The following is a 72,089-nucleotide window of genomic DNA, read 5'->3' as shown; positions in this document are numbered from 1 at the left end:
GGCTAGTGGGCAGAACCTGAGCTAGCGCCGGCTTAGTAAATGCAGTTTCACAGGAGCACAGCCAAGCCTCCCACTGACAGGCTACTCCTGGGTGCTTCTGATCTTTAACAGCAGAGAGGAAAGATCGTAACACAGACCTCATGATCCACAAAGTGAAAACAATTGATATTACGTATTTTGTAAAAAAGAAATGTTTTGCTGGTGTCTTGGCTATGGCATGGGGGCATGAGGATCTGAGTGTGAAAGACTGGAATACAAATAAAACTTGGATGTAGTAGCATGCATCCCCCCAGCACTCCTGGCGGGGAGGGATGGGAGGTAGAGATAGGAAAGTCCCTGGAAGCCTGTGGATCAGCCAGCTTGCATCATGGAGTAGAAAAACAAGAGATGCCGCATCATAAAAGATGGGAAGAAAGGCTCGGTGCCCAATTGTCCCTTAACCTTCACAGGCACATCTTATACTCACATATGTAATTGTGTATGCATACACACACACACACACACACACACACACACACACACACACATGTAAATACAGGTTTTTAAAGAAGGAAAGAAAGTTTATTGACTCCTTGACCCATGCTAGCATGAGTGCACAGTGTGAAACTATAATATCTATATGCAAAGAAAGAGGACATGAGTAAGCAAAGATACTACTGTAACCAGAATGGGAACCCTAACTTTACAGAAAGTGTACACATTTTACTTACCGGGTCACAGGTTGGTTATCAAGGTTTCTAAGTTCATGGAGGGCGTAATATAAGGAATATGACTTTAGAGCGTCATTGAAAAATCACAGGGAATGTCTCAGTGTGTATCTGAAGGCATCGATAGCCAAGCCTGATGACACGAGTTCGATCCCTGAAACCCACATGAGGGAAATAGAACATGCTCCCTTGGGATGTCCCCTGCCTGCCATGTGTGTGCTGTTGTGTGCACATGCAACCCTCCCAGAGAGCTGAGGGATGTGACTGTGACGCTTGCACGTGGTACAAGCAAGAGGACAGAGGACGATGAAAGTTACCTGAAGCAGCAGTGACTTTGCGAGGGGAGTATTTTGGGCACTAGTTTTGCTCAGTCACTATTGAAACCTGCAGTTCTGTTTACTAAGCCACACTGTGCTGACATCCCTTCTTATAAATATACATTCAGCCTAAATCTTCTTTAAGAAGTTTTAGAATCCTTTAGTGTCATTTAAAGAGCTTTCCTCAGCCAGCAGGCTCTCCCCAACACACTGTGGTTCATCGGTTAGTGCTTAATAATGACACTGAAAACTCATTCTCTGAGAGGTTTGAACTGGTAAGAGAGATCTCCCCCTCCCCCCACCATTGCTGGGCTCTGCTCTAAAGAAAGAGCCAGGAAACTGCTAATCTCGAAAAGAGCTCAAACTTTGAACTTGTACCTCATTTCAGCACTGGGTAAGGCTTTGATTAACTTTTCGGCATATGATTTTATGCTGATGAGAATGCAGGAGGAATAAGGTTTTCCACCCACCTTGCTTCTCTATAGGTGAGGTTCTGCGGCCTGGAGGAGAGCAGGGAGGACAGCTTGGAGGAATGTCCAGAAACTGCCACTGATGCTAATTAACTTTCTAGAAATGAGTGCACTTTGTCAGGTTTAGATAGATCCTTCACAACACTGAACACAACCATAGAATTCTAGTCTATGGCATTCATGATGATTTACCTCAATGTTATCCACCAATATTCATTTACGTGTGTGCACACACCAGTGTTCATATGGAAGGCAGAGAAGAGCATGTGGGGCCATTCTTTCTTTTCACAATGTAAGCCTTGGGGGACTGAGCTCGGGCCCTCAGGCTTGGCAGCAAGTGCCCTTCCCCACTGAGCCATTTTGCCAGGCACTCAGTCTGGCCAACACTATTTTATTGGTGAAAAAAATCCAAGGAGGAAGAAGGAATCTTGCTGTCGTCTTGTACATCTTCTCTGGAAGAACACAGGTTGGGACCTGACCCCTCGGCTCAGTGTTGCTTCCTCTCTAGGACATTCCAACACTAGGGAGAGGGAGTGTGTCTGTGAAGGAATTCAGCTAATGGGGTACGAACTGAGGGAAGCAAGTTGTTCTCTGTGAGGGTGGCCACTGTGTGGGATGCCTGAGCGGGGGCTGAGGAAATGGCCCTTAGAAGCAGATATACCAAGAAAAATTACTGATGTATCAGAAACAACAGGCGGCGTTATGCGTGCCTCCCATAACTAAAAGGTTTGTGAGTCACTTCAATTTGAAAATCCTTAACAGAATAAAAGGGAAGGCACACACTCTGGGAAATACGTCTGGCGTTCTAGAACCTGTCGAAATCTCATTGCGAATACTGTAAGCAGGCCATCCAACAAAGCAGTGGGTAGAAAGCACAGACTGATGGTGTGGGCTGGCAAAAGACAATTTTTAAAGACAGATTTTTTTCCTTTATAGCAGTATTTCTCAACCTGTGGGTCAAGATATCCTGCATATCACATATTAACATTACTATTCATACCAGGAGCAAAATTACAGTTATGAAGTAGCAATGAAAATAATTTTGTGGTTGGAAGTCACCACAACATGAGGAACTATATTAAAAGGCTGCAGTATTAGGAAGGTTGAAGGCCACTCACTGCTTTATCATGTTGGGGATCAAAACTGGTACCTTGTATACACTAGGCAGGATCCCCATTGAGTGGAATTCCCCCATCTCTGCAGATTGATTGACTGTGGGGGTGTGTGCATGTGTGTGTGCATGTGTGCATGTGTGTATGTGTGTGTGTGTTCGTGTGCATGTATGTGTGCATGTGTGCATGTGCGTGTGTGTGTATGTGTGTGCTTAGATTTTTGTTTTTGGAATGAAGTCTTATTGTATTATCAGAGTGTATAAAGAAATAGAAACAAAATGGCCAGAAAAGATAGAGATATGACAAATGAAAGCAGAGTCCGTAGAAGAAAAGCGACAATAAAAATGGAGGAACAAGCTATAGAAACCATGCATACAAACTACTCATTTTTTTAAAAAAAATATTTTTTGAAATGTAATTTATTTTTAGTATATGCACATGGGTGTTTTGCTTGCTGGTATGTCTATGTACCACGTACAAGCAGTGCCCATGGAGGTTAGGTGGGGCATGAGATCTCATGGAAATGAAGTCACAGGTAGTTGTGAACCACCGTGTAGGTGCTGGGAATCGAACCTGGGTCTCTGCAAGAGCAGCCAATGCTCTTGAATTCTGAGCCATCTCTCTAGCCCAAAACTGCTCATTCTTAAAAAGAAGGAGATGTTGTTTGGAAGGGCCCCTGGACTGTGGGATGTGGAGGGGGAGATCTTTGAAGTGGATGTACTGTGATGACCTCAAGGTACAGGAAGACCCATGTGCTTGTGCAAAGAGATGGGCGCTTACGAACCCCAGGGGCAGCAGACTTCTCAATGACAAAATTAAATGATAGCAGATCTTAAGCAGTATATGTCCTAAAACCATGAGGAGGGATAACTTTACGTACAGCCGGGAATCTGAGAAAACAACTGTTTAATGCAGATGTAGAAAGTTTTGAATGAGAGGTAAACATGTTTTTTGTTTAGATCACAAGTGGGGGATGAGAAAAAGGATTGTGAGAGAACAGGTGATGTTTACCCCCTTAGAAGTTGAACCACCGTGTGGGGGAGATTGGTTGTCAACCAGTTGAAAAACATCCTTGAGCAAATGCTGAGAGGAGGTATAAATGTGAGCCAAAAACAAGAGGCGGGGCCTTTGGAGACTGGGGATAGTTTTGGCTGTTCATTGCTCCACTTCGAGACGCTCCTAGAAAGAACTGCTCGAGGGAAGGCTTCAGGGCTCTGGTCTCTTGCTGAGGTTCTGGGTTCTGGTTGCTCCAGCTTCCAGCAGAAGAAATCCTGCTGATTATGCCAGAAGAATTGTTCCTCGGAACTGAAATCCTTATGGTTTCATTATTGTATTCTTTAATATTCTTTTCCTATTGTTTAGGTTAGTCGGGTTATAAGTGAGGTACTCTCGGTTAATAAGTTCATAATAAAATATATTTGTTAAGAAAATTTAACCTACAAAGTCTACTGTTATGAAAGTACACACAGAACTTTTTTAGATAAGTAATCAGATTAAGCTGGATGTGATGACACACATCTTTGATCCTTGCACTTTGAGGCAGAGGTAGGCAGATTGCTGTGAGTTTGAGGCTCACTCTACAAAGTGAGTCCAGGACAGCAAAGGCTACACAGATAAACTCTGTGTCAAAAAGCCAATAAAACAAAACACACACACACACACACACACACACACACACATACGCACAAAAGAAAAGAAAAGAAAAGAAAAAGAAAAGTAACCATATACACTTGGAAGTTTTTCAGGAGAGACACTGAAAGAAAAAAATGAATAAAGCTTCTTGGGTACATGTAGACAAAGGTGCCATGTGAGCGTACCCAGGCCCTCTTTTGTTTAGGGAGCTAAGTTAATTAGGGACTTGCTTACGGTTCCAGAGGGTTAGCCTGTTATCATTATGACAGGCATGGCTAGAGCAGTAGCTGAGAGCTGCTTTACATCTTTATCTATAGGCTGGGGGGCGGAGACAGAGACACAGAGAGAGACAGAGACAGAGACAGAGACAGAGAGACAGACAGAGATAGATAGATAGATAGATAGATAGATAGATAGATAGATAGGTAGATAGACAGACAGACAGAGATGCTGGGTCTGACATGGGCTTTTGAAACCTCACACCTACTCCAACAAGACCATACTTTCTAATCCTTCCAAACAGTTCAACTGGCAGCTAAGCATGCAAATGTGTGGACCTAGGAAGGGCATTCTCATTCAAATCATCAGAGGGAGATATAGAACTTGACAGACTGTATTAATTTGCTAGAGCAGCTGTAATAAAGCCCATGGACTAGTTGCTTAAGCAAGGCATGTGTCACTCATAACCTTAGATGCTGTGAGTGTAGAATCAAGGTGTCCTCAGCAGCTTCTTCCTCAGGATGCATGGCTTGCGGTCATCTGTCTTCTTGGCATGTGCCCTTCCCGAAGGACATGACTCTTTCTTAGAAAGTGAACAGTCATACCAGATCACAACAAGCTCACTTTAACTTGCCATGTCTATTGATGCTCTCTGTACAACACAGTCACATTCTGAGGACCCAGGGTTTAGAATGCGATCATATAAAAATTGGAGGGTACAACTAAGTCCATAATACTGGCATTCTTCCAGCCCATACTTAAAAGCGCACAAATTCATAATTGTTCTAACAGGCCATATGTGCTACATATTTTTATATCACCTCTAGATACTTTCTAAGTTTAACAGAGAAATAAAGAGGCTAAGGCAAGAGGATAGAACAAGAGTTTGAGGACAGCTTGGGCTAAATAGTGAGTTTCAAGGCCAGCCTGACCTGCACAGTGAGACTCAGTCACAAAAATAAAAATGAAAGACAGAAAGAAAGGGAGGAAGGGAGGACCATTAATTATGATGTCAGCTAAAATATTGCTGTAATAATGAAAATGAAGAGCATAGCTTTTAAACCAGAAGGGAAATTAATTTATTCAATAGAAAGTGGGAAGAAGAAAGAAACAAAAATTTTGTAAATGGAAAATATAAAATGAAAGAGCAGACGTAAGTTAAAATACATCAGATATAATAGATAAAACACACCTATTGAAAGAAAATAATGGTATTTTATGAAGCACTGTGATCTAAAAAGTACAATCAAACAAAAGATATAGACAGATAAAAAGTGAAAAGACATCTGGAAAATATGCATTGAAAGGAGTCGGGGGCTGACATTTTAATAACTGGGAGATAAAACCCAAAGCCAGAGTCTAGAAATGGACAGAAATACATATTATACATGGTGAATGGAGCAATAGAACAAACAGGCACAGCCTCAGGGGCAGCTGTAGACACATGACACATTCACAAACACAAGTTTACAGATATTAATTTTGAAGACCTGAAAATGACAGTATAATTATAAGTTATATATTTATATACAAATACCTAGTCATAAATTCCTGTATTCTCAATGAAGGGTACCTAGTATTTTCACAGACACATGTAATGTTTTACAAAGTGAAACCATAAATCAGTTTCATCTAAGTTCTCAGACAACAATGCCGTGATATAAAACACAACTTAGAAAAATTAGCTAACAGATACCTCATTTGTTTGGGAGCTAAATATTTTTAAGTAAATCAATAGGTGAAAATATTATATTTTAAAATTTGTTAGTGCAGTTAAGTGGAAACAGTCACAGATTAAAAAACAAAACAAAACACAGGAGACAAAGATTACAAAGGAGCTCACTTTCAGCTCGAGAAATTAAAGATAGCAGAAAGCAAAACCAAAACAACAGAGTTGAGAGGACGAAATCGAGAACATCAGGAAAAAGAGAAAAAATTAGAAAAGCCAAAATTGGGCTCCTGGATAAGATGAGCAAGCCAGGCCTCTGATGAGGTTAGTCAAGAGAAAACATAAACAAAAGCCATCCTGAGACTATGGGATTCCTGTGGACACAGAGATTTGAAACAGGTACACCTGAAACACTAAATAAGTCAATAAATTACTAGGGAAACAAAAAAATCTTCGTGAGAGGAGAAATTAAAGATACCAGCCACATAGAACCTGATATGGCCTTAAATACATATCCTATACCAACAGTAATGAAAAGCGAAAATCCCAGGTTCCAATGATGAGTAAATTTCAAAGAGTAGTAAAATTTGTATTAGTTGTTGTAGAGAAAGAGTCAACTCTTAGTTAAGAGCATTTTCTGCTCTTGTAGATAATCAATTATGGATGAAAATTTTACACAAGCCCTCAAAACCCATAAATCATGATCATGTGTGTGTGCGTGCACATGCATGCATACACACACACACACACACACACACACACACACACACACACACGAAGTCTTAACAACTGTATAATTCCAGTTCCAGGGTAACTGACCCCCTCTTCTAATTTCTGCAGGCACTGAATATACATGGTGTCCAAACACAGAAAACAAAAATAAACCTTAAAAAAAAAAAAAAAAAAAAATAGGAAAAGGTAAAAGAAGTTTCTTAGTTTGCTTGTTGCATATTTATTGAAGAATAATTTACAAAATATAAAACGACTTTCCTGAGCAGGTAAGGTATGAATGTGTTATGCAGAGTTTATGATTTTGTATCTTTTGCTACAGTTAGTTTCAGCAGCACCTGCTACCCCCTCCGTCCCTTCATGCTGTGCATGAACATGAGGTCAGTCTTCACTCCATCCTCAGTGCAGGGCGACCTGAGCTCTGTCTCCAAAGTTTTGTCATTGGTAGAGATTTCAGGCAACTGGGTCATGTAGGTGTGACTGCCTCTCTTACAGTGTCTCCAGTGTCTCTGAGCCTTTCGACTACTCAATAGCAACATTACACACCGCATTCCTTTCCTAATCCTGAGGTGGCAGAGAGAAATGGGACTTGGCAGAAATTTATTATCTCCCAGATCTGGAGAGGAGAGGTCTGAAGTACAGGTGTGAGCTCGTGTCTTCTCTCTGTGAGCTTGACCTACCTTGCTTCGTTTTAGCCTCTGGGTGCCTGTAGACAAGCCTGACTGTACTCCATCTGTGTGTGTGTTCCCAGTTTCTTTCTGCACAGAGGAATGACAGTCGGTGACTTAGCACCCAGCCTAATGAAGTATAGTGCTCTTTGAACTTAGCCATCTGCTAGGGTGTAGTTCCAGATGAGCCCACAAGTTTAGGATACATTTGATTACTTTTTTTTGGGGGGAGGGGAAATGTTATTTAGTGCAATGTATAATATTTGATTTATTCCTCATTGCCAGGTGCTTGGCTTATTTTGAATTTTTTCCAAGTCTTCCCATATAAGCCTTTGAGGATATATATGATTGCATTTTTTTTTCGTGGAGTGAAACTTTTGGGTCATATGATAAATATATATTTAGCACTTTAGGAGCTACCTAAACACCCCGGTTTTCTATGCATGCTTGCTACCCTTGGCACCACCTAGTATGGTCATTTCAGTGAGTGTGAAGTGCTGTCTTAATGCTATTTTCATTTATTCTCCACAATGATTAAAGGCGCTGAGCAATTTTCTATGTGCTCAATGGGTAATACTACATATAACATACATGTCCTTGGAAGGAAATAGCTATTAAAATATTTTCCTCATTTTTTTATTATTATAGTAATTCCTTGAAATTTTCATACATGTTTATGACATTGTGGCAGCTAGCCCTAGATGTTAACATGACACCCCTTTCTGGGAGGGACCCTCAACTGAAGAATTACCTCCCCTAGACTAGCTTGTGGGAGGCATTTTCTTGGCTGCTAAGTGACGCAGGAGCGCTCAGCCCACCGTGGGCGGTGCTTCCGCTAGATAGTTGGGCCTGAGCTGCATTTGAGCGAACGAGCTAGCCAGTTCCTCCGTGGTCTCTGCTTCCGTTCCTACCTCCAGGTCCCTGGCCAGGATTCCCTCAGTGATGGGCTGTACTGTAAGCTCAAACAAATCCTTTCCGCCCCATAGTTGCTCTTGGTCACGGGGTTTATCACAGCAACAGGAAGCTGAACTAGAACAACTGCGTTCTGATCACACTGTCTTATCCTTACCCTGTCTTATCCCCCTCCCACCTCTGTCAACACCCAGTCCTCCCCACAAATCCCCAGTGCTACTTTCATGTCCTTGGTGGTTGTTTTGTTTGTGACCCACTGAGTCCAGGCCACCCACATAGGCATGAGAGTGGAGTCACTGAAGACAATGGCTTCTCCTCCTCAGCATCCATTAACAGCCTAAAGTCCCCAGGGAGAGACAGACATGGCCCACAGGCCCTCTCCCCTATCTGTGACTGAAAGTTGACTTGCTGGTCTTGTGCAGGCCCATTGCAGCTACAGTGAGAGTGTGGTTTCAATGGCCAGGTCCAGTTTCACAACTCCGCCTCAGGATGTCAACTGGCATAGACTCTTTGTTTCCCCTCCTCTGGGAGATTCCCTGAGTTGTGGAGGCAGGCAGTCTAGATGCTCCAGTTTTGCCTCAGCATTCAACAGTCATTCCTGGCACCTTGAACAGCCACTGTATTCCTTCCTTAGTCTTTATTCGTCTCTGTTTGCTGCAAAAGATCATGGCAGACTATAGCTAAAAACATAAATGTGTCTGCTCATTTCAAAGCCAAGTTTTTAATCTTGGTCTTGTTTCTGGGCCGAACTTTTTAAAAGATGTATTATATACATCAGTCATTTATCAGATATGCTATTTCCATATATTCTCCTTCACTATTTGGCTTGTTTTCTTCGTGGTGATTTCTTAGCAGTATTCTGCATAAACAATAGACATTTCCCTGTTACTTACATTACACATTGTAACAAATAATTTCCACAATCAATTTTCTCTCTGATTATCTACAACACTCCTATAAAGTAAATTTCTTACATGAACCTTTTTTTCTATAATCATACTTAGTTCTGATAGATCCAGCATTTCTTTGTTTCCCATTTCTCACATTTTTTTTGAGTAACCAGGCACCTTTTTTATTACATTATTTTTCTTGTTAAAATATTAGTTATCATTTGAATACTTTATTTAGATACCCATATACTAAATTTATTGTTATCTTTAATTCAGTTACATTTTAAAATAATACAGTCGTATTAATTCTTTGAGAATTTCCTACAATGTGATTTGGCCATATTCCCTCCCCTTTGCTGTGCTCCCCACCTTTTGACTTCCCTCCATTTCCTGTTCTCTTTTCTTCTTTTAGAGCAGACCAGCCTGCAGCAGATGTCCTGCTCCTTTGCCTCCTACAGTCTTTCTGCCCCCTCTTCTGTGATGTTCTCCAAACTTAAGTGTAGGAGCTGTGAAATAAGTGTGTTCATTGTGCACCTGACTTCCACCTACTGTAAAGAGATGTTTCCCTGATGGGGGAGGGGGTGAGCTACGTGTATCTGTGGGTATAAGGATATGCACTTAGAAGTTAGAAATTAAACTGCTTTAAGAAAGTGTCAGTAATAGGTTCTGCTCTGGGTTCTATGGCCTCACTAGCCTTTGTCTAGGTTTATAGTATTAGGCTTGATTTCCCTCCTACTGAGTTGACCCCAAGTTCAATTAGTTATCTGTGGGAAATCAGTGCTAGTACTGCAAATTTCAGGGTATCTTGCTGTGCTGGTCATTGTTGTGGTCCGTGGGTGATACCGTTGGGCAGGACTATTGACTGTCTTCCTCCCTTGGGGCTTGCATAGCTCCTTCCAATACCATGAAGGCAAAGCCTTGGGAAGGAGGCTTTCAGGTCAGATCCAGACCAACCCCTCTGAGTCCAATGTCTGAAGTGTCTGGTTCTTTTCCTTCCTTTCCTGGAAGGCAATCAAGGGCAGTGACAATAGCCTATATTGTTTTGGGGGACCGCTGGTGCCCTGACTACAACTTAAAAGGAGGTTTCTCAAGCCCGGTACTGGGTTTTTCATTAGTCTATAGTTTCTTGGGGTAGGGGAACATTGTAACTCAAGACAAAAAAAACCTTCAATAAAAGCACACACACACACACACACACACATACAGAGAGAGAGAGAGAGAGGGGGAGAGAGAGAGAGAGAGAGAGAGAGGAGAGAGGTGGGGGGAGAGGCAGAGAGATACAGACAGACAGACAGACAGAGTGTAATTTATTTTGAGGAAACATAATTTCTTCTTTTAGTTGTTTTCTGGTCATATAAACTTTTGACTGCTCCTGGGTAGCACATGGCCGGAGTCAGTAAACTGCCATTTGTTGAGTGTCGTCCATTCTCTTTCTGGCATCTCAATCTCTGTACAAGGCATACTTTTCAAGGATTTTTTTGTCTTTTAAGGACAAACAATATTGATGCATTCACCATCAGACGATGGCTCCCACATCTCTTTTCAGGTTTCTCAGTTTTGAAATATGAAATAAATGTAATTTTCAAGCCTGCACTGCATTCCAAAGCTATTTTTTTCCAGGAATGCCTTTATACTTAACACCCCCGTGAACTCTGTGACCATACACCCTCATCTGGAAGGTCTATTCCGAGGTGACTGAGCAGGCTGCCAAGTTCAGCCCGGACCCCTATCATTTCTACATTATGGATGCCTCTTGCTCTGACAGCTGGAATTAAATGTTCAGAGGCATTTGGCTTACATTTGAAATGCACAGGCAAATCTTAAGTCACCTTTCCATAGCAGATGGAATCCTTAACACAGGGAAAGGTTTTAATGTGAGTTCAGAGAAGCAGCCAGAGAGAGATAGGTAAACTGGGATGTTTCACGTTGGGTTCAGCTTGCTGTCTTGAGAGAGGTGTGAACTGGCTCACCGATGCACTGACAACAAAGGCCCCTCTCTGGAACAAACCCCAGGGACATCTTCCCATTGGGAAAAGTCTTCCAGCAGAGTTTTCTCACTTAGGATCTTTTAAAGATTAACCATCAAATTCAACACCCATGATGGCTGCACATGATTCCCGTGTGTATGTGGGCACCCTCTTAGAGCACTGTTTCATTTGTCCACCATAAACTTGCATTGACCTTAGTGATATTTCCTATCATGATGTGTTTGACACCACCTTTGCTTTTTGGGAAATTCTGTGGCTGAATTGCGCAAGGTCCAAGGGACAGCCCCTGGGTTTGTTTCTTCACCATCCTCCATCCCCAAAACAGTGGTGACCAATCAAGAAAGATATGGTGATTCAAGTAGGACCATGTTGGTAAGAAGTCTGCCATCTTCAAGAAGTTTATGGATATAGAGTTATGCACAGACTTCTTTACATCATGATTCCTGTCCATAGAGGAAAAGCAGTGTGGTAGAGAGAGGAAAAGGCCCCGAGTACATCATTCACCTCCCCCTAAGCCATAGCTGAAGGTGTTTTACATTATGAAGTGGTGAATAAAGTTTGAGGACCACAAGTAGTTAAGAGAGATGTGTTTGTTGTCAAGCAAGCACACAGTGGACTGGTGATGCTTGGTCTTCATTGTCATCTTCATGGGATTTAGAATCCCCTTGGAGAAAACCCTCTAGAGACTTACCTGAGGAGGGAAGAGACACTCTGAAAGTGGGAGTTGCCATCCTCTGTCCTGGGGCCACAGACTGAATAGAAAGCAAAAAGTCAATGAAGAACCAGCATCCATCTCTCTCTGCTTCCTGGTGGCACTTGTCACGTAACTAGCTGCCCGAAGCTCCTGCTGCCCTCATGAGGGACTGTACCCTCCAACTGCAGGCCAAAGCAAAACCTTTCCCCCATTATGTTACATTTTGTCAGATATTTTGTCACAGAAACGAGAAAACCAACCTACCATATTGGCAAATTAAAGGTGGCATAAGATCTGTAAACTTTGTGCTAAAGTCGGACTCTAGCTGTTGGCCACTGGCTGAGCAACATAGAGAAATACTGTGGTGTTAGAATGATGGAACTTAAGCTGTAGAAAGCAATGTCATTATTGCCAGTCATGTCATATTTCTATTCCTTAGCACATTAATTACATGTTTTGATAATAATCTTTTTTTTTTTTTTTTTTTTTTTACCTATCCAGAGTTGCATCTGAATTTAAATGCCGCCCTCCAGTTGAAACTTCTCTTCTTGCTGAGTGTTTTGTTTAATTTTCTCTGTGTTTCCGAGATATGCATATCACTCTTGAGAGCTGGTGATGAAGACACACAAATCAGCAAAGGAAATACTCATACCAAAAATATCCTCAGCAGAGGCTGCATTTTTCTGATGACAGTTCACACCCAGTGCTGAGTTGGCTCTCTCACTCACTGGTGACACTTTCTGAATTTATGGCTTGGTTTTCTATTGTTGCTATCACCCAATTGACATGTACTGTTTTAAGACAACAAAACTTGTCATTTTGAAGATTTCATAGTTAGAAGTCCAAAATTACCAAGGGTCTGGGCCCAAAGTCACGGTGTGAGGCCCTTCCAGAGGCCTCAAGTAAGAATCTCTTTCCCTGAGCTTTTAAGTTCTATAGGTTGTGTTCCTTGGCCCCTGGCCTCCCTTTCCATCCTCAAAGCCAGTGGACCCTCTTCTTCTTCTCTCTTCCCTCCATGGCTGCATAATATTCCCTGACTCTAATCTTCCCACATTTCTATTACCAGGACCTTGGTCCCTTTTGCCAAGCAAGGTAGCAGATGTGCAAGTCTTGATGACAATTATATGGATACTTTTTTGAAAAAGAGGACTTTATTCTATCTAATACTGAACTATTTGCCTTGTGGAATGAATTCCTTTAGCATGAAATGATATAGACCTGATAATTATGAACTAGGAGTCATTATGTATGATGAAACATCCTAATTATGATGGACATTCACATGTTCACAGGCATGGTGGTACAGTCTATAATCACAGAATTTGGGAGTCTTAGGCAGGAAGATCACTTGTCACCAGTTCAAGGCCAACTTAGGCTACATAGCAAGACCTTGTTTCAAAAAATCTAAACCAAACAAACATGTCCACTGGGCTGATGGAGAGGCCTTGATAGGCTAAGATCCCTAGTTTGACATGAGAATATAGTGGTTTACTCAATTTTAGCAAAGAATTTTACTAAAAAAATCATAATTTCTAGGGATGGGCTGAGGAGATGACTGTGGACAGAGGCATTTGTCACACAGTCTGAAGATCTGAGTCTGATCCTTTGAACTCATGTAAATGTGGAAGGAAAGGACCAACTCCACAAAAGCTGTCATCTGACCTCCACATGTGCATGTGCCATTTGCACACCACATACACACATCATACATATTTGTTCTTAATAATTAAATATACATTTAAATTACACTTCTTGTTTTAAATAATTGTTAAAAGTTATAGGATGTCTATTTGAAAGTTACATTCATGGTTGGTTGTATGTTTTTGTATTTTTGTGCAAGAACAGTCTTGATCGTCAGGGTGCCAAGACAGGAGTCATTCCCTCACTCTTGTCCAAAGTAGGAAAGATCCCAGAGCATGCTTTTGAAAACAGTCTTCCCTCATGACCTATAAGGTTCAGTCACAGTAGATCCAACCCTGTTTCTAATTTCTCCTATTCTTCCATTCATGTCTTTAGATGCTGAGGCATCTAAAAGTTTTATACAATTTTCCCACAATTACCATCTCATTAAAAAATATATGCAAGAAAGCTTGAGTCCTTGTTGCATTTACTTAACTTAGTAACAGCATTACCAAGGAGCCACTGATGCTGTTGGAGGGTTGGGCATGTAGCTTTACTTTCTACAATAGGCATATACACGGAAGTTAGAATGCAGTTCCCACAACCGTAAATCAGGTGTTTTGAAAATACAACAAGCTGGAGAAAACAATTAAAGGCATTTGCTGCTTTTCCAGAGGACCCAAGATCTGTTCCTAGCACCCATGTCTAGGATTCTTGTTGGGAGGCTCACAACTTGTAACTCTAGCTCCAGGGGATCCAATGCCCTCTTCTAACCTCTGTAAGCAACTGGACACATTTCTCTGTTTCTTTGTCTCTGTCTCTCTCCTTCATATACACATAAACTATCCTTTTAAAAGGCAGAGATTTCATTAAAATAAGGTTAACAAACCATTTATTATATTTTTATGACCCTGGAGTTTTCATGAACAAAGTTCTTGGTATATCTTCTGTTTATCCAAATATTTTATTGAGTGAGTACTGTACATAGCCACCTTGATGGACACTGGCCAACTGCTGGACAGTTTTGATGACACGATATGATAGAACAGCTTCTCCTGGGATGGTTGTTCCGAATATAACTGATAAACATTCTTTCATATTGCTTTCTCTCCCAGATGACTATTGCTTCAGAGATGATAATTAGAGATTTATTCATTCTTTCACTTTCCTTTTCTCTGCAAAATAGATACATTTGAGTTGAATTTGGTAGCGAATACCTTGCCTTGTGGAAAATTAGGGAGATTGGGATGCATGCCTATCACCAACTTTTTGGCAAAGCAGGTTTAATGGCATAGCAGGGGCAACCTCAGGTCTTGAGGAGCTCATGCCTTAATTATGAGGAACATCCCTATAAATTATAAAGTCTAATCAGAGCAATACAAGGGGAAAAATGACAGACAGTCTGCTAGAGTACCCCCAGAGGTACTGGAGTTGGTGCTAAACTCTGAGTTCCTTGAAATCTTTCTTCGGGAAGCAGTGTACTCCTTAAGTCTCAGAACACCAGTGTGTGTGTGTGTGGGGGGGGGGGACCACCATGCAAAAGGGTGGGAGTGGCCCCTACAGATATTAGTTCAGTGGAGCAGTTTTCATTTAGCCAACTGCTTTCCCTGTGGCTGAAGGAAAAGCATGTAAATGGGTAGGCAGAGATGACAAGGGGGTTTGAGAGGCCTTGTGATCTAACTAAGGAACCAGCCTTTCCATAAAAGCCGAGGGAGGACCTCTTGGAGCCTCTTTGGAGAATACAAAGGCACTGTATAAGAAATAACTGTGAAAGCCATCAGGGTACACATTGGGAACCATGTCTTGTTGAGAAAAGAATATGGGCTTTGGGTTTCTGTCGATCTGGATTCAAATCCTAACTGGAATTCATCTGGTCTTTGAGTTTTCGTTTCTTCCTTTCTATACTGGGCATAATAGGATCCTTCCAGGGATGAGAGCAGGAAACAGCATCCATGTTTGTGTGTTGCCTCTTCCTTTGTGTGGGAAGAGTGGCAGATAGAGCTCTGTTCCTGGCTGGTCTAGGCACTGGTTTCCTCACATGGTGAGAAGGTTGAAGGGACCAAGGAATCAGTTCTCTGTGTTTGCTGCTTTCCTTTGAGTCTTCTAGGGTTGGGATAGTAGGTTTTAGATGCCCCTATCCACCCTATATTTTAAGATCTCATCCCTTTCGATACACATGTGTGTCCATATAAACAAGTTTGTGTATGTGTGCAGGTGTACACACCAAAGGTCAATATCAAGTGTTTTATGGAACAGATTCTCTGAGTAGGCAAGCAGGACTGGCCAGTGAGCCTGGAGAAACCTACTTAGGAGTCTCCCTGGTTCTGGGATTCCAAGATACCACCACACCCAGCTTTCCACTTCAGTTCTTGTGGTAGAACATTTGCTACTGTTGTGAGGTTTTCTCGCTGTCATTAGTCTTCAAACATGCTGGAGTTTGAATTTCTCATGTATAACTTCAGTGGCCTCCCACTTGGTTTTCTCCATGTCTCCCCACTTGGCCCTTTTATTCTCTTTTCATGTCACTATCACTTATGCTTTCACTAGGGGCTTTTCTTAGACATAGATTCTGCTCCTTTTTCCTCAGACCCTGAAGCTTTGCACAATGGAAACTCTTCATGCAAATATCCTTTCGTTTTCCTCCCTTTCCTTATTCCATGACTCTGCTGGCTTCACTGGCTCTGTAGTAAAATTTTCCTTTATCTATGGCTTAAACATTGTCTTATACCCTTCATAGCAGCTCCAGAACCCACTTTGGCCTCCTGTTCATGACTCCATAGCATTGCTCCTCCAAATCACCGCCACTCACTAACAGCCCTCAGCTCTTGTAATTCCAACCAGCCACCTACAGCTGACAGTATCCAAAAGAAACACTTCTGTTGACTCTGTTTCTTAGCAATTAAACTTTATTATACAACCCAACTAGCTTATACAAGAAGGAAAAAGGTTAAAGGGACAAAAGAGTGAACCTTCCGGTAGCCGTTCCATGGGACGGGTCCTTAGGTGTCTCTCTGGCCTGCATGCTGGTCCAGCTGGTCCGCTGCCCCCGCATGCTCTCTCTGCAGCCGACTTTGTTATTCTCTCTTCCCCAACTGCCTGAGTCATGTGGGAAGGACCGGCTCCTTCTCCAGTGAGGGTCCATTAGAAAGACAATAGTCCAGGTGGGGTTCCCAGGTCTGCTTCCTGAATTCCAGACCCAGGATGGCTCCACTCAGTCTGTCACAAGGTATTCATGGGGTGCCTCAAGGGTAAAGCCCACCAAGACTGCTCCCACCTGTGACAAGGCCTATTCTTTCCCACACATTTCCCTCATCTAGTGACAGAAGCTAATACTGCAATCCAGTTTCTTAGGGAGTGGTGCTTAGGGTAAGGGTACCACAGGAATAGCAGGAACCTTCATATTTAAGTGTGTCAATAAGTACATCCATTTCACAGTGACTGGCACATGTATGCACCTAACAACTAATACAGCTCAGTGATGATTTATTATGGAGTGGTATTTGGGGAGGGTGGAATAGGACTTTCTTACTGCATTTGGAGATTATCCAACTTAATTCCATGTTGATCTACTCACAGGTTATTTTTAAGCTCAACAACAGAAATGGAGAAAAATATATAATTTTGATGTTGGAGATAGCAAAAGAAATTTTCAGATGCTGTGCTTACTTATCTGTCACTTAGGGGCAGGACCACTGTAACCCTGGAAAGGCTGGGCTGTAAATTTGATGACTGTTTACAAATGATCCTTTCCCTTTACTTTTCATTACAAGTTTGAACACATGCCTACTTTCATAAAACCATTCACCATTTTGAACTTAATCTAAGGGATTTAAAAATTTTTATTTCTTAATTATTTTTCTTTTTTACATATACATTCATATTATCACACATATATACAATAAACTGCCTACAGCAAGAAGAACCATGAAATAATCAGGAACTATATAAATGTTACATTCATAGTGTTTTGAATCTAAAGGTTTTGGAATAGAAGAATTTACAAGGTTGTTTTTATTTTTCTGCTGAGATCTGTGTCTTTTTTTTTTTTTTTAGATGCTGGCACATTTTTGTGCTCAGATCTGTGATAGAGCTTTTTGTACATCTAGCATCCTTGTCAAGGGACCAACTGTGAGCTTCTGGAACTAGAAGGCCTTTTCTGATCATTGCTCTTGCCACAGGGCGAGCCCAGATCCTTGTCATTAACTTCCATGGAATAATTAGTTTGCATCAAGATTGGAAATCATTGGCACCCAGCATTCACTTTAGGATGATTTTCAAAAGTCACTCTTTGGGGGTAGTTAAAACCCACTGTTTTTGTCTTATGTACATAATTATATGCATTTATGGGGAAAGTGTGATGTCTGAGCAAACAAACATGTCTGTAACATCAACAGAAGCTTTTGTTGATCTGCTGGAGCCAGTGGGTGTGGCTTTAAGAGAACAAACTGATATGCATTTAGGCATCATGCAACCCGTTGTTAAGCCACCAGTAACTTGAAGCTGGAAATATTTACATCACAGAAATCAGCAAACGCTATGAGCTGGCATTTCTTTTCCGTTCTTTCCCTCCCTTTCTTTCTTTGAGGCAATATCTTCCTATGCAGCCCAGAACGGCCTTTCTCATCTTTCCTAGTGCTGGAGAGTAGGCGTGTCCCTCCACACTCTGTCCTCCTTTTCTTTCCTTTGAGAGATCACTCAATAGTCTTCCACAGAAGAGTACTACACTGGAGAGCTTGGAATGCTTGTGAAAAGGACAAACCTTGACTAAACCCATTTTCACTGATTACAGTCAAGCTGTTCCTAAACTGCTAAATTTGACCTGAATCTATGAATTATCCATTAATCAAAACAGAAACTTAGTGAGCAGTGGGGATGAGGACAACCAAGAATATTGTGTTTACAGTGCATTCATGAAGACCAATGCAGTCCTTTCTCAAAAACAAAAGCAAAACCATCTCTGAAGTATGTGAGATAGACAGCTAGTAAGCCATTTCTCCAGGTGCCAAAGCTAGTTCAAGGCACAGGGATGATTACTATTGGTCTTGTGACCTCCTAATTGATGTCTCAACAAAATTTATTTTCTAGAAAGAAATAGCCTAACATCTTTTAAAGAGTGCTGTGTTAGAGGAAAATGCTGGAACATGTTAGGGGTTATATAAAGCATGTTAGGACACATCAAGATGAAACAGGGAGATTATGAACCACTTCTCACTTTCTGATTCTCACAGAGCTCACAGCTCACTATGCAATTCCCTGTCAGGCTTATCTGCAAAGACTGTGCAGCCATCTCCTTGCTATTGTGCTCCCTGACAGTGCTTACATAGAACTCTATACTCCCTAACAGCTCCATACCATAATAATCTGAAGAAGGAAGTGTTAGTCAAGTTTACATACAGGTTTTGAAAAAGAAAGAGAATGATTCCGTTTTAAGACATTTCTGAAACTTAATTGTGATGTTTACTTCTTACTAAGAGTTCATGTCTGTGTGTGTGTGTGTGTGTTTGTGTGTATTTATGCATATATGTGTCTATAGTGTGTATGTGTGTGTAGTATGTATGTTTGTATAGTATATGTGTGTGAGTATGTGTATGTGGTGTGTGTGTGTGTGTGTGTGTGTGTGTGTGTGTGTGTGTATGCATGAAGGCCAGAAGAAGGTGTTGAATCCTATGATCTGGAGTTATAAATGGTTGTGAGCCGCCAATGGTTGGTGCTGGGAACCAATCTCAGCTCCTCTGGAAGAGAAGCAAGTGTGCTTAGCTGTGGACCAGCTTCTGTTAATTTTGTGTGCCAACCTGATAGAGTGTCAATGGTGGAATTATCCAGATAATGGGGGTCCCTGAGGTGTCTGTGGGATGTTTTCTTGATTGCCTCAGTCGATGTGGGAAGACCCAGGCTGAATGGGAGCAGCAACATTCCCTGGCTTTGGGTCCTAAACTGCTTAAGAGTAGAGAACACCAGCTAAGCACTTGAGCGTGCATGCACTTTCTTTCTGCTCTTGACTGGGGATGCGTTTTAAATTCCTCCACCCTTGACATCCCTCCTAGAATAGACTGTGAACTGGAACTGTGAGCTAAAATAAGCCCTTTCTTCTTTGAGGTACTTTTTGTCATTTTATCGACAATTTAATCAAAGCCACAGACATGAAACTGGGGCACTAATCAAATTGTTTTTTTTTTAATTCTAGCCACAAGACATCATAATAGTGTAATATAATATAGCAAAATAATGCTAGGTTTCATTTATTCAGAAAGAAAAGTGTAAGATGTCCAGACATATAAAATCATGCAAGGCAGCTTAAAAATTTGTATTATATTTAAATATAGCACTTTGGCTAAAAATTCTGCTGGCATCTTAACCTTGGTATTTGGTACACTAAAGAATCCTGGGAAAGCTGGAACTATCCAGTTGACTCAAAAGGTTAAAGCAGCACGCAGCATGTAGCTGAATATCATGCTAGCGCTGACTGCTGAAAAGCTCCAGGCAAGGACACTCAATCACCTGGTCGAGTGATCTCCAGAGATCTTTCTCTGCCTCCCCACAAGTGCTCCTTGCTTTTCAGCAGTCCACCTTGTGCATAAAATTAACAACATGCTACAAGGGCTTCTTATATTGTGAATGGAGCCGCTTACAGCAGTATTCCTTCCCACACTCTCACAGCCTTCCGGTGAGAGTTACTACTGGGCTCTGCTCATTTGAACAGAAGGCGTGAGTTTAAAGGCACCAACCAACACGCCAGCAATATATTAGTTGTCCTCGGTGACTTTTGCATGCTTGGGTTACTCGCAGGCTGTGACTGGCTTCAGAAACCAATTTCACTAAATACTAAATCTTTACAGGATGTCTCTGGGGAGACTGTAAGAATTCTGAACAATGGTTCCCACTACATTTTGAGGTGTACCCCTCATTTCTCGTCTGGCTATTTTATCACCCTGGAAGCCTGCTAGAATCACCCCTTCTGTGATGATTTCCATGTCAAACTTCTGAGACTGGACAAATAGCTATCTTATCCTTTTGCTTTCCTTTTGTTGCTGACAAGGTCTTGCTGTAAAACCCAGGCTGGCCTGGAAGTTGACCAAGCTGGCTTGAAACTCCATATTGTTCTGCATCACCCTCCCAGGTACCATGGCAACAGGTGTGTACCGTTATGTCCTGTTTCTCATAGGTGTTTTAAATAAGAAGTCAGGGTACCTCACTTAGTCCTCACAGCATCTTGTGAGACAGGAACTATCTTCATTTTATACATCAAGGGTGGGGGGAGCAACATGGCTAAGGTCACACAGCTAATCACTGGTGAGTTCTAAGCCTCCCCGCCATTCCCCCATTTCAGATGATGGGAACCAAGATGGATTTTCCACATGCAAGAAAAGCATAGCACCATTGTGATATCCTCATATCCCCGCTGTTCTGCCCTCCTTGGTCATTTCGACCCCTTGCCTTCAGGTCCTCTTCCTTCAAACAACCCTTGGGCTATTATGTATACCTGTGTCATATGTTTAAATCTAGAGTCTGCATATGAGAAAAATGCAAAGCTTTCTCATTCTTTCTCCTCTATTTCTGAATCCCCCTCCCCTTCTTCCCCCACCTTTAGGCTCCTTCCCTTCATTTAGCCCCCCTCTCTCTTCCATTTTCCTGACTTATGTAAACCTTGTGTTTCAATTCCAGAAGAATGGCTCTAGAGTCTGTCTCTTATTTCATTTTTATTTTTAAATGTGTCAAATAGCCTTCTCTAGAATATGCACAGAAGTGAGAGGGACAGTATGTGTGTCTTTGAAAAGACAGAGCTCCATCAAGGCCTGATGAGCTATTCTTCCTCTGCCTCATATTTAACCATCCCTATACAGGCAAGTTCAACCATATTAAGATTTTTATTTATTTCAATTGATTTTTGAAGTAAAGCTTTGGATTTCTACACTGAGCAAGCAAAACTGAAAAGACAAATTTGAACTTCAGAGAAGCAATAAACAGTTGCTTTTAAGTATAAGCATCTCCCCAACATTACAAGACATATTCTTGTATGAAAAATAAATGTTGTTAAAAAATTCAAATTTAATTGTGCATCATGATGTGTTTAACATGGCAATCCCAACCAAGGAGGCCATGCTTCCAATTTGTATCACAGCATCAAAAAAGTCACTTCTGTATATTGAAGATAATTGGGGATGCAAAAACACACACAGAGACAGATAGACATAGACACACAGACAGATACACACACACACACACACACACACACACACACACACACACACACACACACAGAGAGAGAGAGAGAGAGAGAGAGAGAGAGAGAGAGAGAGAGAGAGAATACCTTCTTAGGCTTGTCTGCTTAGAGATAGTGTTGGCCAAGTTTGTTCCAGGCCTAGCTTAGATCAAATGCACTGGTCCACCAATCACCTGCCTATCCTTTGCCTTCTTTCAGGTCCTGGTGAGAGCTGGGGATTCTGGCCCACAGGTTCTTGCACTTTGCTGGCTGCACAGCCCTGGAAGCCAGTCACTTGGACTCTAACAAACCCCTAAATGTTATTTTAACGATGTGATTCCCACATTGCTGTGGCCTCTAGAATAAAGTAATCGACCCTGACGCCATTTAGCTGGGGACACATAACTCATGTCATGGTCAATTATCTCTTGGTAGGCTTCGGCACAGTGGGGGCCATTGTCCACATAATGACCGTGGGGCTCTAAGGGTCTATTTCTGTGAGGGCCTCTCACAGACCTCACCTGGTAGGTGTGAGCCAAGCTTCATTCATATTGGTGCCCCAGTACTTAGCACTGTGCCTGGCACATTTAGCATCCTGACAAATAGCACTCGGTGCTGGATGCAGGAGTCACAAGAAGTAACAAGTGCAGTCTCATCCTCATCGTTAAGAGGTTCACAGTCTAGAGGTTTCGATAAATCCTGAGGGTTGCTTAGAACAGACACCCAGAAACCTATGGAAGTTCCCTGGCTACTTGGTGTCAAGAGAAGTAAACCGAAGCCAAGCAGTGATGCCCAGAAACCTTAGCTTTACCTGTGGTCTTTAAGCGAGTCACAAAGTGTTGCCTATCCTCAGTTTATTCATCTGCAAAATGGAGATGATATTGTAACCCAAGTCTTAAGACAAAGATAATCATCTACAAACTGATGGACATTATATCATTGTGAGATGTGATGTGCAAAGCACAGAACTGACCCACGGGTGTCCCAGAGGGGCAGTTTCACACAGTGGTTAGAAGTGGGATGCTGCTGTCAGTGGCCTGGGTTTATACTTAGGCCCCATCACTCGCTGACCCCCTGACCTTTAGCGTATGGTTTATATCCTGTGCCTCAGTTTCCTCTTCTATTAAGTGAAGATAGGTGTGCCAAGTAGCTCAAAACATGGCTACAATAAACACTCAGTGAATATTATTTATAGTCAGTATCGATCGCAACATCTGGGCGTACTGGGGAAGGGAACAGATGTGGGTTTTGGATTGCTAACACAAACCACTCATCTAGCTATAGGCACCTTTGTGTTCCAACATGGAGAGGGCCTCTCAGGAATCTAGGAAGGGGAGACATAATTTTCATTTACTGTTTAGTAAATAATTTTCAATTCAAGAGATGTTTCTAAAATCATGTTCTATCAATAACCCATGAATAGCTGCCAAATCAAAATGTCAGCAATGGAAAATGAGGAGAAATAAAAATCAGATTTATTTATTCTTAGTCAATAAAATAAGCAAGCAGTAGCCAGATTATAAATACCCAATGCAAAGTGAGATTTACAAGACATAATATCAGAAGATGGATTTATCCCAGTTTAAAGTATAGCACCATTGAAGGGAGTTCTAGTAGAATTTACAAGGTGAAGCCTCAAATGAGCAGGCCTGGGGGGGGGGGGGGGGAGGGCTCAGGGAGTCAGGCTCCTGAGGAAGCTTGCTAGCAACAGTTTCGATTTGCATTTTCCAGAAGGCAAGTTGGAGTGTTTTCTAAAAACACTGCAGGGGGAGGAGAGAAGCAACCCGGCTAGGACCATCAGCTTTGTTTAAAACTTCCCGTTACTCAGGACTGTTAGGTTTATAAATCAAAATTATGTGTCCAGCAAGGAAATGGGAAGTAAAACTGTTTCCAAAAGAAAAAAGAAAAGAAAAGAAAGCAAGTGATTCATTTTGACCAAAATAATTGAAAATGCAGTCTTCCTGTTCCGGGATGCTTGGCCCCAGGCTTATACTTTGCCTTTACTGCAGTTTAGCTTATTTCACGATGAGATGAGCATCCTGCATTCTCGACAGTTATGTAGAGAGCGGGTACTGACTCTGACGTGAACTCTGGTGCTCCATATTTGACCACCTCCCCTTGGTAGGGAGGCCTGATGGCACTTAAAGAAAGAATAAGCAGGCTACAAGATGAGGGTCGATAGCCTATGACCATATAGTGGGGGAGGAGGTCCCCCTGGGTCTTAGATCTATGAGAGGGGAATAGGGCGAAAGCAGGAGAAAGGGAGGAATGGGAGGATACAAGTGATGGGATAACAATTGAGTTATAATCTGAATAAATTAATAAAATTAAAATTAAAAAAGAAAAGATGAGCGTCCTGGGTCGGGGAATTCTTACTCTACTTGGTGAAATTATACAGAGCCCAACCCGTGACAACTTGAAGGATTTTACTTCCTCTTTACTAGAACCAGTCTCCAAGAAACAACAGAATCATGCTATGTTCCTTCCATGTAAAAGACAGAGAAGGAATGGATGGAGGGAAGAAGGAAGGAGGGAAAAGGGGAAGGGAGAAAGGAAAAAGAAGAATGAAAAGGAAGCCAAGAAGGAAAAGGAGAGGGGAGATGGAAGGAGGGAAGGAAGGAAGAGAGGCAGGAAAGAGGGAGGGAGGTGAAAACCTTAATGACTTCCTCCAGTGGCACCAAGACAGACCAAGTCTTATAGCAGTTAGCCTCTTGGGATTTACCATTGAGGACCCAAATCACATCTGGGTACAGTGTCCTCAGTGAGTGCAGCTCATGGAAGACGTGGAACGTGTGCTCCCTTGAAGTGGTGCCACCAGTACCACACGTTTTCTTGGTGTCTACATAGAACATTGGACAGCGGCCAGGGCTTGAGATCTCACAGTTCCCAGTTTTCCTCCAGGAAGCCTGAGAGAACTTGAAAATGTCCACGCTTGACAGTCCACTGCAGGGGGAGTTGAGTGGTACAAGAGAAGGTAGCAGGATGAGGGGAGATGGTAGAAGAAGAAGAAGAAGAAGAAGAAGGAGGAGGAGGAGGAGGAGGAGGAGGAGGAGGAGGAGGAGGAGAAGGAGAAGGAGGAGGAGGAGGAGGAGGAGGAGAAGAGAAGGAGAGAGAAGAAGAAGAAGAAGAAGAGACGAGAAGAAGAGAGAAGGAAGAAGAGAAAGAAGAAGAAGAAGAAGAAGAAGAAGAAGAAGAAGAAGAAGAAGAAGAAGAAGAAGAAGAAGAAGAAGGACTTTTTTCCCCTGCTGGGGACATTGAGGAAGACTGCCTGGGGGAAGAGTCTAGGGCAAGTGGCTAGCAGATGGTCATGGAGTGAGAAACAACAGAGATGAGGGGCTCCATAGGATGTTTATTAAAAAACGGATGATGATTCTGACTAGTTAGATGCTTCTAACTGCCGGCCTGCTTTCAGTATGAATGGATAGTAAAAGTTCCCTGTCCCTATCTCCTGGCACTTGATACAGTTTTAGGGAGAACAGGGCATTTGTATGCTGTCCCAAAGATATAACTGATTCACAATGTATAAATATTAGCTTCTGAGTATGGAAAAGGAGTAAAGAAATTATCCAATGTGCCTGGATTATTCTATGGGTAAGAGAATTGACTGAAAGTAAGCCAGTGTGGGGCTGAGCCTAGAATCTAAGTGTCTGTTCCAACTACTGAGCTATTCCCAGTTGCTGTGAAGAGTGTTTTTGGTAAATGTGGTGGAGTTGCTAACATTCAGTGATACAAATGAGGGAACTACAGGGCAGCCATGGGGACAAGACCCATCTATACATACCCACCCCAAGGCTCAGCAAATGCTGTGGAGAGAATTTTTTATTATTAATTTTATTAATTTATTCATATTACATCTAGATTGTTAGCCCTTCCCCTGTTTCCTCCCATTCTTCCCTCCCTCCCACTTCTCCCCTTCTCCCCTCCCCTATGTCTGTGATTGAGGAAGACCTCCTCCCCCTATCTATGCTCTTAGACTATCGAGTCTCTTCTTGGTAACTTGCTATCCTTCCTCTGAGTGCCCCCATCCAGGGGACGTGGTCAGAAAAGGGGCACCAGAGTTCGTGTGAGAGTCAGATCTCACTCGTGGAGAGAATTTTTTTAAAATTAAGTTTCGACACACATCATTCATCTTTGCAAATAAGGTTGCAGGCCATAAAAAAAAAAAAAAAAGGAATCTAATTCATACTAAAAGAAAAGTAAACACTTTAGAAGAAATTTTAAATGCAGAGGACATTTTAAGGTGACAAGGTTTTATTACTTGGTACAGTTTTGTTAACTTACAGGTTTGTTGTTGTTTTCACTCGGCATGTAGCCTTGTGATCCTAGGTGTATTTCCCAACTCCAGTGGAGACAGAACAAGGGAATGGTCTTTCCTACAGTCAGCCCATGTGCCACACTGGGACATTCAGTTAAAGTTCTTATTATCAATACAGTATTATTGTAAGTTGTAAACGCTTCCTTCATTGATGATTTGCCTTATTAAGATAACAGCCATCAACACCCCACTTGAGTGTGTTTGTGTCACATGCGGTGACTTCTGAGACAGGTCTTAATGTGGGCATGTTCCTCCAGCTGGGCGCTAGGGCCCCACAGAACACACGTTAGGCAGCATTTATTTTTTATTTTATTTTATTTTATTTTATTTTTTAGAATGGGTTTAATCAAGTACGACTACCCCTTTCTAAGACAGTGCTAAGCAAACCCAAGCTTTGGCTTTCTAATTTATTAGCCAGTGAATTACAGAAGCAAAGTTTTTGTGTCTTCTTTCCATGTGACACAAAGGACATTTTGGAGGGGCAGACTGAGCCAGCTAGACATGAGAGTCACTGTGCTTGTGAACAGGGAAAGCTCAAGTAGGAAAGATCTATAGTCCATAAAGGTAAATTCATGTGTTTCTAGTTTCAAACATTTACTGTGTATGTGGTGTGTGTGCACATGTGTGTGTGCTCACATATGCATTCATGAACGTGTGCATGTGTGTGCACACTCATACGCACGTAAATGTGTGCACTGTGTGCATGTGTGTTTGCCCAGTATGCACGTGGAGGTCAGAGGACAACTTTGAAGAGTCAGTCTTTCTTCCCGCCCTGTGGGGTTCTGGGGATCATACTCCCATCATCAGACTTGGCCGTGAGCATCTTTACACACTCAACTGGCTTGCTAGCCTATAGATTTAAAAATCTTAAAGCTCTCCTTCTTGTCACTGGGATTTTGAATTCTGCAGTAACCTGGCGAAGAAGGAAGCACAGCAACACGTTCAGTTAAGAAAGGAGGAAGAAGGAGAGAAGTGCGAAGTGAGGCCACTAGGATATACACAGGCAACCAGAGAGCAAAGCAGAAGCAGCAAGAGAGAATTCACAGAGCCTAGCCTTTAACAGGGAGAACCATGTTTTTTTCTTGGAAGTCTAATATTCTCCACAGTTTATGTGGTCAGAAAATAACATTAACATAAGTTATTGTGTCTCCAATTATACTTCCACTCTGAAAGTTAAGCATGAGTTTAGATAATTGTGGACAATGACTTATGATCAAGGACCTCAAATAACCCACCCGGCTTGTCTCCCAGGCACGGAGTGGAAGAAATCTCAAGCTCTAGCATTTAAAAAAAAAAAGCAAGTGTAGGGTATGATCCTGGCCCTCTTTCCTCCTCTTGCCTCTGAGGAAGAGAGGATGGGGCTTTGGACCCGTGTTACAGTTATCTATTAATTGGAGAAGTCACTCAGCAAGTTGAAACAAGACTCCCGTCAGCTGGTTTCCTCTCATCATGACGCTCCTGTCAATCAGCTGTTCAGAAAGCACTTTTCTTGTCCTTTTCCTCCTGTTTTTAATCCCATCAGCCCTTGCGTTGTTTTGTTCCTCTCTTAAGCCAGGGGCTGACTTCTCAGTCTGCATTTTTTTCTGACTCGAGCTCTGCGGGGAGATAAGCTCATTCAATTTATCTGAGCTGTGGATCATGAACAGCCATCCCTCTCAGATTAGGCAGGTCTCTTCAGAGGTCACTCCACCCTCCATTTCCCTGCAGTGAAAGTACATTCTCTGAAAGGTGACCCAAGCCTACAGGGAAGAGGGGCGCAGGGGACCCCGTGACTATGATATATGATGATGCTTCTGAAGAAAGTCAAAACCATTTAGAGCCCAGGCTTTTTGATGAATTGCAGGAAATGGCGGATTTACATCCATTTCAGAATTCCCAGGGACTGACCGTCATCGGGCAACCGGGAGAATTTTAACTAGTGCGTTGTCGAACCCAGATCAAGGCCACGACGACTCAGGCAGAAGGTTCTGTTTGGGTGATGTGTTAAAAATGTCAAGTCTTATTATTTATGTGTATATGTGTGTCTGTATGTGTGCGTGCTCATGTGCTCACAGAGGCAAGGGGAGGATGTGGGATCCCTTGAAAATTGGACTGCAGGTGGTTTCCGGCTGCCCAGTTTTGGTGCTGGGAATCTAACCCTGGTCCTCTGCAAAAACAGCGAGTGCTCGTAACTCCAGAGCCATCTCTCCAGTTTCAGAAGCATTTAAATTTTTTCCCCATAACTGGAGCTTCATTTCTATTTGTCTGCTAAGGTTACTAATTAGCAGGAAGGAGGAAACGCCTACCATAAAATGTTTGTTACAAAGTTGAGTCTTTGTTTCTGTATACAAATATGGACATGGCTGCCCATAAACGGACTGAGTTTTTTTCTTTATCAATGTGCCTGCATCCTTCAGTCGCCTCTGCTGCTGGGTCAGCTTGTGTAGATGAGACTGGCTGGGCATTCTGAGTCCATTTAGTCTTGACCACTAAATATTAACATGGCGGTGTACAGGGACTGCTGAGCTGAAGCACAGCATGGTCCTAGCATACACTGACTTTACCTTTGCTCACTAGGACACTTGGCAACAGGGTTAGTAGCTAAAGGAACAACTATGAGCAAGGCCTTGGCAATGAGGCTAACCTTTGATGGCCTTGACTGGACATTCTATGGAACCTTTAAAGAACTCAGTCCCTTTAAAGACTCTCAGTATATCCTGCTGAGGATGCCAGTGGCTGCTGCCTGTCCTCTTTGAGCTCCTGCTCAGTTGCTTCTCTTTGACGCTTTATTCCGGATCCATGGAGCACAGCTTGTGTGACTTGCTCAATAGCGAGCACTCTCATTCTGGAGGTGAGTCCCAAGATGGGCGCCTTCCCTCCCAACACAACCATTAAACTATTCAGAGCACGAGCTATTGTTTTATAAGGGCCCACAGTGTTCTAATGGGGCCAGTTATTTAGGAAGTGGTGTCAATGTGCAATCAGCAAAAAAGGGGAACCCTCTGAGGGGCTGTGGTAATGGCACAGTTACTTAAAGAACATTTAAGCTGCAAATATCTCTGTGGTTTGTGATTTGGCCCAATACTGCAGTCACTCTGGGAAATTTCTCAAACTTTGGCCAATCACTCTTTAAAATGTTAAAATGTAAGGCTCCGTATATGATTATATACTTCCCCAAATGCCCTGGGTTGTCTTTTGCATTTGGTAGAGTTGCAAGTCCCATGTGAAGAGAAGATGAGAAAGATCAAGCAAGTTCTGGCACACTGAAGGGGGAACAGCTGTAACTTTGAAGCAGCAGGAAATGCCAACTGTTAATACAAAAAAAATAAAAAAACAGAAAAACAAAACAAAACAAGAAAACTACTATCATGGCAATGTAGGGCTGTCTGTCAAAGGCCAGGGAGTTCATTCATCAGAATAGTGGGGTATGTTGGTTTCATATGACTAAGGAGAAAACACATGATTAGACAGACTCAAGTCCTAGTGTTCTCACATTTGCCTAGTCGTGTTAAAGTAAGCCGCTGGAAGTGTGTGTGTGTGTGTGTGTGTGTGTGTGTATGTGTGTGTGTGTGTATGTGTGTGTGTGTATGTGTGTGTGTGTGTGTGTGTGTGTGTGTGAGAACTTGATTTAAAGTAACATTTGCCCTTCTCATCATGTCTTCATTTGGCTAGTTATTAGCCTAAAGTGTAACTCCTAGATACAACACTGTCTCTCCAGGGTATCGTGATGTGGTAGAGCAGGTGGATACTGTACCTTTTCTCAAGGAGCCAGGATGAGGTGTGTGGATTGTGGGAAACTTTGATATATGCTGCAGTACAGTGTAGCTGTGGCTTCCTTAATCTGGTCTATAGAGAGCAGACCCTGTTCTTGCTTGGTCTCACTCAGACCGAGGCCAGCAGAAAGCACTTCATGAACTGCTCTTGTTTTTTTTTTTTAATATTTATTTAAATTTTTTTTATTTATGTACTTGACACATGTTTGTGGGTATCTAAGAAGCCCAGAAAAGTATGACTGATCCCCTGGAGCTGGAGTTACAGGAAGTTGTGAGCCACTTGACTTGTAAGCTAGGAAGTGAATCCCAGTTCTCTGGAAAAGCAGCAAGCACTTTTAACCACTGAGCCACCCCTCCAGGCCAGTGACTCTCACTCTTCCTAATGTGGCGGTGGTCCGTTAACACAATTCCTCATGCTGTGGTGACCCCAGCCATAAAGTTATTTTCATTGTTACTTTACGTCTAATTTTGCTACTGTTATGAATAGTAATGCAAATGTCTACATTTATGATTGTCTTAGGTGACCCCTGTGAAAGGCTCTAGACTCAGCATTAGTATTATTTAAGCAATTAGATTATGATTTTGAGGAAAAGGGGAGATATGCCATATACTTTTAAAACTTACATTGGTTTTTCTTAAAATCCTCCTCTGTATCTGGCATGGAGTGTAAAAGATGCTTGATATTGACTTGAATTAATGAAAGACAGGATCTGAGGCCTTACTGTTTCTATGCTGTCACAATTCCCTCTTCAAATGCTCCACAACCGGGAGCACTTGCTGTGTTCCACATTCTTGATGTCTCAGATGTACCCAAGGACAACTCTTTCTTGCTCCTCTGTAGGCAATTTTCATTCCTGTGGTCAGTGGTGGCTAGCAAAGCAGAGCAGAGCAGAGCAGAGCAGCAGAGCTCTAGTTTTTAAGCAAACGCAGGACCCTGAGTGGGGTGACCCAGGCACCACTCATGCTGACACACTGAAATGTGCGGGGGGGATTTTATTTTTATATAACTCATCCCGATAATAATTACAGTCCACATGTTTTAAGTAATAACTATTTGCTGTGGTCAACATCGAAGTGTATAGGAACTTTTCTTAAGCACCCTTTACTGTAATGGTGGACCCATTTCAGAATGACAAAGCCATTCTCAAAAGGCATATGCAAGCCAGAGAGCTGAGATTTGACTTCATATCATCTTGACTCCAGACACACTGAGGCTCTAGAACCAAGAAACTCAAAAGCAAAGCATACAGTTTACAACAGATACACACATGCGCGCGCGCGCGCACACACACACACACACACACACACACACACACACACACACACACACACACACACACACCCCATCTTTATTCTGAGGCGTTTTGTGGATTCAGAGCCTTCGGCTATGTAAACAACTGTGTGTTTGGATATCTCCTTTACCTACACTCTAATCGTGTGTAGTACAGAGACTAAAGCTATCTGGGTTCCAGACACAAATGATAAAATTGAAACCATGAAAAGTTACTAACTTCCCCAAGATCAGCCTTCTGGAAAATGGTCAATCTAGTGAGCTCTGATGGCCTTCACTGTCTCAGGCGGCACTCTCCGTGGATGTGGGCGACTTGGTCCATGTATGTCAGGAGCCTGGTGTGACATTTCAGAGTGAGGGAAGCAGCCATCGAGCTCACTCAGCACTCACTCCCCCATCTTACACTGCTTAGGGCTGCACTGTGTGGACAAAGAAACAATATACTCTGAGGCCCTGATCTCACAGCCTCAGCCTTCATTATGTTCCTCCGTCTTTCGATTCCTTGCCTAGGGCAACATGTGACACGGCAGTTTGCTTCTAAGTGACTTGGAGGGGGAATAGGTCCCATGACCCCTTTATATGACCATGTCTGAGCTGACAGTTTGCATACCTAGTTAGCAGGACTAACAGTGCCCTGCCCTTCCCCCACATCCACAGAACTTTAAATGGGATCTGGAGAAGCGTGGGGACCACTGGCTTCAACTTAACAGTGGGTGGCAGGAACTCAGAAGCTTAATCCCAGACCTGCTACTAATTTCCTGGACGGCGTTTGGTCCATCCATTAATCTCTCTCTATCACCGTTTCCTTCTCCGGAGGAGATAGCAAGAATAATGGGATGTTTTATGCATTAACGCATTTATGATCCTAATGTGTGCTGTAAAAGCATAGTTTTCTAAAAATGTTTGGTGGTATGAGGTAAAGTAAAAAAACCAAAAACAAAAACAAAAATAACTAGTTTCTGGTCTTTTAATATGATGCACAAAAGTGCTAGATTTATTTGTTTGCTTGCTTATTTATTTATTTATTTATTTATTATTTTATAGTTAGAAATTAGACCTGAGGTAGACTAGAGAGATGTGTAGTTTATGTTGTTTTACCAACACTGTATTTTTCAAAAGTCCAGAACTGAGTTCTCTAATAATAACCACATAGTATCTTAAAGGAGAGATAAGGGGGTTCTTTTAGTATCAGGACTAATAAAATTGAAATCTCACACTATCTCAAGAGGACCATTTTTGTTAGTCACAGCCATTGTTAAACTGAAAATGGTCTCATCAGGCCTCTAGCTGGAAGTACTTAACCTTTTTTGGTACAACACATCACTTTGGTTATGAATTTGGAAAATAATTCACTGTGTCACACGACTTATATGAGACCAGAGAGGATGAAGTAACCTCCAAGATGTCATCTGCATGAGCTACGTTGCTGATTTTCTGAGAAACGCTCTGGCCTATTTTGTGTCTATAAATTCTCCAGCCTTGTAGGAAGAGATGGGAAGGCTCTAAGGAGAGTTCAAGTCCTGTGTGCAATGACCCCTCACAAGACAGAATCAAAATGAAGCTCAGTCATAAAACTGACTTCTAGGCTATTCTGATTTTAAAAAAGCATTTCTATAACTTGAATGTAGAGGTGTGGTTTTGCTCTTTAGTAAGCATTCTATTCAGAGACTATTGTTTTTGACAAAATAATGAAACTGCTTCATTTTAGAGAATCCACCCACATCATAGATTTCTTCTATGTGTTTAACAATAATATCTGCTTTTTTTTTTTTTAGCTCCTAATATGTCAAGTGAGTCAAAGTGGACCATGTGGTTTTATTTAAGAAAATATAATTTACATCTTAGAAAATCTGAAGCAGATAAATCAGTTTAAAGATGCTGTCATGCCAAGGAGCCACACTGTGACTAGAGGACATAGCGGGTTGCTATCAGTACACCTTGCAACTGCATCATGGGAGATGTCTGTGAGTGAGATGTAGCAAACGCGTGGATCTTCTTGGAACTTATTTCTAGAGTTTTATCTAGAAATCACTTATAATCATAGTCAACTTAATTGATGACGCCTGGAATGACATTGAAATCAACTCATGTACTAATCTAAGGACCACACTCGTGTGTGTGTGTGTGTGTGTGTGTGTGTGTGTGTGTGTATGTGTGTGTGTGTGTGTGTGTGTGTGTGTGTGTGGTGATGGAGCAGGACCTTGAACAACCTAGGCAAACGCATTACATTACAGTGCAGTCAGTCATTCTTAAGGTATTTGCATATGATTATTGGCTATTCATGTCAATTCCAGCAGCAGTATGGACTCCCTTTGTAACCTTTGTAAACCCTCAAGGAAGAAAAGTGGCCAGGCCCCTGTCTGAAGAGCTCTGGCAGCCAGTCTCCTCCCTCAGACCTCTGTAACTCTCATACACTTCTAGCCTCTGTAACTGTCACAAAGGCCATCTCCGGCCTCTCAACAGGACCCTTCCCAGATTATGCTAATTTTAGGTAAAAAGTCTAAACAAAAAGCCACCAATCTCTGAACTGGAAAACCCACCAATCTCTGAGCTCCCCCAAGCTCAGGACTTAAAGTCCCACCAATCTTCATTCTGGAAATCTTTACCCTAGAAAGCTCCACCCCCTAAGAAATCCTGTACAAGGCCCTGTCTTCTCAGTCCTGTAACTGTCCTCCTGTGGAGGCAGGGACAGCCAACCCTTAATTCTGTCCCTCCACTCCCTGGACCTTTTCAATAAATCTCTTTGATGAGATTTGAGGCCTGGTGTGACTCTCTCATTGGAAGAATCCAAGAGGCAACAAGAAGAAGAAGGGAAGAAGGGAAGACGTGGAGCAGGGCTGAGGCTCCTGAGCTCCTGAGCTCAGCTGGGCACCCCCTCCCCTGGGGAGCTGCCACACCTCTGCTGAGGAGGCCTCCTCTCAGAGCTGTGTGGTTCCTGAGCCCCCAAGTCCCAGGACACCCTTCTATCCAAGCAGGATGGCCAACAATGAGTCCACTGTGGCTTCAGGTCATTGGTTTAGTGGCATAAAGGGGACAGAAACCAAAGGCAAAGGCCAACTGAACAAGGCAAATTTTATGGAATTATGTTTCTGATTAATCTGCGACCTATCTCCTTGGGCCCGAATCTAGACAAAAGTCATCCTCTTCTTCCCTGTAGTAGGAAACGTAGAATGAATTGTATCTGTGTTTGACAGAGTACAGGAACAACGGAGAGAAATAAAAATAATAAAGTAATAATGGTATGATGATGATAAATACAAAAAGAAATAAAACCAAATACAATTTAGTTTAAATTCACATCCCTAGGCATGTCATAGTCTGGGTGAACTCCAGAGCTCCAAACCTTGCTTTGAGACAGCCCCTGTCCACAAGTGCCTGAGATGGGTGGCAGAAGTGACCACAAAGGCTCTGGCCCAGACAATAACTCATCAAGATTGTACATTGTATTCTTAATGACAATGATCACCATGCACTCACACCCAGACACTGAAGGAAGCAAGGCAGCATTACTAAGACCTGACAGGAACACCAGACAACAGCAGAAACAGACGGACACAGATTCGGTGATTATGAGGCCCACACTACAGGAACCATATAGCCATGGAATGTAACACAGTAGAGCTTTAGGTTTCGGAATCTCAGAATGGAAGTGAAACCTGGAAAGACTTAGACATTACATTTCATAAATCCCCAAAGCTCATCCTTGAGTATAATTAGTAACTCAGTTTTCAGTATTCATATCCTTGCAATAAAACCAAAGGAACCGGGACATAGAGCAAGTCTCTTTCATTCTGCGTACAAGAAGTTTACCTTAGCTAGACAGACAGCAGAGATGATGGCTCAATACCTTTCTCATAGTACAAACCCTGAGACACAAATTTTACAAACCACTTCCGATGGACGACTTTAGGTACCTAGAAAGTGGTTATGTGAGTGACAACTACTGTCGCGTTCACCAGCAAGGATACGGTTTTACCCTGAGTGATGGATGATGCTCTTGCAATGGTTGAGGCAGCCTCACAGTAGAGTGTCTACAGCCATCCTTGGAACCAGGAGGAAAGAGTAATGTGCGTTTCTACATTCCTGCCATGGAACCTTACTCATGTGTACTGTGTGGAGGTTCTCAGACATCAGACACTGATACATTTATATCAAGAAAATGTCTCCTTCGCCCCCTCTGCCTCTCTGTCTCTGTCTGTCTGTCTGTCTGTCTGTCTCTGTCTCTGTCTCTGTCTCTGTCTCTCTCTCTCTCTCTCTGTGTCTCAATCTCTCGCCTCTCCCTGTATATGTGATATGATTGTACACATTCATGAAAGTGTGCATGTGCACAGATGGTACTGTGTATGCCTGCTGCTTTTTACATTTTTTAAAAATGAGACTCAGCACTTTGGGTTGTATATCAGGACTTCTGCTTTTCTGAGTCTCAGACCTACTGCTGACAAGCACTTTGTGGTGAAGTTCCCAGAATCATCTACACACAATGTGAGAACGAATACTTTGACAGTTGTGTTCATTTTTCTTAGACGTGTGAGAAATTTCCTTCCATTTATTGAAAAACTTACTCACAGTGAACATGAAACAGACTAGGCCTGGGAAAAGAAGGGTGGTATTTACACAGTCCCCTGATATTCAGACCTCTGACCCCAGAAGATTCTGAGTGGAAGAAAATAGACAACTCAAGACCTTGCACTGGCACTCTGTCTTAAAGAACCATACTGAATACATATATGTATGGCATGGCATATATGGTGATGGTATGTGTGTGTGTCTATATTGTATGCATCATGTATGCACTGTGGTGACGTATATGAGTTGTGTGTGATGTATATAGGTGTTTACGGTGGTCTGAATTTTCACATATGTGTGTTCGTTTTGTATCCGCGTGTATTGTGATGTATGTAGTCTGTGAATACGTAGTTGTATAGCAGTTCACATATAGGGCCAGTATGTGTGGTTATATGTGCAGGGAACGGCATATGTACTTGCTTCCTTCATGTTTTCATTAAAAAACATTGGCTTTCAAAGCAATCAATTCTTTACTTTCAAGTGCATTTCACCGATCAGGTAAGAAAACAGTGGGTGCAGTCTTTCCACTGTAAAACCATCATAAAAGCCACTTTGTAAGAAAAACATAAAGAATCGGGAAGATGAGTAATTTTTGCAGCCCCTAGATTTAGGTGAGGCCTTTGCAGGGGAGCTTGGATGCCCTTCAACAAAGAGACTCATTGTGTGCAGTTAACGTCTTCAGCAATGTTCCACAGCTGGTGCTCCATCATTTTGGGCTCATCATGGTGCTGTTAGCTCTTCTTAAGATATTAGAACAACGTAATGACAAAGGTCATAGGGCAAAGTGCTAAGTCTGTGAAATGAACATAGGCCCCCATGTTTAATGTGTTAGTGTAGGCGGAGGAAGAGTGCAGAGCTCACTGTAAATGCGATCGTGACTGTGCAGGTGATATTGGTTCTTATTCTATTAGAGATTAGCGTAGGAAGAGCCTTTTGACGTTCTGATCACACATCTAACTAGATTGTTAAGAGCTGGTGATGTGGACGTAGCTGGCATCTGCCTCTCCTTCAGAGGAGCATGGTGCAAAGGCTGTTCCCAAGCCCGAGAGCCTGTCTTCAGTTAAGGCCTAGGTCCACAAGCACTGGGTTCTGGGAAAACCTTTTCCTGGTTGTCTTCCCCACCTCCCTCTATTCCAGTAACCCCCTGTGCTGACTTCTCTGGTCATCTGGGAACAAAATGGTTTTCATCTGCTGGGGAGGAGCACCGGTGACCTGCACACATCAATCTTGCAGCCATTCCCTTCTATGGTGGGGGGGGGGGTGGGGGGCTGGGGGGAGGTGATTATTCATCTCTCTTTCTGAGCTGGTCTTTGAGGAGCTGAGCAGACCCTGAGCAGGGGAGCCAGAGGTTGGAGGTGGGGGGGTTGGGGGTGGGGAGTGTAGCTCTGGGCTTGGAGTCACATTGGCCTCTAGTGGCTCACAGGCAGCTGACAGACGGCTCAATCATTTCCTTGGGGCCAGCAGACTCCCGGCACCAGCTGGCTTTGACATTAAGGCCGCACCCCTGACTGACAGGGGCCCTGTCCTTGCCTGAGCCCTGGCGGCCCAGGAGAGTCTATTCAAATCCTCCTTTACTCTGTTGATTTACTGTCCCTGTTGGCCTGTTGTTGATCCATTTTCCCTCTCCGTTTGCTCACAGGGTACCCCAGAAACCATCCTCTAGTAATATATTTGGTTTATGATTTCCTCAGGAGCCAAGGAAGAAAAACAGTGTAGTGATGCACCTGTTGGATTTAATGTGCCCAGGGCTCTTCATCCAGCTCGGCACAGAAAGATTGTGAGGGCCCTGTAGCCATCTGGAGCTCCCATTATTCTGTCAGGGTACCATCAGAAGCTGAAGGAAGTCCTTTGGAAATAGATTTGTTATTTTATTTATAGCTATATTTGGACCTTGCTCCCTGTGAGTCTGACTGTGGTCAACCCACTACAGAGTATAATTCCAAATGGCAGCTATGTGTGTGTGTGTGTGTGTGTGTGTGTGTGTGTGTGTGTGTGTGAGAGAGAGAGAGAGAGAGAGAGAGAGAGAGATATCGATCAAGAGTCTCTGCTTCACTCCTAACTTCTTTTCCATCAGGTGTCCATGGAAGGTTACAAGGTGGCTTAAAATGCTCTGGTTTTGGAGTTTCTTCCAGTCTGGACTAGAGTGTTTAGGGAGTGAGCAATAATCGGCCTTCAGACACGACAGTGAGTTTGACATCTGACTGTTTTTTTAGTTCAGATGAGGGTTTCAAGGCTTACATAAGAGATTCTTCTTCCTCCATCTCTTCTATCTCCCTTTTAAGCACATATAACCACACACACACACACACACACACACACACACACACACACACACACACAGAGAGAGAAAGAGAGAGAGAGAGAGAGAGGGAGAGAGAGAGAGAGAGAAGAGAGAGTGGTGTGTGTGTGTGTGTGTGTGTCTGTCTGTCTGTCTGTCTTTCCATGGAATCCAGAACTGGGCATCAGATTCCCTGGACCTGGAGTTATAGGCCTCTGCGAGCTGCCTGCTCTGGATGCTGGGATCTGGACTCAGTCTTCTGACAGAGCAGCAGGCTCTCTTAAGCACGGAGTCATCCCTCCAGCTCTCACTGGGAGGTTTCTGGAGAGAACATATGGGTACACTTCCTCTCTTGGTAGCATCCAGCGGCACTTTGTCCCCTCCCCTCCCTGTGAGCCACAGAAGCAGGTCCGAGATTTTAGGAGAGGCTGAAGGACCCATGCTGTGGGGGTAAGCCAGCCAAGGCAGTAAGAAGTAGAGTGGCTCACAGCCAGAATATCCAGCCTTGCTAGAAAACTAGCTATACTGAGCACCCCTGGGGCTTCACAAAATACTAAGCCTGAGTCCTAAGAATGACAGAATATATTTAGAAACTTGCTTGGATGATAAGCCAAGATTCAGCTGGGAATCTCAGGAAACAGGAGATTTCAAAACACCAGCCAGGATGGCTCATGCCTGTAATCCTGGCACTTGGAAGCTGAGGTGGGGGACTGCCATGAGTTCAAAGCTAAGCCTGGGCTACATAGTGATTTCCAGATCAGCTTGGGCTACAGAATAAGATCCTGCCAAAACAAAACCAAAACCAAACCAAAACAAAACCAGAAACCAAAACCGAAACAAACAAACAAAAAACTGTCCCCAACCCTTAAATTTCTAATGAAACCTGAGTATTTTGTCTAAGCAGCTGGGGAGACAGCTGTGATGGGCCCCTCCACTCTCCACCTGGCATTGCTGCATCCCTATCTACACCCTGCAATCAGAGAGACCGTGATGAAGGAATGTTGCTGAAGGCCTCGCACACTTTTCGGCAATGAAATGGTTTCAGATAGTTCAGTGTGAGAATTCCCCCTGCGGAGGAAGCCACATGCTCCCCTTCACCGTCCCCTGTTTTATGTCTTATATGGATGATAACTTTAAATTCTATCCCATAAAATATTTATTTTACCATCAAAGAGTAGACTTTGCAGGGACATTTCCAAAAGTAGATGGACAGAGTGGCTACTTCACGCAGCACACTTGCTCTTGGTAGGCCGGGGCCTCAGAAGGCACCTCACTTTGAGAAGCGTGGGTTCTACATGCGGTCCATACTGTCCTTCAAGGTGGACCTCAGGTACCACACTGGCAACTGTCTGCTTTGTCTACGTCTCTCAACTAGACCAAGTAGGTACACACCATGGCTGGTGTAGACAAGAGTTGGTCTTAACTTGGAGTTAGTGTTTGGAAGCCAAAGCCCCTGACTGTTGCAGGGATTTCTTAAGATGGTAGGACTCTTTGACGTTGACTAGCTGTGCGGAGTGCACAGGAGCACACGCAGCAGTGTGCATCCGTTGGTTACCTTTCTTCCCCTCCACGTGACCTGAGCAGTACAGTGAAGTTGTGTAATCTGAGGCAAAGGCAGCTTCAACTTCTTTGAACTTTGGGGGTTCCCTTAAATACTGTCGATTTGCTCTAAGATACCCTCACCGGTCGCTTGACTTGGATCAGACCACCCCTGCATGTGCACCCATCTGCGTGCGTGTCTGACGTAGCCCTTCTTAGAGGCTTCGGAGCAGAAGTGGGAGTGCGTTCTCTTGTAATTTTTGGAAACTGGTGCCGGGGCTTGGGCTGAAGCTCACTGGGAGCTTGCCTAGCATGAAGGAAGCTCTGGGTTCAATCCCCAGGACCACACAAAATAGGCATGGTTGTGCATTCTGGAGATTCTGTTACTTGAGAGGTGGAGAAAACAGGGTCAAATGTCCCAGGTTATCCTCTGCTACATAGTGAGGTGAGATCAAGCTGGGAAAGATGAGGCTATGTTAGGAAGGCAGGCAGGGAGGCAAGGAGGGAAGGAGGGAGGGAGGGAGGGGAAGAGGAAGGGAGAGAGAGAGAAGACTTAGTGGTTAAGAGTACTTAAAATTCTCACAGAGGACCTGGTTCAGTTCCCTTGGAAGAGCTGGAGTCTAACTTCAGTTCCAGGGGATCAGATGCCTCTTCTGACCCTCGTGGGCACTGTAAGCATGTGGTGCACACACATACTCTGAGATACATATAATATACATTATATATGTATATACCTATATATTTAATAATAATTTATTTAATTTTAGGTGCATTGGTGTGAGGGTGTCAGATCACCTGGAACTGGAGTTATAGACAGTTGTGAGCTGCCATGTGGGTGCTGAGTATTGAACCCAGGTCCTTTGGAAGAACAGTCAGTGCTTTTAACCACTGAGCCATTTCTCCAGTCCCTGTTCCCTGCATATATATTTAAAATAAGAAAGAAAGGAAGAAAAGAAAGAATAGACAAAGGAGGGAAGGAGGAAAAGGAAACCAGAGCTATTAGGAACTGAATGGTCAATAATTATTATAGGAAACAGTTTTTAAAAATCTCAATTTCGAAGTTGTCTTTCTGTCTTCTTTGACTGATTAATGACAGTGCCTAAGATGTAAGGTAGACTGTGGGAAAACTGTTATTTTTTCCCTCACTTTAAGTCTATATGACAAAGGAATAATTTCATTGTATTTGACAGGGAAAGATGGGTAAATCTTAGATTTTACTTTCCAATACTAGGCTGCTTAGGATGAAAGGATTGAAGGGAATTGAACCCTATTTAGATCTTTCATGGTATCTTTTAAAGCTGAAAAGGAGCCTAGGAAATAAAAGCAGTTTTTTTTTTTATAAAGGATTTAAGATGTTTAAAAGGAGTTTAAGAGCCTGTGGAAAACACGGTTGCTTTTTGCCTCTCAGTAATGTTTTCGGCAGGCACGGAAGGGGAAGTCTGTGCACCTTTGCAGCTTTCCTTACTGACAAAAGAGGCCTGTGCGGGAACGGGAAGACCATTAACCTCCGTTCACCCTCAGCCACAGCCTGTGATCATGGTGGACCAACTCCGTCTGCGAGCACCAACAAACACAATTAACTCTCTGAGAGTTTGTCAGACATCTGGACCTTTGGCACCCACAACCAAAACATCTGGACATTTGTTTGAGTTTTCTGCTTGTTTTCCAAGGTTTGATACAGTGTCACAGTCATCACAGGGACCCAGCGCTTCCTGTGGAGCAAAGCCAGGCTAATGGCTTCCCCTGCATCTGCCTGCTTCACCCTCCCCAGATCCAGCAAGGCTTCCGTATAGAAGACTGCTTGGGTTTGGCGTAGAACCCCATCTGCCCAAGTACATACCTTGGGCTGCTCAAGCAACCACGGGAGGTCAGGATGATAAGCAGCATCTGTTGGGTGTGACGTCACACCATTGACAGAAAGACAATGCCCAACAAGCTCATTATATTACTCAACAACGTCGTCACCATCGTTAGCCAAGCTGGGGGACGCTTGTCCTGTCAGTTACTCTGATTGTTGACATAGATGTGTTCAGCCTCGGCTGATCCATGCTGGGAATTAACAACAACAACAAGGACAACAACAATAACAGCAACGCTAAAAATACTTGTCCCTGCTTTGTCAGGTAAAATAATTTTAATGACAAGCTTCCTATGGTGCCATACACACACAATCCTACCTCTCAGGAGACTAAGGCAGGAGGATCCCATGTTTGGAGCTACCTAGCAAGATGCTGTAAAAAAAAAAAAACAAAACTAAATAATGAAAACAGCAAAACCAACATTTCAGATGAATCTTGGTACCTGGGTCAAGGATGAGAATCTTTGCGCTCTGCCAGAAACAGCCAGTGATTTACAGGTTTAGCTATGTAGCCTCGGACAATCTACACACACTTCGAGCCTAAGAGTCCTCACCTTGAAGACACCAGGAGCATTCACCAACCCCATTCCTCCATGTCAAAAGACTGACTAAAATGATGCTTGGATGCAGCTTGTCAGCGTGTGGTCTCCCAGACTGCTAATCACAGAGTGTCAGCCAACTATTCGCCACAACCTATGTTAGCAGGTGGCAGGCCTGGCCATTACCACGCCTGAGGCTTACTCCTGCCAGGGAGGACCAGAGGAGACCAGAGAAACCTCACTCAGCTTTCCTCATTTCTCCTCGCTTATGTGTCTTCATAGTCCAAGAAGGAAGCAGCTTGCTTTTCTCTATTACTACTGCCCCCTGCTGTCTGGGGAAGGAAAGACTGGATGGCAGAGGTGTGGGACAAGCAGCCTCCTCCTGCCTCTTCTCACACTTTTCTTTGCCAGGTCCTCAGGTTTCTTTAAATATTAAAGCTGAGTAACTGTAGGCTCCTATAAAAAGCCACGAGGGCATGAATATGATCATTGCCTCTTTAGTACTGTAAAACTTTACGGTTATGTAGGAACTCAATGTTAAAATAAAAAGCCACGAGGAAATTCCTCTGGATAAATAATTAGTTCTGCCCCCAGACAGATTGCGGGGGCAATGAATTTTTTTATTTTTTACTTTTTTATTTTTTGACTTCTCAACATAGACAGATGGTTTACGCATCTTCAGCATCCAGGGCTTTTGGAGAACCGTTATATAACCTCAGAGCAGTCACCAAACGAAATAAGAAATTCCTCGTTTGGCAGACAGAGCTCGCGTATAGAGTTCATAAACTTTAAGAATGCTCCCAAGTCCAAAATCAGAGGCAACCTGCTCCAAGTCAGCTCCCATTTGCACTTAATTAGGGAGTGTGTTTTGGAGGTCAGTGAAAACCAGCGGAGTATGTTTTCATAATAACTTTCCTCACAATAAAATAATTTGGGAGGCAGCCGTCCAGCTTTTTCTGGAATGAGGGCAAGAAAAATGAGGACACGGAGTGAAGTTATTGGCTACCTTATCTGGAGCTGCCCAACGTGTTGTCTGCGGTCCAAAGAACACACAGTACCTTCTGGATTAGGGGAAAGGAGCCAAGTGCTTTTATAGTCTCAACAATTTTCTTAACTGTGCAATTTTGCTTTATTGCTAACAAGTAAATGAAGCAGTTTTGAGGATTTCAAATACTGGAGAACAAAACCCTTCCTGCCGTTGTAATCATGTCATTCTTCCTGAATGGAAGTGGGGAGGGCCAGGGTTGAGGAGAACACGAGTGTCAGGCTCTGAGAAAGCAGTTGGCAGGCCACACAGTGAGCCTTACGGGCGCACACTGTGCACCTGGCCTACTCAAAGATAACAAAGTGTTAAACACCCTGGGCATCGCTGCCTATGAGGAAGTGTTTTATATGATACTGTCCTTGCGTTCAGCGCTCTAGAGAATAAGGGGACAAATGCTAATTCACAATTCTTAAAATCTGAAGGAACACATTTCCTAATAATTTAGGCACCTCAACCCTAACAATTTAAGTTCTTTGTATCTATTTAAAAGTTTTTTTTATTAATTTTTTTCATACAATGTATTTTGATCACAGTTTCCCTCCTAATTCCTCTAAGGTCCTCCCCACCTCCCTCCCCACTTCCCTCCACATTTTCTTCCCCACCTCCCTCCCCACCTCCCTCCCCACCTCCCTCCCCACTTCCCTCCCCACCTCCCTCCCCACTTCCCTCCCCACCTCCCTCCCCACTTCCCTCCCCACCTCCCCTCCCCACCTCCCTCCCCATCTCCCTCCCCACCTCCCTCCCCACCTCCCTCCCCACCTCCCTCCCCACCAACTTCATGGCCTCTCTCTCTCTAAAATGATAACAAAAACAAAGAAGCAAATCAAGACAAAAAAACCCAATAATACAAAAAAAATGCCAAAATGAAACCAAATCCCCTCCCACATACATGCACAACAAAACCCATCCTGTCTGTTTTGCGTTGATAACTACTCTTGGGCCCAGGGCTCACCCTGGAGTGTGGTTGGTACACCCACTGACACTTGATTGAAGAAGCCTGGGTTTTCTCTTTCCCAGCAGACATTCATTGTAATAGCTTCTTGGTTAGGAGCGGAACCTGTGTCCACTTCCCCCTCCCAGTTTCGGAACCTCATCTGGCTTGAACCTGTGCAGATCTAAACTTGCTGCCACAGCCTCTGCGAATTCATATGTGCCCCAGGCGTGTTGTGTCCAGAAGACACTGTTTCCATGGAGTCATCCACCACCTCTGGCTCTTACAATCGTCTATCTAGTTCCCTAAACCTTGAGGGCAGGGCTTTGAGGAAGATTTTCCATTTAACATTGCATGTGCCAAAGTCTCTCACTCCCTACATACTGCCCAGTTGTGGTCTCTGTGCTAAAGCTTTTCTACTGCAAGAAGCTTCTCTGACGAGCAATGCTCTGACCTACAGCTGTAGCAGTAGGAGCCATTTTATTGTTATGTTCCATTAGCAGAATAACAGCAGTGGGCTTTCCCCTGGGCCTATAGCCTACCTCATCTCAGGTTCTTGGCCACTTTAGCAGTGCCAGGTGTGGACAGGATGGGCCTTAAAACTATTTTTATTTATTTATTTTAAAGTATTATTTTAGCAGCCTGGGCTGCACAGTAGTTCTAGACCAGAATGGGCTGTGTTGCGAACGTACCTCCAAAAGGCAAAGTTGAAAAGTGAAAAGAGATGGGGTGGGCAGGCTAACTTTTAAACTGAGTGTAGCGGTACCAGTGTAATGCATGGGAGGTGTGAACTGGAGCGTTGAGAGTTTTAGACCAGCCTCTGCTACATATAGAAAATTCCAGGCCAACCTGGGCTACATGAAGTAACCATGCCTTTACCACTGACACCCCCCACCCCCAGCAAAAATATCTTTTAAGATGCTTCAAAATTCCATTTGGCTTTTTCAAATTCCCATTAAACTGAGTTGGTTTTTTTTTTTTTTTCAACTTAGAATGCTGGTGGCTTCAAGATGCTGAAAAAACTCCACCCTTTTCTTAAGGACTTGCTTAATCTTATGTGCAGGCAGGCACGCGCGCGCGCGCGCGCGCGCGCACACACACACACACACACACACACACACACACACACACCAAGGTCAGACTGGTTACATCATGCTGTGGTGTGTGTTCAGTGCTAAACTGTTCAGATACAGACTCTTGAGGCTTCTAAATGGAGCTTTCTTTGCAGGCAGTCCCTATGTCAAGCTGCTGCATGCCCTCGATGACTAATGGGCACCTGTGACTGAAGGGCATGGCCGATGCCTTGGAACAAGCACACCATTTCTCATTTTTTTTTAGCCTCTTGGTTTGTTGCTGTGGATAACAGAATCTGTCACACTTTGTTTCCAAGGCTTGGCAGATCATGCCGATCCTGGCCTCTGTATGTTACCTGTCTGTAAATCACCCTAAGCTTGGCACAGCTGGCACATAGAAATTCCAGTAGAAGTTATCTGGTTTTGTATACCAACGGTGTGAGGCTTGGCTATTTCGGGTTGCCAGCTGCTAAGGCAGCCCGGTGCTCCCTGCATCCTGCTGCAGTGTGCTTGTGTACAGTTGTTCTTGGCTATTCATGGGAGATGGCTTTAGGATATCCTCTATCCCCACATCTGCGGGTGCTCAAGTCTCTCACATAAAATGACACGGCACTTGCATATAGCTTATGCATGTTTCTCTGTGTCCCATGTATCGTCCCTAGATTGCTGTTAACACCTAAAAGCATTGCTTTGCTTTGTTTTAAGTCATGTGCCTCTGTGTGCCTATGCATGCGAGTGTAGGTGCGCTCAGGGACTAGGAAAAGCTGTGAGGCACCCTGGACCTGGAGTTAGAGGTGGTTGTACGCTGTCCAACTTGGGCTAAGAACTGAACTCCAGTCCTCTGCGAGAGCAGTACGTACTTTTAATCGCTGAGCCATCGCTTCATCATGCCTGTTTGTGCTCTCTGGGGGAAGAAAAGTTTGACTCTGTAGCTTGGATTGTGGCATTCTGGGGGTGAGCCACTGCATACGCTCAGTTTAAAGGTAGTGTCCACACGGTCAGCACAGGTGTGTTTTCTTCTCAAATACCTTCAGTCGGCACTGTGGTTGAATGTGCGGACATGAAGCTGGCAGATACTTGCGAGTGTGCCCCCGTTCTGCCTTCTTCAGCCTGGTTGAGCTCAGGAAGTCACTTTGGACGAGTCAAGGGCCGGAGGATGATCTGATGTCTCCATGAAGGTTAGGTTTAGGAAACGACTATGATTCCATCTTGGGTGTGCTCCTTCAAACTCTCTTTTAAAAGCCACTGAGCAAGGAGACTCCCCAACATCCCTGTGGGTGAGCCTAGAAGCAGACTTTCACCCAGTCTAGCTTGACATGGAACCAGCCTCAGCTGACGTATTCACTGTACAGTGTGTGCAGCTGAGCTTGTCCAGACTGGGGACTCACAGAAGCCTTGGTGTTTGGTGTATGAAACATTTAAGTGTGAGGGTTACTTAATACATGGCAGTTGGGTACTGATATCCCTTTGTGCCTCTGTTGTTGCCTAGATACCACAGAGTAATGATTTTTATGCAGAGTCAGTGATTAACTACATCAGATCACATTCTTAACCAGGAATTATAAGCTAGGCCTACATCCATACAATGAGGAAATGCCAGGGGTTATTTGTTTCTACAGTTAAGAAACATACCCTGGCCTATGTGTGGGTCATGACAACGTCTCATTTTATATAACATTTGGCTTGTTCTCCAAATCATATAGTGAAAAGAAAAGGCTTCTGAACTGTTTGGAGTTTTTTGTTTGTTTGTTTTTGTTTCTGATTTTTTTCTACATCTACATTTTAGAACATTTATACAATTTTGTTTTTTTTTTTTAATTTTTTTATAAAGCCAAGGTAGACTGTCTTTGACTACATTTTTATGAGCTGGGGACTCTAGGAGGAGGGCAGTAGGTTGGCCTGTATCTATTCATCTGCCCAAATTACATGCACGTCAAAGCACAGACAGCTCACCCTTAAATAGTTCACTGTAAAACAGAATGACTCAGGGACTTTTTTCTTTCTGAACCTTGCCCCCCCCCCCCCCCCCCCCGCGCCAGAAGATATAACAATAATGTCTCAGGGTCAGAGAGGTTCAGATGACCAGAGCCAAGACTCCAGGAAGACCTTTGTCACGGCCACATTCAAACAGTCTGTTTGTCCCCTTCGTTTCCTCTGAGATGCACAATACTTGCCCCTTGCTGCCCTGTAGCTCTCCTAAGGCTGTTTGGGGCCTTCTGGAGCCTTCTGTATCAAGGCAGAGAGATGGTCATTGTTATTTGTTGCTTTCTGAAAACCTTGAGAGCAGCAGTTCTCCAGGAAGCCTTGAGTCTCCTTTCAGACATCTGTCTGCTAACCACCATCTCTCCTCCTGAAACTACCCCCTCCCCCTCCCCCCGTATCTTCTTGTCTCCACACCTCCACCTCTCACAATTTGCCCAGAACATACGGAGGCACAGACAGAGAGGAGGGGTTCCACTTGCTTTGAAAATGAATCCGCTTCTTCAAGCAAGTGAGTGCCACTGGGAAATGTTATCTTGGAAAAGTGCAGGGTGAGATCATTTGTCCCTTGAATTCCAGGCAGTGCGTCTCAACACCAGACAAGTGTTCTTTCCTCAAAGCTATGTTAGCACATTGAATCATATCCAACAAACTTTGGAGGAGAGAAGTGAATCTGGACAGTGAGGTTTCTGATGCGTCCACACAGCCAGAGGATATCTCCTCTACAGGAGAAGAAGACGAGACCTGCCTTTTCCATCCCTCTTCCCCCTGGGACCGTGCTGGCCCTGTCATTTTCTGCAGTGGCTACTCTACAAATCTGTGTGGCAGGCTGTCATTACAGATAGATACTTTGAGCTTCCTCCAGCCCACGGGGTATTGATATTCCTTTCCTGATTTTTCTGAAGTTGAGGAGAACCTGGCTCACTGGCAGAGGCTTTCCTTTTTTTGTTTTGCTCCATTTCTTGTCTGTATCCCTCGTAAGTGCCCTCTCTCGTGCTGGAGTGTCTCCTTAGTAGTAGAGTCTTGTAGTTGAGTTTTATTTCACATGAACACCGTTTCAAGGTGTTTACAGAGACATGTTCCTTCCAGATTGTGCAAAATGTAAAGTCACACTTTCTAGATGGAGGAGGAGAGAGTTAGTGTAGTGATAAAGGAAACAAGGGATGAAAGCATCACTGCTCCAACTCCTCTGTCCCTCCTCTCCTGCCCTCCCCACCACAGGGAGAGCTGCCTTTCTCTTTAGATAGCCCTTTAAGATCTCTGCAGGATGGGGCTGGGGATAAAGGCTCTGCATGTAAGAGCACTTGCTCCCAGATCCGCATCAGGTTTCTCATAGTTGCTTATAACCCCAGCTGCAAGTTACCTGACACTTCTGGCCTCTGAGGGAACCTGTACTTAACGCGCATGTACCTATGCACATGCACAGACGTACATAATACACACAATTAAAAAATAAGTCTTAAAACACCTTTAGCTGCATGCGGTGGTGTTTACCCAGCACTCAGGGAGGCAGAGGCAGGCGAGTTCAGGGCTATGAAGTGAGTCTAGGACAGCCCTGTCTCAAAAAAAAAAAAAAAAAAAAAAAAAAAAAAAAAAAATCTTTATAGGAATAGCGGCAGGCTGGCCCATGGCCAATGGCATTTCTACACTTCCATCAACAGATGGCTCTGTTCTGTCCCTTCTGTGTGTCTCTGTGTTAAATGGCATGCTGCCTTCAGTCACATTGTGGTTGACATTGTGCTCTGAATGAAACATTATTACTGGGTGATTTATAAATTGTCTTTGAAACTCATAATAAAAGTTGGGCTGTGGTGGCATATGCCTTTAATTCCAGCACTTGGGAGGCAGAGGCAGGTGGATTTCTATGAGTTCGAGGCCAGCCTGGTGTACAGAGTGATACACACAGAAGTCTCTTGTGTTGGCTACAACATCCCCCCCAATCCCCCCAGCCCCTCCCAGCATCTGTGACCACTGTTCTGATTTGGATGCGATGGGATAGGCAGCGAGCAGGATCCACAGCTGAGCCTCAGCCTTGAGTCAGCCAGTGAGTTCAATCATTTCCCCTTCAACACGGTAACTGGAATGACTCAAAAGAAACCCGATAGACTAGCTGAGCTCAGTTTTCACTTCCTGCTCCAACTGACTTCACAAGGCTTTTATGAGCAATTAAATGACTAAGGAGAAAAGAGAAGGAGAATCAAAGGCCTTAGTCCATTCACAAGTTGAATAATTACCCGAGTCATTAGTAAACTGTCCCTCATTCCCCGTTAGCTTGTGCCCAGCTTCCGCTCAGGCAGGATGGCTGGAGACTGCAGCTCCTCCACAGAGGGGTTTTAAACCTCCATGAGCTTGGCGAGGTCCAGGGAGTGATGGACTCCATTCTGTGAGGGCGGCAGTTGAAAGAAGCCTTTCTGGCTGGGATTCCAGTACCAAGAATGACTCAGACAGAGCCACGCCTCTTTACATCCTGCATTCTGGTGGGAATGCATGCGCACAGTCTTGTAACTACTATAGGGGGACAGTGTCCCAGGAGGCATGGTCACACCTGTGGCCATAAAGACTTTTATACTTATTTATTGGTTATAGTGAACGGGTTATGTGAGCTGAACAGCTTCAGTTCTTTGATTTGACTAAATTAAGAAAGTACAGCTTTATTACTTATTTTGTTGGCTTATAGAATAAGAATAAAACTTTATTAATACTACATTAAAACTGAGAAAGGTTTTCATATTAAGATCTAGTCTTTGGGACAAACAACTCCCAGGATTTCCCAGGATTGAGAAAAATCTGTACTATTCTTTTTAGACTCATTCTTTCCTCACTTCAGAATCTTCACAACTTTTTAAAAATTTCATTTTAAAGACAGGACCTCAGTATGCATCCCAGTATGGCCTTAGCTTCACTCAAATGTGATTTCTGATCCTCTTACCTCAGTTTCCCCAATGCTAAGATCACAGATCTGTGCCATGTGCCTAACTGACTACTACCATCTTGAAGAATAGTTAATTGGTATTTTTTCTGAAGTATCTTTGTTAAAAAAAAATCAAATTACTTCTCATATCAATGAACCCAAGGGTTCTCCTACCAGGAACCTACTGGGAGAATTTTCCACCCTGTGTGTCTTGATTAAGATTCTATTGCTGTGACACACCACCAAAACCAACTCGGGAAGGAAAGGGGTTATTTCAGCTTACAGCTTATTGTCTCTCAGGAAGGAAAGTCAGGGCTGGAACCTGGAAGCAGGAACTGGTACAGAGGTCATGGAGGAGAAATGCTTATTGGCTTCTTGTCTATGGCTTGCTCAGTCTGCTTTTTTATACCACCCAGAACCATGTGCCTAGGGGTGGCCCTGCTGTGGGCTGGACCCTCTCCAATGGTCATTAGCCAAGAAAATGCCATACAGACTGGCCTACAGGCAATGTGATGGAGACGTCTTCTGTACTGATGTCCCTCTTCTTAGATAACTCTAGTTTGTGTCAGCTGACACAAAGTAATCGGAATGTGGCTTGCTTTTTTGCTAACTTCCACGTGAACCATTGGTTGAAAAGCAGAATCCCCTCTTTGCATATGGTAAAGGCATGGCTAAGCACCCCAAAGCAGGTTATCAACCTGTGGGTCTCGACTCTTTTGGGGGCTCAAATGACCCTTTCACAGGGTTCGCATATTAGATATTCTGCATGTCTGGTATTTACGCCATGATTCATAACTGTAGCAAAAATATAGTTATGGAGTCGCAGTGAAGATAAACTCATGGTTGAGGGTCACCACACTGTGAGGAACTGTATTAAAGGGTCACGGCATTAGGAAGGTCAAGAACCACTGCCCTAGAGTCAAAGGGCAGTTAGGACTGCAGTGACCTGAGGAGGGCAGAGAGACCGGCAGACATTGGAAACGCGTGATGCACACACTGACATTCACCACACTCATCCGTCCAACTTCTGTGGTCCCCATGCCCTACAAAAGTCTTCTGAGAGCTCTAAGTTGCTTTCGAGTTCCTTTGGGTAGTTTGACCATTTTTTAGTCACTCTACCACAATGCTTCCATTGCTGTACATGTGTGACCTATCAGCTCCTAGTTCTAGAAACTGAAAAATAATTCTGCCTTACCTACCCTACAGGCTCATTATAAAGGTAGGGGAGGCAGCTGTCTCTGATGACTTTCCAGGAAGTAAAATGTTATGACATAAACGCAAAACAATGGAGGACATTGGTATCAAAGCTTCATTATGAGTCCCTTCTGGTTCACTCACTTAAGTAGGACTAAATTTATCTTTTTTATGCCCGGGAACTTTTGAATTCCTTTCTTTAAAACTATAAAACCTCAAAGACTTTGGCTCATCTCTCTGTGAGGTGGCCCTTTAAAAAGCTCACATCATAGTACAGGTTAAAACAGGACAAATGTGGCCTGGAACTGACATGTATTTGTGTGCGCATGCTCAAGCATGTACCTTTGACCTACCTACTACCTGCCTTCATACACTTGGTAAAGGAATACTGACTCACTAACCAAACAGGCTCTAGAAAATAATTACTCACTTAACACAATCATAGTGACTTCCTTGCTGTTTCCACTCCATTACTGTTGCTGCGAATAAAACAACATGCTAAATGGAGACTTAAGGGACCCCATGGGACCAATTGATGCCACGTGACTTCCTCTCTGCCTTCCCTGAAAATAACTATATTATAATGGCCTGTGATATTAATATCAGCTTTGGAAAAGTTAGGCAATGGCTCCATAGGGAAGGAAGTGGCCCAAGCAAGAACTGTGGAATGTGCAGTATTTGACCAGACATAAGGCTACATATTTTTTTTTATAAGCCGCAACACATAGTTAAATGAAGTAGGGGCACCAAATGGGCTAGTGGGTTAATTAAGGTTAAAAGGCCACCGGGGTAGTCAATCTGTGATCACAGACCCCAGGATGTGGTTAATAGGAAGGAGTTTCAGAAACTGAAGTTCTCAGAAACGAAACCTTTTCCACAGCATGTCCCCCTCCCTGAATTTCTGTAGGTCTCTACCCACCACAGAGGCGGGATGTTCTTTACTGGTCATTGTTTGTGTTGGAATTAGACCTGGGATGGGAGTGGTGGGCACACACACTAAGTGCTTCTGTGGCTTGCTGAGTTTTTTTCCCAGTGGTAGTAGACTAGGCAGAACCAGAGAGCATGTGGGCCATAATGCTGGTACCCCAGTTCAGAGCTCCTTCAAACTCAAATTGTGGGCTGAAGCCCCACCCTGACCTCACCCCATACTCTCTGTAAGGTTCCAGGGAGAGCTAGTCCCTTTCTTGTGGTTCATCATGTTCTCTCCTTAGTGTGTGCAAGGGGCCAGTCAAAGTCTTGGGCTCTAAATTGCTGAGGTGCTTGAAGCCCACTCAAGGGTGGTCTCCAAACTCATAAAGCATAAAGGTTCTCCTGGGAACAGATGTTAGTGGTGTGCTTAATTACCCAGGAGACATTGCTTGAGACAGTTACCCCCATCTAATTCCTGGAGTGGCCTATGGTTTGGCCAGATGGTCAGAGGCTTGGAAAGAATAACATTTGAGAATGGGCGATGGGTATGTTCAGGGAAGATACTGGCTACACGCCTTAGGATGAGCTCAGTGTATCAGACTGCACGCGCCTGCAAGGCCCCACCATGGAGACGGCTTCTCTTAGTCCAAAAGACCAAGTAACGTCCTCACCCTAGAGGTATCCTGTAAGTCCTTTCTTGTTCTGATCCAGGGGTTCAGATGTGGTGACAGATGAAGTCTTGGCAAGAATCTAGGTAGCGGGGCCTTTTAGCACAGTGACATAACGGGACCCATAGGTTCCAACTGGGTAGAAAGAGCAACCTGGCCTGAGCAGGAGGAGAACACTGAATTCAGGATGAGTGAATGGTGTCCTGCTTCAGAATGCAAATTCAGAGATCTGGGTATGAAGGATGGTGCGCTGCTCACAGCACTGACTAGAAGCTTATGCTTGGCCCAGTGAGTTTCAGCACTCAATGGAGAGCTGCTCCCACCCAGAGATGATACAATAAGTCTATAAAAGTAGGAGCCGAGACAACCTCTTTGTAATCCAGGAGTTCATATGCCACTGGAAACCCATGCGGAGAGAATGCTGAATCATTATGCAGGGATGATGGACTCTGATTTCTAAAACAGTTGAGGAAGGAAGGAAGGAAGGAAGGAAGGAAGGAAAGAAGGAAGAGCCATGGTACCTCTTGAAACCATGATCTAGAGCAGCCGAGATGACCAGAAGATGATTGGAAACTAACCCAGGCTGGAACAGCAAGGACTCATCTGCTAAAGGGTGTATGTTTACGTATATGTTGCCCTACTGTATGCTAGCTGGGGCAGAAACAACAAAGAAACATTGGAGTACCTGATTGGGGGAGGGGGCTCTCATCAATGTGTGGAGGGAAGGAGGGAAAAAGGAAGGCAGGGAGAGTACTGCACAAGGTCTTAAAGAGTGGCATCAGAATATTCTTCAAAAATATGGAAATTTTTACAAAACTGAAGACTTCAGCCCATTGAGTATTTAGACAGAATTTCTCCTATGAATATTATAAACCTCACCTTGCAATGGTATTAATTTGGCTTTTGACAGTTTCTTTTAAGAAAGTTATATGTAGAAATAAAGCAGTGACTGTCATAGTAATTGCTACCTTGTCCTTTCTGGTGTTTATGTTGTGGGTTCTAGTTTCTCTTCAGCCTGGAGGATATCTTTAGCTGTTAATGGTAATAAATCTCTCAATTTTTGCTTATCCAGCATGTGTGTTTGTCTTTCCCTGTGTGTGTTGAGAACATTTAGAATCTACTCAACGGTTTTCAGATATACAACCCAGTATTAAGAGCATGTACCCCCTTAAATAAGTATTTTGAGTTCATTCCTCATATTTAACTGAAAATTCAACTGTTTTGATCAATATCTCTTGCTGCCTCAGCCTCAGGCCTCTTGCAGTCTCATTCTACATATTTGATTTTGTGGAATTTCATTTCTGTGGTATGGTGTTCATCTTCCTGCCTTGCTTGCTTCCTTTACTTTACATGTATAGGCTCTTCTATGCTTGCAGATGGCTTGCTTCTTTTTCACTTCTGAGTGGTGTCCCATTATGTGGCCACATGGTATCCTCTTTGCCTGTTCATCTCTTCATTGAAGTGTGAGTCGAGCGCACATCATGGGTAGTGTAAAAAATGTTGCAGCGAGTGTGAATGGATTCGAACATGCTTGTTTCACTTCCTTTGGACACACACTCAGAAGTGGATTCATAAGGTAGTTCAGATTTTTTCCCTTAGAAGGCTTTCATACTGCTGTCTACAGATGCCATCAATGGAGTCAATCTTAAGTAGGTTTCTTGTTTGCTCCAGGCTATCACGTGGTTGGTCTGTAGGCTGCACTGCTTTCAACCCAGTTCTGTACCTGGATGCTTGTTCACCTTTTCCAAAAATACTGACCTCCACCAGGATTATTCTTGTCTGCCCCAAGTCACCCCCAGTGTTCAGATGTTGTTGAAGCTGTGGATTTGTATTTCTGGTCTCTTCTGAGCAGTATTTCCGCCCCGCCCGCCCCCCCTCCACATCCCTGCTCCCAAGTTCCCAATGCAGTTTGGATCACTTTCTTCACCTCCACTCTCTCAACCATTCTGCATGGCAAGTGAGTCAACTAAAAACCATGAGAACTCCCACTGAATCTAATGAAACCACAGCACTTCCTCGCTCTACACTGTTATAATTGAGAAAACTGCGTAAGAATGGGACCAATAGTTTTGATAAAGAACCAGTAGCCTGAAATTGCTAACAATATATATTACAGCCTTATATACACAGCTCACCAGAACTACCTACGATCTGGATAAAGGATAGTAGCTTGACTCGCAGAGTGCTTTGTGAAAGTGTGTGCTACCACAGTTAACTTCTCAGATGGGCCAGCCACTTAGCTCTGTTCCATGGGACTGAGAAGAAGACCCAATAGTTACAGTTCTAATGCAGTAGTGATGAGGGTGGTGGTAATCGTGGTGAGGATGGGCAGGGTGGGGTCTTTTGTACAAGGTATAAAAGAGAAACTTCTTTTGGGAGGCAGAAAATAGAGGGTTTTGATCAACAATATCACTTTTGGAAGAACAGAAAAAGAGGTGCAATGGCCCCCAAGTCTATCTCTAAGACTAAACGGAACAGGGATATAGCTCACAAATTCAGTACCCTGGTTCAGATTCCAGCACTAAAAGAAGAGAGATGTAGGGAAATATTGGAAATTTTTCTAGAGAAGGAGACAAAGGATGGGCTTTGGATATGTATAACAGACAGAGACAAAGCAAATAGGAAGTGGGAGAGAGAGAGAGAGAGAGAGAGAGAGAGAGAGAGAGAGAGAGAGAGAGAGAGAGAGAGAGAGAGAGAGAGAGAGAGAGAGAGAGAGAGAGAGAGAGAGACAGAGAGACAGAGAGAGAGAGACAGAGAGAGAGAGAGAGAGAGAAGCAGGCAGACAGGCAGACAGTAACAGAGAAACTTCTAGAGCTGCCCCACTGACTTTGGTGGACAGGAATTAAAGAAGAACTGCTGAATACTTGGGGTTACAGGGCATTGTTAGTGGGAGGGCCTGGCAGGTTTTTCTAGCAATTCTCTAATTTAAGAAGTGGGAGTTGTCTTCTTAGGGGAGTTCATACTGTCTGAAGACATCTGCCTCTCTCTGCAAAAAGTCCTTAGTTATGCCGATAGAAAGAAAAACTACCCAAATCCAATATGCTCAGGCCTTAGAGTCCTCTGTGCAGGTTCCCCCTCTACCCTGTTCACAGGAGTCCTACCGCATACCTCGTTAGTGGGGAGGCTTTCTTCCATGGAGACTCGGGCCTATCACTAGGTGGATGGCATAATTTCCCCTGAACTCAGAGCTCAGCCCAACAGGTCCCTGTCCTCCACCCCACTTTATCTTCTCCTCAGTGCAGTGTGGCTTTCTTGGAGCAGTCAGTGCCTTCCACAGTCCATGAGGCACTCCTCTGCAGGGTGGTGGAGGCTTTGGAAATTTCTTCAGATAGGCAGAGCAGACAGACCAACTGACTTTTTAGAGAAAGGCCACTGCTGAGAACGTAGAGGGTAAGAGCATCTGGATTCTCACTCAGAAGCCTGCAGAGGTGCAGTGGCTATGTGCAGCTCCTGCAGCTCCTGGGGGAGGAGGGGCTGTCAGAGAGACTCTTGGCAGGTGCTGTGACTCTGACCCTGAATTGGAGAAAATAAAAATTTCGTGTGGTCCTCTGTGCATGAGAGGGAGAGTCTGGGGGGTAGAGGAGAGGGAGGGGGGGGAGAAGGGAGGGAGGGGGAGAGAGAGAGGGGGATAGGCAGAAGGAGGGGGAGAGAGAGAGAGAGAATATGCATGTGTGTATGTGTGTGTGTGCGTGTGCGTGTGCGTGTGCGTGTGTGTGTGTGTGTGTGTGTGTGTGTGTGTGTGTGTGTGTGTGTGTGTTGATCTTTGGCCAAAGCAAGCCCAAGCAACTTCCTAAATTGGTCGTGCCCTGTTGCCCTGTTGTGGACCTTGGGGGTGCAGGATGACGGCCTCATCAGAAGCGCTTCTTATGAAACTGGATTAAAGAATGCTGTGACCCAAAATTCCATCCCCATGTCCTCTTTAACCTTGGCAATCCTTCTAGAATGCAAACAAGGCTGCACCCAGCCACCTGCAGAGTGGAGATGTTCTTGTGGGTCCAACTAAAGAGAAAATCCTAGACTTCCACACATTCTCTCCGCAATAGTTGGACACAGGAACATCTGTTTGGCTTCCAGTTTGCAAAGTGCTTCCACGCCCTTTGACGGAGCAAGAACAAGCTGGGGGGTTCTTTGGGAGCATCTGAGGACCCAGGACCTCAAAAATCACTACATAGCTTGAGGTACCCAGTCACCCAAAGCACCGCTCTTTCTAGACACTTAAGTTGAGTTCTTCCTGTCTGGCGTAATTAGGCAGGGAAGATGACAGAGCTCTGCAGTGATGCTGTCCGCTCTGATGTGTTCAGTCTCTTTTGCAGCACTCAGACCCAGAGGGGTCTTAAAAGGCTTGTGCTGAATGATGGGACACAGACTCTTCTCCGCATTGGAGGAACTGCTTCCCTATCCTCTACACCTTGCAGGCCCAGCAGGTGTTTCCACTTGGGGGGAGGGCACTTAGGATATTTATTGCTTACCCTCTCCTTCTACCAAGGAAGCAGTCAAAAGAACAGAATTAAGCTAGTGGTAGAAAATGTAGAAAAAAATGAGAGAGAGAGAGAGAGAGAGAGAGAGAGAGAGAGAGAGAGAGACATGTGAGAAGTGTCTTAATTGGAAAAGAAAGAGTTGGATGTATCCTTGGATGGCCTCATGTTTGTTTTGTCCTTAAAGCCTGGCCTTGAGCCCTTGAAGCTTCTGGCTGCACTCCGACACAGTGCACCAGCATCCCTGGAGTGTTTTATGGAGCGTTGGGCATGACACCCAGAACTTCGTGCATAGGAAGCAAGCACTCGCCCAAGTGAGCCATATCGGCAATTTAGCATTTTTTTTTCTTCTAAGTTAAAATAGCAGAGGTGAGCTCCACAGACAAGACGGCCCATGCTTCAGATTGCAGGCTCTGGAGCTCCACTCCTAAGGACAAAAGCTATCCTCTCTCTGGCTTGCTAACTGTGTGAGCTCCACCTCCCGGCTTCGTCTTCTGGGTAGTGTTGTGGCAAAGATGACATTCGACATGACATTCGTTTGCACATGTAAAATGCTCAGGAGTGCCTCTAGCACACAGTAGACTCCTGGAAAGTGTCGCTCACCAGTTGGTTTCCTTCAGACACCTGTCCCCTCCAGCTGCGGCTCCCAGATAAACATGGCCTTATTTGAGCTCTACAACAACGTCCGTGAGGGAAGCAGAGCAAGTAGAATTACTTTTGCAAAGGAGGAATTGTCGGCACAATATTTTTTCCCCACTGGCCTTTAGGTCCTTGTTTATTTTTAATCCTTTTGTTTCTGGAGATTGAACTCAGAGCCATGCTAGACAAGCATGTTTCCTCGTTAAGTTTCCCGGGCTGGTCTTGAACCCACTGTGTATAGTTCAGGCAAGTCTTGAACCTTTTTGATCCTTCTGCCTCAGTGCCTTGAGTAGCTGAGATCATGTACAGGCCTGGCTGGTCCGATTCTGCAACTGTATTCTCCTTGTATTTCTCCCCTTTACTTTTAGAAATTATCAACAGGTAAAAGCAAACCCCCCCCCCCCAAAGTATAGAGCAAACGTTTTTGGTAACTTACTACAGGAGTTCTGGAAGAGCTTCTCCTTCCTACTCAGTCCTTTCCATCCAGATTCAGCAAGAGAAGTCACCAGGTGATTGACAACACTCAGTTCACTCAAAGCATAAACTAGCTCCAGACCTCGGCTTAGGAGTTCTTGACTCAAATTTGCATAGCCGTTGACCTTGAAATTGAAGTTAGTATAAGCAACGGGTTTTCTTAAAAATCTCTCTTTCTCTCTCTCTCTCTCTCTCTCTCTCTCTCTCTCTCTCTCTCTCTCTCTCTCTCTCTGCTTTCTTCACACAGAGACTCTTGTTACGTGGTCCAGCTCAAGTTGAACTTGCAATCCCCCTGCCTCAGCCTCCTAGCTGCTGGAATTACAGGTGTGTACCATCACATTTAGTTGAGGGTGATCTGATAGGCAACACAAGTTGAATTTCAAAGTGGAACGTAGCCTTTAAAGTTACCTATATCTTCACTAACTCTGGCCTCTTTCATTTTACCATTTTTTTTAAAATTTGCCCCAATAATAAAACTTTTCAGTTGAGCTGGGCACTGGCTTCAGGATCTCTTTGTTCCCCTGGCATCCATGTTTAGCAGTGGAGTTGTGCTGTTTTGTGTCCTGCTGGCAAGGATCTAAGTGCTGGATGCTTGCCACAGCCCCAGGAAATAGAAACATCAGTCACTTCATTTGCTCCACACTCTAAAATGTCCAGGCCTAATTTTAGCACTTGTAGAGCGAGGAAATAATTAAAGAGTAGCTTGCTCATTGCTAGGCTAGAGGATGACATTGCATGGAGACAATTCAGAGTTTAAAATATTTATTCTACTTGCTTGGCTACCAATTGATTTATTTTTGGACCCAAGTAATACAGAATCAGACACACAGGGCTTGCTGGTGTCATCAGTTTACCAGAGATGAGTAATGTTCACTTTTGATCTGAGGTTTTATGAAAGTTTATGAAAAAACTACCATTCTTTAGGATATGTTTAGGAATTGTTTTAAAAGTGAAGAAGCTGGAAATAGAAGCTCTCTGTCTACACTGTGTTGTCACAGCAATAGGAAATTAGGACTCTGTCGTTTGTAGCTTTGATATCAAGAGTCTGCTGGCAAAGTATGAGTCTTGACTTTCATACATGGCTTATGATATTGGCCTCACTAGACTCACTTATATACTTAAAAATAAAATCGATATCTTTATAAATCTTATTGCTATTTGTAAATAAAGGGTGGCCACACAAAACGTATCTAATTGGCTTAAATAGTTTATTCAGTTCCGTACAGAAATATTTAAAGAGTGCCTTTCAAAGATAACTCAACTAGGATATAGGCACTACCTCTAAGCACAATTCACTCACTCATTCACCATTTGAAAAACTCTTGTTAGCAGCCTTATTCGTAATAGCTAGAACATGGAAACAGCCTAAGTGTCCCTCACTAGAAGATTGGATAAAGAAACTATGATATATTTACACTATGGAATACTACTCAGTTATTAAAAACAAGGAATTCCCAAAATTTGTGGACAAATAGATTGAACTAGAAATGATCATAATGAGTGAGTTCACCCAGAAGCAGAAAGACTTACATGGTATATACTCACTGATATCTGGACACGAGCCCAAGGGGCATGTCCCATGAAAGTCTTCACTTACCAGGAAAGTGAGACAGAGGGGAGGACATCCTATTGGGACTCTAGGTGAGAGAAGCAGGGGAGAATGGGAAAATAGAAGGACCCAGAGGGTACTAGAAACCTACAAGAAGAACATTATGACTGGTGGTTCTGGGCCCAGGGGTTATGATCAAACTATGGCACCAGTCAAGGACTATACATGCAGTAAACATTGAATTTCAGCCCAGATCTAGCCAATGGACAGGACATTCTCCACAGTTGAGTGGAGAGTGAGGACTGACTTTCACATGAACTCTAGTGCCCCATGTTTGACCATGTCCCCTGGATGGGGAGGCTTGGGGGCACTAAGAGGAAGGATATCAGGCTACCAAGAAGAGACTTGATACCCTATACAGGGGGAGGTGGTCCCCCTCAGTCACAGTCATAGGGGAAGGGAGTAGGGGGAAAGCAGGAGGGAGGGAGGAATGGGAGGATATAAGGGATAGATATTGAGATGTAATATGAATTAATTAAAAAATGTAAAAAAAAAAAGAAAGACTCTGTTAAAGTATTTCTATATGACAATTTGCATAAGGGATAGTTTGACTTGGCCATTTCAAGGAATGTTGAGGATTTTTAGCCATAAAACAAGTTGCATGGGATTTTGAGTTATACAATAAGTTATGCAAAAGTCTTCTTTTAGAAATGGGGGTGACTAGGGGGCTCCATGATTGCTGGGTGGATGTTAAGTATTGTTAAACCACCATTAAACATTGTTAAAAGCATTATTAACTTCAATGATAAGTACTTACTGTAAGTACTCCTTTTGATGTTTATTTTTCCAATAAAAAGCTAAGATGTTGAAGGATGGGGACATGTGTCCCCCTAATCGACAGACACAGACTTCTGTCTTGTGCATTGTCTTAGAAGAGGCCAAACCACCAAATAGCCAGCTAGAAGGTTTTCATACCATCATTGCCTGTTTCGGACACACTATGGGTGACTTGAGAAAGTTCTAGAGCAACCACAGCTACTTGCTTCTAAAACACAACTCTAGCTCCAAAATTATGGCTGTTTCATGTAGCTTTCCCCGGGCATTTGGTATCACAAGTTTTGGTCAAATCTAGATGACCTGACCTGTGTTAGCGGAAGAACACTTTGCCTTGTGGCTGAGCGGCAGTCCTACTATGGCTCATGCCAAAGGGACATGTTATGATTGGTGTGAAAATAGTTCTTATTTGTGTGAAGAGCTGTGGCAAACACCCATTTTCTGGCTGTTTGGCTCACTTTATGAGCCTGCCAAGAGACACCCTGGCCTAATCCCCTGGTGTTGCAGCATTTGCCCCAATAAAAGATTTCTCTCAGGTGGTCTTTTCTCATCAATTTTTTATCTCTATGAATAGACAAGGCTGAGACAGTAACAAAAAAGACAGAGACAGCAAGAGCAGTTACAGAAGCACAAGAAATGACAGCACCATAGGTGTCAGCAGGAACAGGGCAACTGTAGCAGAACTTGTGTTAGCAGTGGAAACCGTCAAATAATGATGAGTGGCAGCTGAAGTGTTTCTAGAGAGTTCTGAGAGCTAGCAGGCTTTAAAAGCCAAGGGTCTAAGATACCCTAATGCTGGGAGCTTCAGCTTGGTCAATACAGGACTGAGGCATAGAAGATACACATCCCCAGGCCTGCATGAGAGCTGTAATGCTGGAGGGGCTATGTTCAGATCTCCAGAATCCACACAAAGCCAGAGGCAGCTGTCCATGCCTATAATGCCTGAGGTCAGAAGGCAGAGATAGGGGATCCCTGGAGTGAGCTGTATATTCAGACTACCTTTTAGGGAAGCTATGGGTTCAGTTGGGAGACCTTGTCATAGTTAACAAGGTAGAAGGAATTGAGAAAGACACACCATGTCAGTCCATGGTTTACACACACACACACACACACACACACACACACACACACACACACACACACACACACATAAACATGCACACATATAACCATGCATACCACACACATGGGAGAAAAGGAAAATACAGCTGAAAATTACAAAGGTTATCACATACCACCAAATGGACCAAAGATAGCCTGATTGGTAATAGAAATATCTAAGAACATAGTCAATTTTTTTATTAGGAAGCTATAGTAAGTGGGTAGCCACTCTTATGAAAAGGCAAGAAAAATCTTTAGGAAAATCAAAATGATTTATAAGCAAATAACAATAAGATAATAACCAGTTTAGATTTAGAGTGTTCCCCCAAAGCTTAGCTGTTAATGACTTGATTCCCCATCTTGTGGTGCTTTTGTAGATGTAAAGCAGATCTTGAAAGGGGATGATTCAATGGAAGGAAGTTACATCAACCATGGAAGGGATAGATAGTGGGACCCCAAGCCATTTCCTTCTTTCTGTTTATTTCTGCTTTGTGACCACCGTGGACAAGTATACTTCCTTTATTACACAATCTCATCATGATGTACCATCACAGACCTAAAACAACAGGGCTCAAAATACCATGGGCTGAAACCTCAGGAAATATGGGCCAAATCTACTTAAATTAAAAATAAACAATCATTGAGAAATTCAGACATGTGTATAATACATTTTAGTCAATCCCTGCCCCATTTCCTACCTTCCAGCTTCTCCTCCATAACTCAATCACTTTTCCTCCCAACTTATGTGCTCTGTCCTGTAAGCTCACTGGTTGTACATAATGCTTTCTGTATGTGCATGAATTTAGGACCATACACTGGAGCATGGGTAGCTTCTTAGGGATTGAATCCCCGAAAGAAACTAACTCTTCCCCAGCAGGCATTATGCTGATAGCTCCTCAGCTAGGGTGGGACTTCATGACAGCCTTTCCCATGCATGTTGCCATTTGGCTGGCTTGGTCTTGTGCATGCGGCCAGAGCCAAGATGGGTTCATGTGTATAGAGACCTTTTTGTATCAAGCAAATACCATTTTTGCTGCAGATGTCAACTACTTCTAGCTCCTAGAATCTTTTTCTTTCTTCTTCTACAAGTATCCCTGATCTTGGGGTGATGGGATGTGATATAGGCATCCCACTCGGAGATGGGCACTCTGCAGACTCTCACTCTCGGCATGTGGCTCAGTTTGGGCCTCTGTTTAACTATCAGTTACTGTACAAAAGCTTCTCTGATAAAGATTTGAGAGGTGAACTAGTCTATAACTATAAAGATAAGAACTCAGGAATCAGTTTCTTACTATGTCCATTTACAAAATAATAGAATTAAATTCTCCCCGAGAGCCTATGATCTAGTCAGCCACATTTTGTTTTTTTTCTGTTCCAACTAGCAGTACCAGGCATGAATGTTGTCTTGTAGAGCAGGCTTTCCAATGGGAAAATAATTGGTTACTTCCATTACATTGATTCCACTATTGTGCTGGTGGACATCTTTCCAGACCAGTTTTTATTTAGCTTGCAGAACTCACGTAGGTAAGACTGTTGCTGCCAATTCTTTCCTGGTAACAAGTATAACATCTCCCAGCACTACAAAGCTAGTAGGGATGGAGCTTTCATGTCAGTACCAGTTTGATTTCTTAATTTTCTTATATGTATATATATGTATATATATATATATGTATATATATGTATGTATATGTATATATATGTATATGTGTGCGTGTGTGTTGTCTTTAGCAATAGTGTCTTACATCCACATTCTGGAGGGCAACCAAGGGCAGTAGAAATACCTGCAAAATTTGAGAGGTGGTCTATGGGACCACACTGACCAACAACTTAAAAAGATATAACTCATCCCTGGTATCTATACCTAAAAACATCTTAACTCCAAAACAACTAACATTAATTGTAAAACTAAGTTATCTGGTCTTCAACCCCATCAGAGACTTGAGAAGGAATAAACTTAATTGTCTGAGAAAACAGGAAGTGCAGGTAAGCATCTTCCACAATGAAAAAATGACAAGGACGGTTTGATATCTGAACAGTCACCCAAATCTCTCTATAGCATTGGAGCATCATCTTCAGGCTTCTGGGCCAATATATCTGACAGACATATTTGTGAGGCAGGAACTATTGAGGACTTACTTACCCTGTCTTGGCAGAGTTTGGCCATCGACTCTGCCTGCATCCAAGCTTGCCCATTTTTAGGCAGAATTCTGTCTGTGGCAGAAATGAGGATATTTTACCCAGTGGCTTGTTTGCCACATTTGAAGCCTTCTCCATAAAGAGGCTCATCATCTTCTTTGAGGTAGGCTGGGTGTTGCCAGGAGTTAACCTGTCATGCTGCCAAAGAATCTTTAAATATAGATAAATTCCTTGTGTCCTTCCTTTCTTTCCTTTTTGCTCCCTTCCTTAACAACATGGCCCAGAGAAACCAAGGATAAGATGGCAACACAGAAAGGGTAATGGCCTAGAAATATTCTTTAACTGACTAGCAAAAAGTAAAATACTCTTTGGAAGGATACGTTTTTGATGTAAAAGTTTGAGTAAAAAGTTATTTTCATAACTTTTCTTCATCAGGGATTATTATGAAAATGACTTAGACTCATCTGCAAAGATAAAGTATTATCCACAGAAGGGCGTGTGTGAAAAGAGAATTTTTATACTGTTAGAACTTATAACAAGAGATGCTGTTCAGACAGAATTGCACAATTACCACAGCTCCCAAGTTTCCTCAGACTTAAGTGCATACATCAACAGGTGAATTCTGTACCAAAAGCATTTACATTAAGTAGTGTTTTATTGATAGCTGTAACCTAGCCCTCAACTCAGAAATACAGTCATTCAAGGTTCTTTTATTAGTAGCTGGTCAAAAAAAAAAAAAAAAAAACAGAAACCAGAGTAATCTGTCCTGTTCTATTTACCTCATCTATCTATCTATCTATCTATCTATCTATCTATCTATCTATCCATCCATCATCTCCATCCATCCATCAATCAATCTATCTATCATCTACCTATCTTGTGGGAAGGCTGAAAACAGCTGTCCAGAGAGAATGAGGGTGAGAGAAAGCACAGCTGTACCAGTATGTAGAATAGAGCTTACTGTGGTTACCCTGCAAGAGATGAGTGAGTGTGCACCTTGCTCCTTATCTTCCATAAAACAGAAGGTAGTGTGCTGTGAGGAAAGATGCAGTGCAAGGGGCTTTGGTGAGACGGATGAGACTGACTTGAGAGGTCTCCCTAGGATTTAGACTTGGACGTAGATTCCACTGGTGCTTCATGTCCTGCACACAAGGAGTGTTCCATATGTATTTGTTGACTTTGTGGATAATGAGATCAGTCAATGGAAAAACAAGCTGCTGAGGGACATGATGCTGATCTGGGGTAAGGAAATAAGGAAAGGCCCCTGGGCATCTTAGGAGGTCTTTGCAAAGAATGTCTACATTTCTTTAAGGCTGAAATCATCCCGTTGTGAATTTTGCTAGTTTTTTTTTCTACAGTTGGACTTTGGGTAAGACATAAAATGGAGGGAGAGAGGGAGGGGGAGAATGTGAAGAGATAAAGGTCTGCTGCTCTGCTCTGCAGAGGTGGATCGCAGGGGCTGTAGAGGCAAATAGGGGCATTAATGGCTTCAGGACTCATCATGAAAACATTGAACTTCATGTGAGCATTGTAGCCAAAGTAGCTTCCAAAAGGTGGGGCTCAGTGACTCTTTCACCTCAACCTTGAGGAGCATCAACTCCTACAGTGTACAGCTGCTGCAGCGATTGCATATAAGTTCAAGGGAGAGCAACTCACTTTAGGATCCAGACAGGCAGAAATTCATGGTCATAAGGTCATGAATTTGAAGCAATTTACCTCATTTTCAAACATTGCCAGGCCCTTTGACAGATGCCGGATGAAAGTATTAGAAAGCCTAACAGCAGAATCACCTAGCTAAAATTTAATTCAGCATCTTAGTGTTGTTGATTTTCCCAAAGTAATTCCTGTTTGGCTTTAGGAGACCCTGAGGGACACTACCTTTGTGCTCCAGCCACAGCCTTACTCCCTAATCATGTTTGGCTCACTCAGTCTTTGAGATGATTTTTGTACTGCCTAAATACCCAAAGGGAAGGGAAGGAGGTCCGGAAGACATTAAAGAGCCATTAGAAATCAATACAGAGCACAGAGCAGCCATTGTAGATAGTGTAAAACTCAAAGCTCTTCCACATTTATCTCACTATATTCCAGTGGTAGTGCTTTGGACAGACATGGGTGCCAAACAGTGGTTGGGAGTGTTTTTCCTGTTGGCTCTGTTAACAATTTTTATTAACCTTGCCTAATTTCACAAATGAATATATATTCCAAGCAAACTTAATTAATTTGTTGGATAGAGGGTCTTGGCTTTTTCCTTTTGCTTTGATCAACATTGTATTTGGTTTTCCTGCAGCTGACTGCACTAATAGCACTGGGTCCTTTTATTTTATTATTATTATTTTTTATGATCAAGTGATTTATCATCCTGTCAGCAACTATCCTGTGGACCAATGGCAAGCCCATGAAAGGCATTCAACATTATTAGTCACCGAGGAAATGCAAGTCATTCAGCTTTAAGGATGCTATATGACCTCGAAAAGAAAGGCAGAATCTGTTTGAGGAAGAAGCATGGAGTAGGAGACTGATAGACATACCTGTTATGTGTGAACATAAAACCATCATGCTATATTAAAGAGTCAAATGCACAGTTGTTGCATAAGCACGTGACACCATTAGCATTGGAGTCCTGATTATTTCACTTGGAATGTTCTTGAGAGTCCTCCATGCATCAGAATTCTACTATTTTTATTGCTGTAGAGCATTCTGATATTTTGGTATATTGTATTTATTTACCATATTGGGTATGCCACACTCACCAGTTGGTGTATATTTGGTTTATTCTTGGTGTCAAGTCTTTTGGCTCTGGTACCTTTCCTTCTAACCACATCTTTGTTGCGTGGCTTTCTGCCCATGTAGGTCAATAACAAAAGCCCCTTTCTCCATGTGGTAACTCTGAGCTTGGCCAGGCAACTTGCTGAGGTGGGTTTGATGCAAACAGAAATGCTGGTGAATCTCATCTGATGCCATGTTCTCTTTTCCTGCTGTAAGAAAATGTCTTACTCACTTGAAGTTGGAGAGTCCAGAAGAGGCAAATCATAGTCATCCATTAGAAAGAGTGGTAAGACATCAAGAGTCCAGGAAGGAAGGAAGGAAGGAAGGAATGGAGGGAGGGAGGGAGAGAGGGAGGAAGGAAGGAAAACTCATGCATCAGAGAGCTAAGCACTATAGTAGACTTTTAGAAACATATGGACTCTTTAATGTGAGTAGGGTAGGCATGTACATATGTAGATTATAAATCATATGATCTAAAACTGGTTTTATTGATGTCAATAAATTAGAAGCATCGGAAACAATACTTATCAAAGACCACGTTATCACCATCTTAGTGCATAAAAATAGTTCAGTGTAACAGCTAAGATAATTTTTACAATCAGTTCTTTATTCTGTCAAACTAAAACAAAACAAAAATCCACAATTTTCTCCGTGTTCCTACTTCCATGGTCATTCACAATGTGATGTTTGCTGTCTGTGCTATAAAGAGGTGGCATCTAGTGTACCTTTTGAATCTGACATGACTGAAGTAATGGCATAAGGGTGGTCAAAACCTGGCCTGCTTTCTTTTGTTCTCTTGAAATTCTGTATAACTACCCTGTGACTAAACTTAACATCAGCTAGTTGCAGACACATGAGCAAAGCTAGCCCAAAACAGATGAACCACCTGGCTGAGACCTAAGTCACCAATAGATGCAGACTCACCAGACAACTAATTTTGATGCCATCTGCTGTATAGAAGATTGAAACAGACTTGTAGGAGGGTGTGCTGTGTTTGCCCACTGGAAATAGACTTTTGAGAGAACATGTTGAGTTTGTCTACTAGAAGAGGAACTCCCTCTTGTGGGGGGCTTGGTTTTTGCCAACTATTGATAAATACTCTAGTAGAGACTCTGAGAGGATGTGTGTGTGTGTGTGTGTGTGTGTGTGTGTGTGTGTGTGTGTGTCTGTATGAGCCCAAAACAAGAGGCTTGGCTTTTTGGTTTTTTGGTCGTGGCGTTGTTTCTTATCATTTGGCTGTTCATCACTCACTTTGAGATGCTCCTAGAGAGAAAAGGCCAGAGAATGCTTTAAGATTATGGGTTCCGACTGCTGCTCCAGGTTCCAGCTGTTGTGGTTGCAGTCACCTTTGCTGAATTGCTGGTTTATGGTTTATCCAGTCTGCTGAAATCCTGATGATGAAAAGTGGAGTTGCTCCAAGGAACTTAGTCTAAAAACATCTACTTCTCCTGTTCCCATTAATCTCTTTTCTCCCCTATCTAGGGTAGGTGGGTTGGAAGGGAGGTGTAAGCATTAAAGAACCCCAAATAAAGTAGGTTTGAAAAACATTCAAGACCTATAGAAGATTTATAATTGATTTAGTTACTTAAGAAACTAGATTATTTCTAATTTTCTTTATCACAAACAGTGCTTTAATGAAAAGCATTTACACCAATCTTACATAGCAGTTAGATTGTCTTGTTGTAACTGTTTAGAAGTGAGATTGCTAGACCAAAAGAAATGTTCATGTGAAGTAATAACACATACAGCCAAAAAGCAGGAGTAATGTTTGTTTTAATCAATTATGTGTATAAGAGCATCTACCATGGTTATGGGGTAGGTACATAGCTTGACCAGAGAAACCAAGAAGAGGTGACTAGTGGAGCGGGTACTTGAACTGAATGATGAACCTGTGACAGTGTGAGGAAGAGTGGTCCATACAAATAATGAGCAAATGACTGAAGGCTAATTCTGGATGGCTTGTGTGCTGGTTAGTATAGCAAAGGTGCCATTGAAGTTAGGATGTGTGTAGATAGGACTAGATCATGTAGTACCCTGTAGGCTACAATAGGCACCTTGTACTTTGTTCCAAATGGCATGGGAGTCATTGAAAGGCAAAGCAGAAAGTGGCATCATGGTCAGGAGCATGGATGGTGGTGACAGCAGCATCAGTGTCAGTATTTGCCTAGTTGCTGTTCATTTAATCATGTCAGTGTAGGAATTAGGTGCTAGTCCTCTCAGCGTGGTTTTATAAGTAAAACAATTTAAGCACAAGATTAGATGACTTGCTCAACCTTATACAGACTTAACAGAGTTGGAAATCTAATACAGGTGGGCTTGCTCTAGACCTGGGATGTGAAATGGGGCCTTACATATGCCAGAAAAATGCGGCACCTGATAAAACTATATCCACCAGTCTTTGGTTTTTAAAAAGATTTTATTTTACTTTTTAATATTTTTTGAGAATTTTATAAAGAGCACTGTATTTATATCATTTCACCTCATCTCTCCCTGGTCTCTATTTCTTCCTGTGTTCCCATTCTCCTTCAAATTTGTGACCCCTTCTTTAATTATTATTGTTACCATAGATACATGTGTATGTATGTAGATACTGAGCCCATTTAATGTCCCTCTTATGTACAGCTCTTTAAGGTTGAGCATTTAAGACTAGATAACCTATTAGGAGGACTAATACACACTCTCTCTCACCAAGCCATTAATTGCTCAAAGCTCTTCATCTGGGACTTGGGTCACGTGAGGTTTCCCCCCATCCATGTTGGTGTGTCAACTGGTATTGCCATTATAAAGGTCTTGTTTAGATGCCCCTAACGATGAGATTTCATGGGTACAGACAGCCTCCATTGTCATCTGTGGAAGATACTATCTCACATCAGATAGCTTTGTTCTTTGGCTCTTACAATCTTTCTACCTCCCCTTCTGTGGTGTTTCCTGAGCTCAAGTGTGGGAGTTGTGTGATAAATGTGTTGATTGGGGTTGAACACCTCATGGTAACCTATTATCTGTATTTGGGCCAGCTGTAGGTTTTTGCAACGGTCTCTGTTGTAAAAAGAAGCTACTCCAGTGAGGGTTGAGAGCCACACTTTTATGTGGCTACAAGGGTATTTAGAAGAGTTAGAAGTTATGCTGGGTTATGGAAGGGGAATAGTGGGTTCTTATGTGGGTTCTATGACTTTATCAGCAACGGATAGTTGCCTAATTTACAGTGGTAGGCATGGATTCCTTCCCACTGGTCAAGCCTTAAATTCAATTAGACAACTATTGGTTACACCCAAGACATTGGTGTCACTATTGCAGATTTTGCAGTAACTTTTTTCTCCCCCCTTTTCTTCCTTCCTTCTTTCCTTCCTTTCCTCCCAGCCCCCCTCCCAAGTGTATCACTAGTTAGCCTTGACAGCCCTGGAACTTGCTATATAGACCAACCTGTCCTCAAATTCATAGAGAGACCTGTCGGCCTCTGCCTCCCAGGTCCTGGAATTAAAGGCGTATGCCATCACAACAGGCAGCTCTCAGAATATCTTCTTGTTGGTGGTCATTGTTGTGGCTTTGCAGATAGGTGGGACTATTGGTTGCTTTTCTTCTTTTACAGCTTGCTTAGCATCTTTGGATGCCACGAAAGCAAATCCTCAGGGAGGATGGCTTGTGAGTAGATGACAAGTGTGTGTCTACAGAAGCCAGGAAAGGGCGACTGATGCCTTGGAGCTGGACTTACAGGTGGTTGTAAACCGCTGCACTTGGGTGCTGGGAACAGAACTTGGGTCCTCTGGAAGAACAGGAATCTCCTTTAATTGCTGACCCCTAGGTTTTTAAAGATGAGGGTCTTGTTGTATAAATTCATGCTGATCTTAAACTTGCTCTGCAGCCTAGGCTGGCCTGGAGCTTATAATGCTCTTGCATCAGCCTTCCCTGTGTTAGGGTTACGGGCATGTATCACCTCATCTGTCAGGAAACGAATCTTAGAGGAAGGAGTGACTTCCATAGTGTAAGAGGAAAGCTGTGCTCTGGACATCAACTTAGAGTTGGGGAGAGTTGCTAAACCTGTCTGTAGAGGTGGTGAGAAGTGATTTGAAGGGTTACCCTGGTGACCCTCCATGTCATTTTAGTTATTTAAAAAAAATTCAAGCCAAACATAGATTTTCTTCCAGGGGGTGGGTGTCCTTTCTGTTGAGATTTGAGGGTTCTTGTCACATTAACTGTATGAATGTAGCCACACAAATAACTTAATACAAGTACGAAAATATAATATTTTATGTGGTTTCAGTTTGACTGTGTTCATTTTCTAAAATAAGTTGTAGCATAGCATTTTAAAGGATTTACTAATTATTTTTAATCACGTGTAGATGCCCGTCTGTGTATGTGCAGATGGGGGCATTCATGGAGCCAGAAGTGTTAGCTACTGTGGAGCTGGAGTTTCAGGCAGGTATGAGTCACCTGATATGGTACTATGACGTTTCTACAAAAGAGGTATGCACTCCTAACTGCTTAGCCATTTCTCCATCCGCCACATTATATTTTTACAGCAAAAATCATATTCTATTTCACTTTTTGACTCATTTAACTTTTATATTAGTATCTGAGTGATGAGGGATACAGTTCAGTTAATTTTATAAATTATGGGTAGGTTGTTCCAACATTCTACTAAGTTACAGACACTTTTCCCCCCACCAATTTGAAACCCTGACTTCTATATACACAAAATTAATATATATTCTTGGTACATTGCTGAGCATCCCACATCTAAATCTGAAACCCTCCAAATTCTGAGACACCATGGAGTACTCCACACCTGATCTCAGTGAAGTGTCAGTTAAAACACAAGCAAGCTAGGGCAATGCCTGAGGCCTATGGGAAGGAAAAGTGAGCTCTGTTTAGACTTGGGTCCCATTTCTTAGGTAATTCATTATGTCCTTGGCAATAACCCCAAACCTTAGAGTTTTGAAGCTCAACAGGTTCCTGATCCCAAAACAATTGGTCCCAATCAGCCTGCATCCAATCTGAGCTTGGTTCAATTTGTGCCTCAACATTAGTCTTAGTTATAGCAGTATTGTCAACAGTTTTGATATTAGTTAGAGCACAATTTACTCCCCCAAAAGTATATATCCTTGAAGCTTGGTCCCCAGTGGAATTCTTTGAGAAATTGGGGCCCAGTGGGAGCTACTTAGGTCATGAAGGCTCCAGCCTTGGGAGTTGGCATGAGTTGGGTACTGGTGCATGGGGCTGGTTATTGTGAAAGTAGTTTATGAGGTGAGGCCACCTCATGTGTTTGATGATGCTCAGACTTCTTGTATGCTGCTTCTGTCATTATGATGTACCAAGGGGGCCCATACCAGATGTACCTGTGCAAGACTAGATGTTTCAGCCTCTAGAACTGTACACTGAAGCAAGCCTCTTTCCTCGCACAGTGCTTGCTCTCAGGTATTTCCTTACAGCAATACAAACCAC

Source organism: Acomys russatus, chromosome 6 (assembly GCF_903995435.1).
Source record: "Acomys russatus chromosome 6, mAcoRus1.1, whole genome shotgun sequence".
Classification (NCBI taxonomy): Eukaryota; Metazoa; Chordata; class Mammalia; order Rodentia; family Muridae; genus Acomys; species Acomys russatus.
Note: the sequence above shows the minus strand (reverse complement) of the source record.